Source organism: Nansenia antarctica (assembly GCF_963989245.1).
Source record: "Nansenia antarctica genome assembly, chromosome: 6".
In the NCBI taxonomy this organism is placed as follows: domain Eukaryota; kingdom Metazoa; phylum Chordata; class Actinopteri; order Argentiniformes; family Microstomatidae; genus Nansenia; species Nansenia antarctica.
The window spans coordinates 11,064,024-11,129,023 of NC_137676.1; the positions used below are offsets into that span (position 1 = coordinate 11,064,024).

General features: G+C 44.0%; 1 protein-coding gene across 1 annotated transcript; it reads left to right on the forward strand.

The window, feature by feature from the left end:
• Positions 1–19,209: 19,209 nt before the first annotated feature.
• Positions 19,210–42,207, forward strand: ntsr1 (neurotensin receptor 1 (high affinity); the record flags this gene model as incomplete). The annotated part of the gene is made up of 4 exons (XM_080534193.1): positions 19,210–19,887; positions 31,940–32,141; positions 39,237–39,321; positions 41,952–42,207. The coding sequence occupies 4 exons, from the start codon at positions 19,210–19,212 to the stop codon at positions 42,205–42,207; spliced, it is 1,221 nt and encodes a 406-aa protein (XP_080390319.1).
• Between the last annotated feature and the right edge of the window lie 22,793 nt (positions 42,208–65,000).

The following is a 65,000-nucleotide window of genomic DNA, read 5'->3' on the forward strand; positions in this document are numbered from 1 at the left end:
TTGGGACAGGACATCCATCTCTTCTAAGAAGTCGCCAAGCTGACCTGGTGGACGATAGACAACAACAATGTGAAGTTTGACAGGGGAGATGACAGAAACAGCATAGAATTCGAAGGTGGATATGGACAGGTGTGTGACGGGAAGAGAGAATGAATGGAGTGTATTTTCTCTCTCTTTCTCTCTCTCTCTCTCTCTCTCCCTCTCTCTGTCTCTGACACACACACATACACACACACACACACACACACACACACTCAGGGGGAAGAGAATTGCACTCCAGTAATCCTATCATGCAGATAATCAATCTCATATGTAGCTGTCTGTTTGAATGAGAGCCGGACAGAGAGTGATCCCTCCAGCGAAGCAATATGTCAATGACATACGCACAAAGTGGACAGGTCGCACAGCCCCACACACACACACACACACACACACACACACACACACACACACACAGACACACACACAGACAGACAAACACACACTGGTAGACCTGCAGTCTGTACGGGTAGGCCTGCAGTTTTAGTCTCTCGAACAGAACCACAAACATAAATGTATCTATGTATGAATTGATGTCTATATTATGTATCTGTATATACAGCAAGTAATACAACCCTAATGTGAGGTATGGCTACCTGTCCTTTTTCCAGAAGGTCCAAATAACCAACAAACTGTTGGTCTAATCTTAGAACACAGCTCGGCGTACATCGAAGAGTTCATTTCCTGATATTGTCTGTATTTCTGTGTCATAACTATGCGAGGAACCTCTCTAGATAACGTTCGGATCATTGATTTTCCATTATACAAAGGCCATGGCTGCACTACAAGCATATTTACAGTTGATTCCATACTGAATGACGTAGTTCTGTGTCTTTGAGAGATACAGTGGACTCGATGCAGCACACCCTGCTTTCAGTGAGGACAAAACAAGGAAATTGATATAAACCTGCGGTCGGTTGCACAAAAGCTTAACCTTCCTCTTCTGTTTGTTTCATTTTCCAACTTTGCTACTTTCGGTCAAAATTGACCGGTGTGTTTTGCACAGTGATATCTCTGGAACCCCTTATCCAATTTTGATGGTTGACATCTCATTTGAACAGTCAAAGCAAGTAGAATCAAGGGGTGTACATTACTGTATATTATAAAAATGCCTGCCATGTAGGCTGTGTGTACTGGAGATGGAAATTATTTAGTTAGTGTTGTAGCTGAGATTCTTCCCGTTCCACTGTTGTATGGGATGTATTGATTTATTGATTTATTTTTATTTTTATTACCCATTCATTTCCTATGGCGGTCAATTCTGACCGGAAACATCATAGGTGTGACACGGTTCAATAAATCCCCCAAAATGCAATGCAATTCAATGCAATCAAGTGTATATGCTCAGGGGCCTAGGGTGGAGGATAACATAAGGTCTTGAGGCAATGGGATGAAAAACACAATATTTATGATTACAAACAAAGTCATTCGGTCAGATTTGACCGTCAACAGAAGAGAAAAAAAAAAGAAAAAAGGCGCTGGTCTAGGAGATAAGTGGTTGTGGAAAAGAGATGAAGTACTACTTTATCTACGAATATTTGGGGAAACTGACCCCTGGAACGGGCTGGTGTGTGTTGTGGACAAAGTGACGAGAGCAGACAACTAAGGACACTTTATTGGAACAGACAGAAACCTATCACAAAAGCCCCAGGAAAAAACCCTTTTTCTGTGCTAAAACAAGACAGAAGCTTCACAGGGAGACTGCTGCTCAAAACCGGGGCGAATACTGTAGACCGGACTGGCACCAGGTTCTACCCAGAACCACCGCAAGACAGACACAGAACAGAACAGGAACACACACTACACTGAACAGACAGAGAGATCAACCAGAGGGGAGTGAGGACATAAATGCACAAGTGCCAAACATACACAGGGGACACACATTAGTCTATAACGAAAGGAACAAGGAGCATAGGAATGTCTCAAGGCCACCAGGGGCCGCCAGAGGGAGGCACCAAGGAGCTGTCAAGAAAATGGCAACTCCAACTGTAACAGACCCCAGGTAAATGGAAATTAAAGCAAGCCTGAACGCATGACACAAGAACATCTGTTCAGAAAACGAAAACACATTAACGTTAAATTAATTACTTAGAGAGTAATGATGTTAACAGCCACAAAACATGCATGTGTGCACACATGGACACTTACACACTTACACACGTAAACAGTTTGTAGAAAATGCCATCTCTTGAATGACTGGACCAAACATGAAACACTCAGCTTTAACATTTCCCCATTCTCCCATTGTCCTACACATCTGAGATGACTATCGATTGGAGCATCTCTCTCTCATACCAGGGTGTAATTGTTCCTGGTCTGAATCTGTCATGCCTTTTGAGAGGGTTAATATAGAGGTTGATGCTGTCAACATGGTGTGTGTGTGTGTGTGTGTGTGTGTGTGTGTGTGTGTGTGTGTGTGTGTGTCTGTGTGTGTGTGTGGGTGTGTGTGATTGTGTGTGTGTGCATGTGTGTGTGCATGTCTGCCTGGGTGTGTGTGTGTGTCTGTGTGTGTGTCTGCCTGTGAATGTGAGGGTGCATGTCTACATGTGTGTGTGTGTGTGTGTCTGTGTGTGTGTGTGTGTCTGTCTGTGCTTGTGTGTGGGTGTGTGTGTGTGCATGTGTGTGTGCATGTATGCTGGGTGTGTGCGTGTGTCTGTGTGTGTGTCTGCCTGTGCATGTGTGGGTGCATGTCTACCTGTGTGTGTGTGTGTGTGTGTGTGTGTGTGTGTGTGTGTGTGTGTGTGTGTGTGTGTGTGTGTGTGCAGGCATGTGGGCGAGTGTGCGTGTGTGTGAATTCAGGGTTAATAAAGCTATTCAATGCCAGGTATGGTCTAACCAACCAGGGCTAGATCAATACTGCCATCAGGTTCTCTACACACTGACCAGTCAACAGCCCCAGACACACACTGACATGTCTTCACCACACTGATCAACTACAAAGGCTTATTCAACTAATAGAACAAAGGATGATGCTTGAAAATGTCTATTCAATATTTGATTGGTTTATTGATTGCTGCCACATTCATTATACATAAGAGAGTTTGAGAGAGTGCTCGTAGAGGTTAGAGGTCACACAAATGAAGAGGACACAAGGGTCCTTACACACACTGTGGAGAGCCCCTCTCTGAAGAACACAACAGGCTTTCAATTAGCGTGACCAGATGTCCCGCTTTGCGCAGGACTGCACAGCATTTTCGCGACTTTTGGTGCGTCCCGCAAATTGGGACGATGTCCCGCATATTTAATTTTGATTGGCTAAAACACTTTTCTAAAATCAGATTTATCCAATGGCTGTGGAGAATGAATGAATGAATGAATGAATGAATGAATGGACTTTATTGTCATTGCTACAGTACAGGTACCAAACAACGAAATTTAGGAGGGGTGGCTCCCCTGGTGTTAGGAAAGGGAAGAAAAAAAACACTTTTAAAAAAAGAATAAAATCACAAGAAGGTAAGGAGCTGGTTTACATAAATAAAGGCTATGTACACAATCCACTGTACTATACTGCACAGATAGTCAACTAGGGTTGTCATATTGCACAAAAGTATTTTTTCACGTTATTTAAAGTGTCACAGTTTGCAGGCTTGAAATGTACATGTTTGTGCCTCAGCACTAGCTGCCATACAATCCGTCCAGACTGTCCTGGGCCCAGAACTTAGGCCTTTGCTGTGTTTAGGGCCTTGACGGCCCTGTGGTAGAAGCAGTTCTTCAGTCTGTTTGTCTTAGCGGCCGGGGTCCTGTACCTCCTTTTCGAGGGCAGCCTGATAAAGTGTACGTGCCCAGGGTGGGTCGGGTCCCTGGAGATCTTGGAGGCCTTCCTGAGACAGCGTGTGTTGTACAGCTCTTCCAGAGAGGGAAGGGGGGCGCCGGTGATCTTCTGTGCTGTTCTCACGACTCTCTGTAGCGCGTTTCTCTCCGCTGTTGTGCAGCTGTAGAACCAGTTGCAGATGCCGTAGGTGAGGATGCTCTCCACTGCGCCGCGATAGAAGGCCACCAGTATCTCCTGCTTGTTGTGTTCTTTCCTGAGGCATCTCAGGGTGTATAGCCGCTGTTGTGCCCTCTTGATGGTGCCTTTTGTGTTGTCCTTCCAGGCCAGGTCATCCCGCATGTGATGTCCCAGGAATCGGAGGGTTGAGACTCTCTCCACGCTTTCTCCGTCGATGAGCAGGGGCTGGATCTTGGACTTTTTCCTCCTGAAGTCTACGATGAATTCCTGGGTCTTTGACTTGTTTAGCAGCAGGTTGTTAACCTTGCACAGCTTGCTCAGTTGCTCTACCTCATCCCTGTACGCCGCCTCGTCCCCACCCCCGAGATACATCCCACCACGGTGGTGTCGTCTGCAAACTTTACGATGTAGTTGCTGGGGTGGACGGGGGTGAAGTCGTGGGTGTAGAGGTTGTAGAGGATGGGGCTTAGCACGCAGCCCTGGGGGGACCCAGTGCTGAGGCTGAGGGCTGTGGAGGTGTGGGGGCCCACCCGCACCCTCTGGGGGCGGTCGGTCAGGAAGTCCTTGATCCACGCACATATAGAGTGTGATAGACCCAGGTCTAGTAGTTTGGTCACTAGCCTGTCTGGAAGGATGGTGTTGAAGGCGGAGCTGAAGTCCACGAAGAGCAGTCTCGCGTAGCTGTTTCCCCTCTCCAGGTGGGATAGAGTGGCGTGGAGAGTCGTCGCTATGGCGTCCTCTGTGGACCTGTGGGCTCTGTAGGCGAACTGGTATGGATCCAGGTTGGGCGGGAGGCGTGTGAGTATGTGGGCCCGGACTAGTTTCTCGAAGCACTTCATGATGATTGGTGTGAGTGCCACCGGGCGGTAGTCGTTTAGGCAGCTCACCGTGCTTTTCTTCGGGACTGGGATGATAGTTGAGGTTTTCAGGCAGGGTGGGACGGTGGCCTGGGACAGGGACTGGTTAAAGATGTTGGTGAAAACCCCGGCCAGCTGGTCGGCGCAGTCTCTCAGCACCCGTCCCAGGATGCCATCCGGCCCCGAGGCTTTCCTGGGGTCCACCGCCTTCAGTACGCGTCTCACCTCATGCTCTGTGAGGGTGAGGCTGCTGAGAGCTGGAGAGAGTGGTGTTTGTGTTGCGGTTACCTCCGTTCGCCCCTCGTCGAACCGGGCGTAGAAGGTGTTCAGCTTTCCCGCCAGCAGGGGGTCGTCCTCTGCGGCTGTGAGCCTGTTGGCTCTGAAGTTTGTCATCTGCTGAACCCCCTGCCACATCCGCCTGGAGTCGTTGCTCAGGAGGCATTCCTCAATCTTCTCTCTGTGCTCTGCCTTGGCCGCTTTGATGCCGCGCTTTAGGTTGGCCCTGGTGGAGCTGTACAGCGGTGTGCTCTTCCCTGCGAAGAAGGCGTTGTCCCTCTCGTTGATCAGTTTTTGGACCTTCCCAGTCTTCCATGGCTTCGTGTTGGGGTAGACCCGGACCCGTTTGTCCACGGTGACTGAGTTGGTGCAGTTCACTATGTGGTTCAGAACCGACGACGTGTACTGTTCCAGGTCCTCATGCTCATATTCCTGCCATAGGGTGTCATTTAGGCAGATCTGCAGTGGAGCGGACCCTTCTGGCCAGAAAGCAGGGAAGGCTATCATCACGGGGCCAGTGTCCATCTAAGCGCCGCAACAAAGTACCGCAACCAAGCGCAGCGATTGGACATGTTCAGTTGCAGCAGAACGTCCAGATTCTATGGAACGTCTTCAGCCTATCAGGAAACAGCATTAATGTTCCCATGGCAACGGACATTGCCCCACGTGGACATAGGGAGCTGGCTGAATGTGCGAACCACCCGCTGACTCAAAGGGGTCGTAAAGTGAAAGTTTTCGAGTTTTTTCACAACACCAACTTGAAGTTTTAAAGTACCCACTCGATATAATAAACAATAGTTTAACTATCACTAAATACTTATAATTTCTGGATTGGATTCACTGTTCTCGTTTGCCGTAGGCTACTGGTAAGTGACCACTTTCGTTTTAGGACGTGTTCAAAAGCAAGGACTACAGTGTTCATCTATTTATGTGTTTTTAGCATGTTCATGTTCTATCAGAATGTTGTGTGATGTTATAAAAACGTAGTTAGACGTTCATAGCGATGTACCACTGTTAGCCGCTAGCTGTTAACAGCATCTGAGTGAATTTTCTCCCAGTCTCTGTCTGAGGTGTACCAACCTTCAAATACTCGTGTCGTCTTCAATTTTTTCCCGATTTCAATGTATGACTGTAAGAGTCTCTAGGCACGGAGGGAGGTCGACACAGAGGAACAGCTGTAAACTTGTTTTTATTTCTGTACAGCGCGGTTCAGCAACGTCACTGACGTCTAAAAACTTTAAAATGACTTGGGCAATTGGTTTATCCTTTGACTAGCTGCTATCACTCATTTTGTGTTGTTTTCGTTGTTGTTTTCGGCTAGTGTGTGCGCGCCTTAGCCTTGACACCTATGTCAATGCATTTGTGTTGCAAATGGGAGGCAAGTTAGCTAGCTAGATAGCCTACATTAGTGGTCACCAACCCGTCGATCGCGATCGACTGGTAGATCTTTGAGACTTTCCCTGTAGATCTTTGATTGATAAAAATAAAAAATAAAAAAATAAAATTTTTTTTTTTTTTTTTTTATAAATACACAAAGAGCCTATGTTTTGCACGCGCCTCTCTCTCTCTCTCTCTCTCTCTCTCTAGCAAACTGTTGTGTCGCAAATGCTGCATGAAAGTGACCAATCAGATAAGAGAATAGTACTGCTACGTGACTCGCAAAAAAAACATTTGTCAAAATGGTTTTCCAGGATTCTACAACAAAGGTGGATTTCTTCACTCTTTTGCACTTAAAGGAGAAAACGAGAGGTGTGGATATTTACAATGAGTTAAAAAAATATGTCGGTGAAAATGACATACCCATTCATAAACTAGTGGCGATTACTACTGACGGGGCCCCAGCAATGCGCGGTGCGCGCAATGGATTTATTGGACTGTGTCGTAATGACCCTGATTTTCCCTCCTTCGTCAATTATCACTGTGTGATCCATCAGCAGGCCTTGGCTGGTAAGGTGTTGGACTTTTCCCATGTAATGACACCAGGGCTGGACTGGGACAAAAATGAGGCCCTGCCATGTGGCTCAGACCGGCCCAACACAATCGGTCCGACACCGCCGATCAACATGCTGGCAGTCTGTTGAATATACCATTTGTAAAACCCCCTATAGAGCGGAGTAAGTGACATGGACAGCAAGTATACCAATGCAAGTGTGAACCAGTGTACTCACTCACTGTTGACGTACTCCACGGTGATGAGACATGGCTGCTGTGCTGAGCAAACAATACCCATACTCAATACTGTTAAGTAGTTGTATAACAAAAAGCTCAGCAGTCATAGGAATAATTACTATTATTTATTAACATTCTAATACTGTTAAGTAGTACAATTATTTATTAACATTTTAAATACAAACAATATCAAATATCACTCAATATAACACCACTGTAAAAAAAAATGCAGACAATGCAATAGGGAAGAGAGAGAAAGACACACACACACACACACACAAGAGAAATGTGAGACATGGTACAGCAACACATGTAAAAGATGGCTATAGCTGAAAAGATTGGATACTCACCCAGTTCCGAAAGGCTCAGCCCTTTCAATCTCCACCTGGACAATTAATGGCCATATCCGAAAAGATAGTGAGAGGAACAGAGTAGAGGGAGGGGCAGAGATAAAGAGACAAGGAGTGAGAAGACATGATAAGTGATTACATAACTGATTCAGATCAGAATCTTCTGGGAATCAAAAAACTGATTTGCAGCATGTCTATATAGTGTATACTCACCAAGTCAAAACGCTGCCTGTGAACTCCAGATCAACCAACACAAACGGAAAAAAGTGAGGGACCCTCTACCTTTTGTTCCACTGGATGCATGCAATTCTTTGCTCTTTTTAATGCACTCCTCAAGATGCTCTTTGAGGCTAACATTGCACTTTCCTATTATAAGGATGAGCTCCAAAAAGTTGCCATGATCCAGGGTACTGTCGTCCCACTTGTATGCTGCCTCGTTCTCCACATGCCTGTAGCTCAAGCCCCTCTTGCCTATCACCTTCACCACATCCACAACACACTCCAAAACCTGGCGTTTCTTTCTTACTTGCTGCCTATGAGCAGACATCTGACTGCCAGCAAACTTGCTCTGGATATCTCCTTTTCTACTTCTTAGAAAATAGGCTTCAGCACACTTTCGGTGTGTAGCACTCTTTTCATGCTCCTCCACATTCTGTTGCGCACGTCTCCATCCTGTCATTCCAGTAATACATTTTCTGGGGTCAGTGCTATTGCCAAATGCCATACAGACAAAACAAAACAATGTATGCTGTTCTTCGCAATATGTGAGCCACTTCCTACTGGTGCCATCTGCACATGTGAAATACTTTTGTGCCGCTGTGTTTTTGGTTCTCTGCTGAGGGTGGTAATCTAAAAAGTGATCTAGCATGGAAGGCTCAGGACAGGCAAAGTAATTGAAGTCCTGAACGTGGCACTCTGTTTCCTCTGTTTTCTCTTTTTCTCTCTCCTTTTCCTCTCTTTCCCTGACACTCTGCTTTTCTGGGGAGGGCAGCAGTAGCTCAACCTGGTTCAACAAGACATGGACAGGGAAGTAAACTAACTGGTTGTCAAAATCAGCAAAGTTCTCATTTACATGTACACACAGGCTGCATGATTGCATTATGTTACACCAGAAGCCCAGTCATTTCAAATGGAAGGTTGCAAGACAACATTATTGGGTTGCAGACTGCATGAGTTTTATTTCTCCATGCAATAAAAAACATTCATTAGTTCTGAACTAGGCTAGTGTAGATAAAAAATAAAAATAAAAAAACAAATAAAATAAAAAGTATTAATAACACCCATTGTTGGTATTGCATTTATGTCAGTGACAGTGATACCTCAACTTGCTAGCTAGCAACAAAATAGAAAGTCACAAAATGCAGAACACCCCCATCTAACGTTAGCTATAGAGTCCACAGCCAAGCAGCACTAACGTTACACCACGAGAGAGATCACTGTGTGTGCATGAATTCCAGCCAAGTCCTGGTGAAGCGCAATGCAATCATGCTGCCTGTACGGGTTAGCATAAGTCATAAGACATTCTCTGCTGCTGCTCCCTTAATCTGGCCAATGCAAGCGACTAACATAACTTTGCTTTTGTAAAACCAAGTAACAACATTGCTTACCTCTCTAGCTGTGTCCTCTGTCTCCTCCTCAATTGCTAACGGCACATCAGTGCTAACGTTAGTTAGCGGTAAAGATGTTGCTGTGGCAGCCGCAGCTGTAGTAGGCCTAGCCCCCACAGTCGATGCAGAGAACATATCTGTCAGTTTCTGACATTTTGAGGCATCCTCTGCTAGCTTCTTACTTTTTTTCTCCCTAATTTTCTGGGCACCCCCTTTCACTATCTTATCTACGAACATGACACTGCACTTGGGTTGTCGGCCGAGGGATCAGAGTGGGGGAGGGGGCCGATGGACAGCAGGGCCTAAGCATGTGATTGGGCCAGCCCATGTGTTAGTATAAACGGGGGCCGCCGCTTGATGCCGCGCTATTTTGGGCCGCGCTAGTTTATTTTATTTATTTATTTTTTAAATGGGGGGGGGGGGGGGGGGGGGGGGGGGGTCAGGCGGCCCGACCGGCCCAAAACTAGCGCGGCCCATCTGCCAGCGGGCAGAAAGATTGTATGGCCAGTCCAGCGGTGAATGACACTGGTGGTGAAACTAGTCAACTCGATTCGAGGGAAAGCGCTTCAGCACCGCTTATTCAAAGCGTTATTGGACGAGCTCGACGCTGCTTACGGAGACCTGCTTCTCCATGCTGATGTGCGGTGGTTGAGTCGCGGCAAAGTGCTGCAGCGATTTGTCGACTTGCTGCCCGAGATCAAGACGTTCCTGTCGACAAGGCAAGTGGTAGTAAATATTTTCATAGGCAAAGGACTTAAATTGGTGTGGAAAGTCAGATCTTTACCTTTTCTTTTTACTGTTTCCCCCTGCTTTTATATTCATTCTATGCATGTATATGTTTTTATATATGTTTTTATTCACTTTATGTTCTTATTCCTGTTGTAAAGCACTTTGAGCTGCATTTCTTGTATGAAAGGTGCTATATAAATAAAGCTTTACTTACTTAGGCCTACTTACTTACAAGGAACGAGGAGCACAAGGAACTGGCAGACTAACGTGGCTACTGGACCTGGGGTTCCTGACAGACATAACCGCAAAACTGAACGCACTCAACTACGAGCTGCAGGGAAAAGACCGACACCTTCCCCACATGATAAGCACAGTAAATGGGTTCAAGGCCAAGCTCGGTGTTTGGACCACACACACCTAAAGAATGGGAGGCTGACACACTTTCCCAACCTGGAGAAAATGGCACAGGCCTTGGAAGACAATGATGCTTTTCACCCTGAGCAGTACTGTGCTCCCCTGGACAAACTGGCAACAGAGTTCAATCGGCGTTTTGGTGAGTTAGATGTCATGGGAGATATTGCTGCATTTGTCTCAAACCCATTTGTGCCCATTGATATAGAGCAGGTAGCAGCCAAATTCCAGCAAGTATTTACTTTGCCAAGTGGAGTTGACATGGAGATGGTTGATTTACAAAATGACATAGAGCTGAAAGCCAGGTCAAGGGACAATGACTTTTGGGGACTTGTCAGCAGAGAGAAGTTTCCTCTTCTCACTGCATGTGCACTAAGAGTGAGTGCCTACTTTGGATCCACATATCTGTGAAATGTCATTTTCACAGATGAAAATAATCAAATCAAAGTACAGGAGCCGCCTTACTGACAGACACCTCACAGACTGTCTCAGACTGGCAGTCAGTAGCTATGAGCCAAACTACAAAGCACTTGTAGACAGTATCCAGTCACAACCATCACACTGACTTGAGTGAGTAACATGACTGTTTCGATGTGAAAAGTAATGCTGCATAAGATGACTGCACTTAGCACTGACTGAGACACAAGTACACATTACAGTTCTACTTTATAAAATGCTATACTTGTAAATATGTTTGTCAATGTTAATAATATGAGAAAGTACACATTAGTTTTACTTTTGTTTTGATGTGAAAAGTGATGCTGCATAAGATGACTGCACTTAGCACTGACTGAGAAAGTACACATTACAGTTCTACTTTATAAAATGCTAATTGTAAATATGTTTGTCAATGTTAATAAGTAAGAATAATAATTAAGTCAGTCAAGTGTCAAAATGTCAAGAATGTCAGCTAACGTTACTATGAACAAAATGATTTTATCATCCATTCCTCCATTCCATGCCTTTATTTTTTTGTGTTGTAATGAAATGACATAATCAAACTTTGAATTGAATTTCAGTTATGTACAATTCTTAAAGCAAGACAGCTGCCTGATATGCTTGATACAGTCTTTTTTGTTGTTGTTGCATCAATTTTAATGTTGGACCAATGCATTGCATCTAATTAAAATACAGGCAAATAAACGTCATTAAGTTTAAAATACTATCTTGGCTGTCTTTTTCTCTCAACGCTTCAATAGGTAGATCTTGCCTTCACCAAGGCCGAGGTCAGGGATCTTGGGCTTAAAAAGGTTGGTGACCACTGGCCTACATACTCAATCATCTACAGGCCTAACACTGTCATGCTACTTTTCTTTATTAATATACTAAATTGATACTGCACTTTGACCTCACTTTCTGCTCCATACAGATACTTTATTGTGAGGTTCACATTCAAATAAGATATATTTGTTTTTATCTGCATAGTCTATTGGATGCTACTGAATAAAACAGAATAGGAAACAGAATGGAAATGCACATATTTAAAAAATTGGATAGACATAGCTCTCTCGGACGGGGGGGGGGGGAGGGGGATGCTACCAGGGGCACCTAAAGTTCGATCCAGGCCTGCTGAGAGGGTGTCCCACATTGTCCCACACAAACATACTCCTTGTCCTACATTTGGTTTGTTGGGACCTGGTCACCCTACTTTCAATGGATTCTTGTTCCGTCAGTGACACCTCCGTCCACCAATGTAACTATGGGGAGTCTCAGTAATAGTGCTCTGTAACTAAGGGAGTCATAGTAACAGGCTCTCTAACAATGGAGTCACAGTAACAGGTTCTGTAACTATAGTGACACACCCGTCCTCTGTAACTATGAGGAGTCACAGTAACAGGCTCTGTAACTATGGGGAGTCACAGTAACAGGCACTGTAAATATGGTGACACACCCGTCCTCTGTAACTATGAGGAGTCACAGTAGCAGGTGCCGTAACTATGAGGAGTCACAGTAACAGGTGCAGTAACTAGGAGGAGTCACAGTAACAGGTGCAGTAACTATGAGGAGTCACAGTAACTGCCTCTGTAACTATGAGGAGTCACAGTAACTGCCTCTGTAACTATGAGGAGTCACAGTAACTGCCTCTGTAACTATGAGGAGTCACAGTAACTGCCTCTGTAACTATGAGGAGTCATAGTAATACACATAATACATGCAGCCTCATGTAGAACCATTGTGTACGCACTAAAGAGACCCCAAAACACCTGTGTGCCAGTTTTTATGCATTCGGCATTTAGAACAAAACTGCACAAACTTTCAAAACTGGCTCATTGTAACATGTGTGATAGCATTCCTTATTCCGTTCCATGCATTACAATGAGCCCGTCCTCCGATTTCTACCTCCACCAGCCTCCCCTGGTAAGAGGTGGATACACTATAGATTGATGCTTCGGTCATGTCTAATGTAAGGCGTGGATATCATATAACATGCTACACACGGGAGAATGGTTTACGGTTTCTCAATTTATGAGGTTAATTAAACATCGAAGCAGCATGACAAAAATACAGTAGTATTAATCAGCCAAGCGAGCACCTTGAACCTGATATAAACATACACCAATCTTTAGCTGTTTCATCATTATTCATATTTGCCCTCTGCATGTAATTGATGACACATGTCTGAGTTACTATAATTATTCTTATTTATATCTTGGTTTTATTATGCTGAGAAATTGTGGCCTAATTTGTTTTGTTTGATTGATTGTGATCTCCATGTGGAGGACAGCTGTGCGCATCCCCCTGCAACTGCCACTATTCTGCCACTACTCACTACTCACTGTCCTTTAATGGCGTATTTAATTAACATTGCCTTAACACTGGCTTTGGAAATGTCTTTCATTTTACTGTCTATTTTTTGGACGGACACTGAAAATTAGCGCAAGCTAAGCTGTTATGTTGCAACGCATCTGGCTGGGTGAAATGTCAATATGCTAATGTTACTGCATCTGCCCCATCTGAACGTTTGATCACCAAGGTTCGAGTCTGGCCTCAGCCCATAGTTCACATTTTATTTTTACTTCATGAGCTCTAACCTAAAAATAACAGGCATTTGGAAAGTTTGAGGTGAGGGAGCAAGACTGGGGGGGAAAGAATTGTTGCTTTAAGTACCGGCATTAAGTATCTTTCCAGCTGAATTGAATCCTCTGTTAGATAGCCAGAGAAATGTTGAGCAACATTAACTAATTGAGTTTGTGGTGTGAAAATAAGCTGGCTAACAAAGTCAGACAGCTAGCTAACTACACCATCAGAGGAGCTATTTGGTAGCTGGAGGAACCAATTAGCTATTAGTAGTATTAACTGGTATACGACTCCTTGCTGTTCCTCAAGTTTTAACGTTTGCTGTTCCCTGGACCCTGGCAATCTATGTGAAGTTTTAACTAGTTAGCTAGCTAATGAACTACTATCTATGAACTAATGTTTTCCCTCTATGTGGTTAATTTTCTGAATGAGAGAATTCAATGAAAGTCAAGACGTGTTGCTTGTTTTTTTTGCTTAGAATTTTTTTACTATCTTTCCCCCCTAGCAGGTCTGTGTTTCCCCAACGTACGCATTCTTCTCACCTTTTGCACCCTTAACCAGTATGCACACACACACATGCACGCATACACGCACACACACACACAGCACACACGCTATCTAAATACATGAAACTTGACTCCATAATTTCACTGTAAAACTTGTCTCTCCTCTCTTCAACTCTCTTCACCTCCCTCCCTCCCTCCCTCTGCTGGCAGCTGTGATGAGGATCTATGTTCCCGAAGGTACCTGATAGATCATCAGGTTAACGAGAAAGGTTAACGACAGACAGGTGTTCATTTCACAGAGCGCAACTGCTATGGAACACCATGTCCCACCTTTATACGGGCCACTGAGTGTGTGTGTGTGTGTGTGTGTGTGTGTGTGTATCTGTCTGTGTGTGTACGTGTGTGTTTGTATCTGTCTGTGTGTGTACGTGAGTGTGTGTATCTGTCTGTGTGTGTACGTGTACGTGTATGTGTGTGTGTGTGTGTGTATGTGTGTGTGTGTGTATGTGTGTGTGTGTGTGTGTGTGTGTGTGTGTGTGTGTGTGTGTGTGTGTGTGAGTGTGTGAGTGAATGTCAGAGAGATGAATTACAATAATTGATGAACTGCAGGGAGGAACAGATCTCAACACAGTGTTGACATAATGAAACATGAATCTTATTAACGTGTCTCCAGTCAACCAGACAGGTATAGCGACCACAGAGGGGGATACTGTGACATGACACAGGCGGGGGGTGGCAGTGATATTATTCAGGAAAATTACTCTCCAGTAATGGTTTGGGGAAGGGGCGAGTAGAATACTGTATGTGTGTGTGTGTGTGTGTGTGTGTGTGTGTGTGTGTGTGTGTGTGTGCGTGTGTGTGTGTGTGTGTAGGGAGTGAAATGGATATGTATTTTACACACTGAAGCACATTCAATCAGGCTGATGAGGCCTATAACGGCACAGATGAAAGAAAAACTAGCTGGGTTTCTGTGTGTGTGTGTGTGTGTGTGTCTGTGTTACGGATGGGGAAGCAGTTTCCTAGGCGTCTCCTTGGTGCCTCCTCCCGGCTGCCCATTGATGCTACCTCATTCTCTGTTCCCCATCATCATGGACTAATCTAATGTGTATCACCTGTGTGTTTGGCACCTCGTATTTATACCCGCACCTCCTGCACTCATTTGTAATCTCTGTCCGAAAGTCTTGACGTGAGTTACACTTCACCAGTTTATAGTAGTATTGACGGGTATTTGAGATGTGTTCTCCCTGTTGGTTTATTTTTTGGAGTTTAGTCTGTACGCTATCCTTTTGTCAGCCTATTTTGGAGACTGTGTTTCTTCCCTTTTATTTTCGTGAAAAGCCTGTGTTTTGTATATCTGCATTCCTCTTATTTTCTCAGTGAAGAGAACTTTTATTTTGCATTTGCAGCCTGCGTATTATTCTACACTGCACCTGAGTCCAAACATTGCAATGTGCAATGGAGCTGCAGTGGCGAGCTTGCTAGAGCCTATCCTCTTCATTTATACATTGATATTAAATATAATTTATGGGACAGGAAGGAATCGATCTGATATTGATATATATATATATATATATATATATATATATATATATATATATATATATATATATATAAAAATAGAGGTTTTTCAAATGAAGCGTAAAAAGCGAAACATTAATTATTAACCCTAACCCTAACCCTAACACCTGGCTTGTTTGGGGTTAATCCCAGTGACAAATGATGATGATGTCTGATTCAGACTCATATGAATGTGAGTAATAATGGAGTCTTCTGATTGTCAGACCTAATGCACAAGAGTGAGTCACACCTGTATGGTATACTGTTACACGTATATGGTATTTGGACCTTCATTCAATATTGTTGATGGAAGTGTGTCTTGAAAAAAAAGCCTTGCAGACAAGAACAGGAAATCACACAGAGAGACATTAAGTGTGATGCCCACCCCAAACCCCCATACTTCTAGCCCTGGCCTACAGTACACCAATCAAAAGCTTTTAAATCCATTACGGGATTGAGCAAGTGCACACTTTGCAGAGAATGGCAGTGCCTTTTTACATTGACATTTTTGCCATTTAGCAGACGCTTTTATCCAAAGCGACTTACAAGTACATTTGTCTAAAGTAAGTGAATCAGTTAACATCAGTAATCATAATTAAAGTTAAATTTAAATGAAAAGTCAGAGGCAAAAATCTAACTCCTTAAGAAGTGAATTATTATTAACCTTAATGAATCCTCTCCAAAACATATGCCGATGACACTCCATGTAAACCGACCCATGACCTTTCCTTGATGACCCCTGATGCGACCCCAACCGAGTCCCGCACTCCGGGGCGTCCTTCCTGGACCTGGATCAATAACGCTCATCTGAGGGTGAAATATAATATGAAATATGAAACATCTCATTCAGACCACACACACGCTGCAGGCACAGGGAATCAATAGAGGAACTGAAGGAGATGCACTATCGCTTTGACTGGACTTTCTATAGACGTGTTTGAGTCTATGAAGACTCCGCTGGGACTGGTTCTGTGCTGCTTGTGGGGAGACAGAGGGGGGACAGGGAGAGGACAGTGGGGGGTTTGATGAGTTGATGATTCATGCACCTTTGGAGCCATTGAGAGGGTGAAATGTCATGCCGACATTAGGTGGCATTCATACAAAGACATCAGTTGGTTTCTGTCAGCTGACGCTGGCCCAGAGTAGGAGATGACTACTCTCTCTCTCTTTCTCCCTCTCTCTCTCTTTCTCTCTCTCTCTCTTTTTCTCTCTCCTCTCCTCTCTCTCTCTCTCTCTTCTCTCCCACCCTACCCTTCCCTCTCGGTACTCTCATCTCTATCCCAACTCCTTATTTCTCATCTTTATCTTTCTGCCTCCACCTCTTATCATTCTCTCTCTCCCACTCTACCTCCATCTCTTATCTCTCACTCTCTACCTCCATCTCTTATCTCTCATCTCTCTCTCTCCCCCCCTCTCTCATCCACAGATAGAGAGAGGGGGGGAGAATAGGCTTATTAATAATCAGGTTTCCTGGCATTTAAGAGGGAACGCTGAAAAACCTCTCATTGGCCTTTGTGCTTGCATTTGTTCCATTAATGTATATGTGGACTGAGAGTCCGACTGAGATTGAGATCTCTCTTATGACGGAACATAATGAAGTCTAATGTGAAATGGCAGTAGGAGAAAAACGAATAAATAAAATGTGTAAGCATATGTTATGTAGTTATAAATACAGTATGCTACAACTGGACAAGTGCATCATGCTCATATTGTAATAGGGGTTTCTCATGTAACTGGATGACCGTTAAAAACGGCCTTTACTTAATATGTATCAGCTCACAAACGGGGCCAGTAGAAACACAGATATGACCTACAACACATTGTAAGCCTTATGTAATCGTCCATTAGAATTGCTCAACAATACCCTACACACACATACATACACACACACTCACACGCGCACACACACACATACACACACACACACACACACACACACACACACACACACACACACACACACACACACAGAAACACACATACACACCCACAAGAAGATGGACAGAGAAGCTTCTTTTGTTTTTTATTATTCATAATTATCTTTCCACCCTACCAGGTCTGTGTTTTCAGTTTGAAGGCAGTGATTCAGAATGTCAATAACTATCCGCGACTCCCATCCGTCAACATGTTGACATCTACAACGACTCAGTCTGGGTCACACCACCTATCTGTCTCATTGAGTACTGAGGTTAATGGACTAATACAGCTTCATTATGTTTCCCATTGAGCGCAATTAGCCAGATCATATCAGGGCGACGGTTTATAAGGCAGGAGGGGGAAGGGGAAGAGAGAAGGGGGGGCGGGTTGGTGATACTGCATCCCCCAAAAGTGAAATGCCACTGGAGGAGATGAATGTTTGAAACCACTCTGTAACCACTCCATTATCTCACCCTGATGCCCCAGAGCTGCACTAGTTCAGCAGTGACCTCAGCGATGCAGCAGAAAGATGTGAGACAAACAGAACTAATGAAACGGATTAATAACTCTGATGAGTCTGGGGTGAGTGGCTACCTGGAACGGTCATATTGGGGTGGGATGGAGGGAGGGAGAGGGAGGGGGAAAGAGAGAGATAGACAGAGGGAGAGGACGTGGAGGAAGAGGGGGGTGAACGAGGAAGGGGGGGGAGAGACGAGGAGAAAGAGAGAGTGAGAAGGGAGACAGAGAATGGAGAGAGAGGGAGGTGGAGAGAGAGAGGGAGAAAGATGGAGAAGGAGAAAGAATGAGAGAGGTGGAGAGATAGAAAGAAAGAGAGAGAGAGAGAGAGAGAGAGAGAGAGAGAGAGAGAGAGAGAGAGAGAGAGAGAGAGGGAGAGAAGTGGAGAGTGAGAGACGAGAGAAAGGGAGAAAAAGTTGTCTCAGTACACTGGTCATAGCAGCACCCTCCCTCCCTTCCTCCCTCTCTCCCACAGCAACACCAAGCAGCTGAGACATTTAAAGGTTGTTTTTGTTGTTGTTGTCCTACGGCAACGCTGTCACAACATTGTCACAATGCTGTCACAACACTGTCACACTTTCTGCTTGGCTTCCAGCTTTCCTGTTGAGGGTTATTTCATGGAAACCTCTACATGTCAGTGAAGTGGTGACATGCATCATACTCTCACACACTCTCTCCCCCTCTCTCTCTCTCTCCCTCTCTCTCTCTCTCTCTCCCTCTCTCTCCCTCTCTCTCCCTCTCTCTCTCACACCATCCATCCTTATTCCCACTCTGTCTTAGTTCCTGGATGAGTCACAAAGTATACATTTTCCCAATATTAAAACATCACTTTTCTTTCATTAACCGTCAGTGTAAATATATGTCTCTAACAACCACTGAAATGCCACATACAGCGTTTGAAAGCATGCCAGAGTAGGCCTATGTGCTATGTCCCTTCTCTATCAGTGTGTTTAAATAGTCGGACACCGTCAACCAAGGGTCGTGTCTATTTTCGTTAGTACGCGAGGTAAATGGACAACACAACAATTGAGAATAGATCTCTGAAAGGCCGTGCGTCACCACTCAAGGTTCCGCTCGCACCCCGCCTCCTTCAGCGCCACGTATAAAAGCAGCGCAACTTTCTCCTTCAGCTCAAACCACAGCTCTCCTTCCACCTCTCCCTGTCCCCTCCTCCCTCCTTCAGCGCCTTTACGCACGGACTCTGATCTCCCATGTGAATGTGTTTTATCAACAACATTTCATACACGAGCAGAATTTCCGCAAACATTTCCTTTGGAGTTCCTGATTTCCTCACCACAGTTCCCGATAATGGATCTCAACGTCACACTGACGGGCCATAATAAGTTTATCAACTTACGCGCGCTGAGCGCTCAGGAATTCTGGTTCAGCAACAACTCGGACTCGACCGTTGACAACATCACGGAACTCCCGGTACCGGACGAGGACGACTTGAACGTTAACACCGACATCTACTCCAAAGCCCTGGTCACGGTGATTTACGTCGCGCTTTTCGTGATCGGTTGTTTTGGAAACTCCATCACCCTGTACACCCTGCTCACCAAGAAGTCCCTCCAGAACCTGCAGAGCACCGTGCATTACCACCTGGCCAGCCTGGCCGTGTCCGACCTCCTCATCCTGCTCGTCTGCATGCCCATCGAGCTCTACAACTTCATCTGGTTCCACTACCCCTGGGTGTTCGGGGACGCGGTGTGCAAAGGGTACTATTTCCTCCGCGACGCCTGCGCGTACGCCACCGCGTTCAACATCGCCAGCCTGAGCGTCGAGCGCTACATGGCGATCTGCCACCCGTTCAAGGCCAAGAGCATCATGTCGCGTAGCCGCACCAAGAAGCTCATCAGCGGCATGTGGCTGGCGTCCTTCCTGCTGGCCACGCCGATGCTGCTCACCATGGGCCAGACGCAGGACAAAGGGCACAAGCTCTGCACCTCCACGGTGTCCGCTATCACTCTCAAAACCGTGCTCCAGGTGGGTTTAATTAAACACTCTGGGTCTCCATCTCTCTGTCTGTCTGTCTCTCTTCTACTACAACACCCCCACACCCCATCCAGTCCTTCCTTCTCTCTCCTTAATGGACACTCATTTCGTGAGTTTAGAATTATAAGGTTCTATCTCCGTTTAGGGCAGTTCAGATATTGAGCGTCAAAGTTTTTACATTCCATTATGTTTTGTGAGATGGAACCTTTGTATTTTACGAATTACTAACTCAAAAATGTCAACATTTTAAAAATAACACCGCACAGGCATTAATAAACACCTAATGGATCAGATTATGTAAAAAACTCAATTTTGACAAAAATGGAGATAGAACCTTATAATTCTAACGTCGCGATTTGTTTAAATATGTACAGTATTTGATGCTCTTTGATGATTAACCAGATTAGTGGTGAATAAATAGCTCTTAAAAGTCTCTGTTACGACCCTCTCTCTCTCTCTTTCTCTTTCTCTTCTCTCTCTCTCTCTCTCTCTCTCTCTCTCTCTCTCTCTCTCTCTCTCTCTCTCTCTCTCTCTCATCCCTGCAACGATCTGTTTGTTACGTGCTGGTGTTTTTACGCGTGTATGTATCGGAGTAGTACTGGCCGTGGATGTGTTCACGTCCTATCCGGTGTTTCCGTTACCGAGACACGGACAGACCGACCTGTTGATTACCGTGATTGTAAAGTGTGTAACTCACGCATAGTTCACATCATGTCTGCGTAATAACGATAATGCTGGGGATGTTATCTCTTATAACATAATAATATACAGTATAATATTAATATAATATCGCTGCTGGAGGTGTAGATCATTCAACATCAGGAGGAGGACTGATCTAAAAGAACTAGACTACAGGAAGACTTTCACCTGGGCAGGTGGATATACTTAGAGAGGAGAGGGGGAGGTGGAGAGGGAGAGAGAAGGAGAGGGATAGAGAGAAAGAGGGAGGAAGAGAGAGAAAGAGGGTAAGTGAGAGAGAGACTGAGGTGCACATCTTATAATTAATTTCAGAATGTGTTGTTGTATACTGTATCTACTTGTGATCTAGATGCTGTACACGGGTGTGATTTAGATGCTGTACACGGGTCTGTCCATAAATACAGGGTCACTGTGTGACATCAGGTACAACATTTATAAATGGTTTCATGATTCTGTACTGTATGTGTTACCTTGCTGTCTCATGTAGACTCGACTGGTTTCAGTGGGCCAGGGCCTTCTGTCTTTTTAAAGGGAAGGATGTGTTTTGCTTTGCGCATTCCTCAACCATAGCACCGTTACAAAACAGATGTTATGAATATATATTATAATAGTGTATGTGTAAGTAATACATTACTATTATACATTATTATTATTGTATAATTAATAATATGATATATTATAATAATACATTTTGTATAGCACTCAGTACTCAAAGACACTACATTCCATGGAGAGAAGAGAATTGATAGATAGGGGCGCCTGGTGGCGTAGCACACTCATGTACATACAGTAAGTATTTAGACCCTTTGTTATGACACTCTTAAAATGAGCGAAAATGCAAAAATGGCATCAACAAATCACTCAATAAGTTTAATTGAGTCCAAGGATAATAGTTCATGTAATTTTGTAATAACCGTAATATATTTGTTTTTATAGGGCCTCTGATTTGCGTAGAAATCAATTACACACTACGACTAATCAACTACTAATCAATTACACACTATGACACTACCAACTCAGCAAATGTAAGTTCTATCCGATAGCATTGCTTGCATCGTTTCTAGTCCCATGCACGTGCATGCGCTGGCCCCTTGAGCGGTCTGGCCCTCAGCCCAGCCAGTGGTGGTGATTCCTCTCTGTGTGTGTGTGTGTGTGTGTGTGTGTGTGTGTGTGTGTGTGTGTGTGTGTGTGTGTGTGTGTGTCGGTGTCGGTGTGTGTTTGTGTGTGTGTGTGTGTGTAAAACCAGGAAGCCTGACTAAACTACTAGAGAGGAGTGCTGTTTATCTCCATCCTATTCTTCTAATCCCCGAACAGATATTCTATCCATCGCTTTAGCGGTCCGGTGATCTTTTGTGGATAAAGAAAATCAAAGATTAGCTACTGAGAACCTCTGAAGAGAGCTTGAGTACTACGCTCTCAGATCCCTTTCGTTCTTTGAGAGCAAGAGAAAACAGTATGGCTGGCAGATACATTTGTCAGAGCATGCCATGACTGTAAAGAGACTGAAGAGATATTGGAAACCATAGTGGTAGATAATGTCTGTCCACAATTTTTACAGTTCATTTGTTCTTAGTTTTCCATATGTATGTGTATGTATCGATACATATTGTACATCCAGTGGCGGAAATAAGTATTCAACACATCAACCATTTTTTTATTCAACATATTTCCATTACATTTACATTTAAATTGATTTACATAAAATTTAGACCAGACAATGGACTATTATATAGGCTACTGGGTAAGTGATACATGGCTTGTAAACAAACTTACGTTTTAGGACGTGTTCAACAGCAAGGACTGTGTGATCATCCAATTATGTGTTTTGAACATGTTGATGTTCTATCAGCATGTTGTGAGGTGCTAAACATGCAGTTGTTTGTAAAATAGGGTAAATGTATAAACAACAAACTGTTCATTCAGTTATTTCACCCCCAACCCCCCCCCCCTCCCCAACCTGTAACCCATCTTCAATTCCAGTGCAGTGTATTACAGCACCAAACATCCTTGAACCCTGCAACATTTCTTATCAGTTTCACAGCATTAATATTCTAGAGAAACCCTTGCCACAACAAATGACTTGAATAGTGACATGGTGGTATGTCTCCCCTCAATCAATGTCTCCTCAGGCTGAGAGAGACAAAAGAGAGCACGACTGCCTAGTCTGAGCTAGATTACTTTTCCTGCTACGACTGGTTGATTGATGATTCACTTACTTAGTCAAATGTATTGATTGTAAATTGCTTTGGAATAAGGCATCTGCCAAATGCCAAAGATGTAAATGTAAATAGAGAGAGAGAGAGAACAATATATAGAACTGCGCTCGTATCTAAAAAATGGCATCAGTTTGAACGTGTGCACTCTTCATTAGATTGAATTAGATTAGATTTAACTTTATTTTCATTGACAGAGTACAAGTAAATGTATAAAAAACTAACTGTTCATTCAGTTATTTCACCCCCAACCCCCTCCCCCCCCCCCACACACACACACACCCAAACCTGTTATCCATCTTCAATTCAATTCCAGTGCAGTGTATTACAGCACCAAACTTCTTTGAACCCTGCCACATTTCTAATCAGTTTCACAGCATTTATATTCTACAGAAACCCTTGGCACAACAAATGACTTGAATAGGGACATGGTGTGTCTCCCCTCAATCAATGTCTCCCCAGGCTGAGAGTGATGAGAGAGAGAGAGAGAGAGAGAGAGAGAGAGAGAGAGGGAGAGAGAGAGAGAGAGAGAGAGAAGGAGAGAGGGAGAGAGACAGAAGTGTGTCCTGAGGATGTATAGTAATTACTGAAGTGAGGGAAGGGAATGGGAAGAGAAAAAGGAATGGCGGGATATAATGCAGATGGAACACTTCAGTTAATTTGTTTCTAATTCTAATTATTCTGCCATTCCTCTCTCTCTCTCACTCTCTCTCTCTCTCTCTCTCTCTCTCTCTCTCTCTCTCTCTCTCTTCTCTCTCTCTCTCTCTCTCTCTCTCTCTCTCATACTGCCCAACCTGACCAGAGACAGAGGGACAGACAGTGGCTGGTATCTGGGCTTTAGTTGAACACTGGCATGCACTAACCCTACACAGGGGAGGCTGGTGGAAGCTGGTGGAAGCTGGGGGAGGCTGGTGAGAGCTGGTGGAGACTGGTGGAAGCTATTTGAGGCTGGGGGAGCCTAGTGGAGGCAGGTACTATTTGATACCATTCCTCATTCCATTGCAGGCATTACAATGAGCCTGGCCTCTGATGTCACCCTCCCTCATGCTCCCCTGGCTTTTTCAAGCCCTGGAGTCTGGACTGTGGCCAGATAGGGACTAGACTACACACCAGTGGCGTGCAGTCAGGTGAGGCAGGGTAGGCAGTGCCTCACCCAGGCATTTAAGAAAGAAAAAGAATATCAGTCTTTTTAAAATATTTTTTTATTATTGTTTTATCTCAAACATGTATTTTTATTGTATTTATTTTACTCATTATTCTTAACTTTAATGTGTTAAAATGTTGTTAAAATAAAAATAAATGATGTAAAATGTGTTGTTTTAAAAATATAATGCATGCCCTGGCACCAGGAGAGTTTGCTCCCAAAGCTAGCTGATTGCTGGCGAGAGGCTGAGGCAGTGCCCCTGTGCTATGCGAAGTGATAGACCAACGGTTTCGTAGGTTTGCGCATGCGTAGTCTGTTCTCACATTGTCTTCATTGATGGACGTTGAGGCACCGTGCAGGCTGCCTCTGACAGCATGATTGACAGTTTGCGTTTGGCTTGCCGTAGCGGCATTCCTCTGCTGTTCGCGCCGCGGTTCTAAATTTCCCCAGCTAACTTGAGATCAGCATCATGGATATCCAACAGTTCAAAAGATTTTCAACCTTCAGTTTTGAGCAAAAAACGAAATGTGATTGAAAATGGGAGGGCAACACCTGACCTATCTCAATTAACCCAAAGGAAGGGACAGAAGATTGTACGAACATTTCAAACGGAATGGTACAAAAAAAAGGACTGGCTGTGTGGATGTAGCCAGGCTAACAAGCTGTTCTGCTTCCCTTGCCTACTGTTCTGGTCTAGCGACAGCGTGTGGGTGAAAGGGGGCTACTGTAACCTGAACAATTTTCCAAGAGCTTTAGAGAAGCATGAAAAATCCATAGCCCACATCCACTCTCAGATGGCCTTGGAAACCTTTGGCAAAAGTCGCATAGACATGGCCCTGGATGAGCAGCACCGGCTGCATGTTACTGCACACAACGCAACGGTAGAGGAGAACAGGGAAATCTTGAAAAGCCTAATTGATGCAACATGCTACCTTGCTAAACAAGAATGAGCATTTCGGGGGAACGACGAGAGCAGTAGCTCCATCAATCGTGGGAATTATGTCGAACTTTTACATTTGATGGCAGAAAAGGATGAGAAATTAGCCACACATTTGCCTACGCATGTTACATATGCTTAAGATAATGTAGGCTATTGCGTGCCGGTTCAAATGCTGTAAATCCTGTGTTGTTGATGCAGGTGAATTTATATTGTCATTGAGCTGTTTTGCGTGCTGCTGTAAATCCTGTTGAGATGCAGGTGAATGTAGGCAATGCCATACAGGCTGTTGCGCTACGCTATGTATAGTTATGAGATAACAATACATGACATTTTTGACCAGCTATTTGATAGTATAGTATATATGGGCTATGTGATTGACTTTATAGTATAGTATATTAGCCTACATTACATTACAGTCATTTAGCCGACACTTTTATTCAAAGCGACTTACAATAATTGCATTTAACGTAGGAGTGTACTGCTTTTTTAAGGCAAAATGAAGAATAGCAAACTAAAAATACAGTATAGCAATAGCAATAGCATAGAGAAGAATAGCAAACTAACAATACAATAGGTGCTTAACAGGGAGGATTCTGGTAGTAGGCCTACTTCTTGAAGAAGTGAGTTTTGAGCCTGCGTTAAAAGATATAAGGGCTATTGATTGCCTTTATAGTATGCGCTATGCCATTTGAAGTCTGGCTGCTGCGTTAATCGCATGATTTTTTTTAAATAGCTCACTGCCTACCCAGCCAATGACCTCACTGCATGTTACTGCTACACACACACACCCCCACACACACACACACACACACACACACACACACACACACACACACACACAAACACACTTTGGGACAAGATAGGGACTACACACCCTCAGGGGATTAAAGTGTTGGTCAATGCAGACTAGTGTAATTACTGTGTCTAGACTGAAGGAGGCTCTCTCACTCTCTCTCTCACACACACACACACACACACACACACACACACACACACACACACACTCACACTGTGGCCATGATAAGGAGGTGAATGGAGTACAAGAGAGAGTAAGGAACTGTGAAAATGGCTCAGCTGGAGAAAATGATAAAAAAGAGGTGCAGAAAGCCCTAGTTAATTAAAGAGACACAGTGTGTGTGTGTGTGTGTGTGTGTGTGTGTGTGTGTGTGTGTGTGTGTGTGAGTGTGTGTGTGTAGCTGTCTCCGCTGCTAGCGTCATCACATTGTCATTCAAGGTTTTCTTTTCAGCAGCTCTGGGACAGAAGCTCTGGCATACACAGCTATCACCCAAAGACAGGCTGGCGTTGTTGTGTGTTAATGAGAAGCTGTGGTCTCTTCTCCAAAGGCATCATAATCATCTTCAATATAATTTGTCAACGTTCAAACCAGCTTCAACTGAGGTTTTTTCCCTCTGTCTCTTTGGCACCACACACACACACACACACACACACACACACACACACACACACACACACACACACACAATGCACAATCAATCAAACAGTTGTTCCCACAGTTACTGTGATATAAAGTGGTAAACAACAGCAGCTCCAAGTACACACACACACACACACACACACACACACACACACACACACACACACACACACACATACACACATACACACCTAGTGTACACACACAAATATTCTCATATCTCATATATGTAGATATAGATCTTAACGTAACCCTGAATGCATTGTGGCCAAAATCCCTGAATGCATTGTGACACCTTTATCTTGTATTAGCAGTAGGCATAATACAAGATAAAGGTGACAATAGTACAGGTAAAACAGGATACACTAGTGGTGCAACTAGTAATAATAGATAGTTCAGTAGTAAAGTGGCTGTGAGCTTAAGGTTTTTGTGGTCTGTATACATGGGGATAGTCAATTGTCTACAGTGGGCTTGTTCATGAGCCTGATCGCCTGGAAGAAGTAGCTGTTGGTTAGCCGAAGAGGTCTCGCCTTTTGGACGTCATTGGTTCGAGCTGGCTGTGGTTGGGGTGGCTGGGATCTTTGATGATCCTCCGGGCTTTGCTGACACAAAAGTGTCCCAGCCAGTCAAAGATCCCAGCCACCCCAACCACAGCCAGCTCGAACCAATGCTGTCCAAAAGGCGAGACCTCTTCGGCTAACCAACAGCTACTTCGGCTAACCAACAGCTACTTCTCCCATTTGTCTATATCCTGGATGGAGGGAAGCTCACATCCAGTGATGCGCTCGGTTGTCCGCACCAGCCTCTGTAGCACTTTGCAGTTGAGGGCAGTGCAGTTTCCATGGCAGGCAGTGATGCACCCAGTCAGTATACTCTCGGTATACTCTGTAGAAGGCCCACATGGTCTTCAACCCCATTTGATAAATTATAAATGGACTGCACTTATATAGTGCCTTAGCGCTCCAAAGCGCTATGACCTTTCATTCACCCATTGACACACACATTCACACACCAATGGAGGCAAGCTACCATGCAAGGCGCCAGCCCGCTTATTGGGAGCAATTTGGGGTTCAGTGTCTTTCCCAAGGACACCTCGACATGTGGCCAGCTGGGGATCGAACCGCTGACCTTGTGATCATTAGACGCTGGCTCTACCTCCTGAGCCACTGCAGCCCCTGTTCTTCAACCGTCTGAGATGAAAGAGGCGGTGTCAAGCGCAAGTTGTTTTAAATGTGCTTTATAAATAAATATGACGTGACTTGACTTGACTGATCATCATCAGACTTCTGCCCAGCGCTAAGATATAGAGTTTGGAAAACTACAAACATTGTCAAGGAGTTTAAATCAACTGCGGCACAGGAATATCAGAAAAGGTGATATTATAACTGATATTGTCGTTATGAAATCACGGCTTTCAACGCCTCTCTGCCAATTAAAATGCTTGTTTTGATCAATGGTTGAATGGAACCCCATGTGTGTGGTTGTATGGATTGGAACCCCTCCTGTGTCTGGTTGTTGTGATAACGCCGTTGGTGTCTGGGAAGTGAGAGGTACCCAGCTGTTTGATGGCTCACGCTGACTTCAAGGATCTCCCAAACTTGGCTTCACAATCATCCACAGTTTCCAACTGGCTCATTACTTCCTCTCCCCTCCTCTCCTCTCCTCTCCTCTCCTCTCCTCTCCTCTCCTCTCCTCTCCTCTCCTCTCTCCTCCCCTCCCCCACCTTCTCTTCTCTTCTCTTCTTCTCTTATCGTCTCTTCACCTTTCGTCTCCTCTCCTTAGTTGGGCTAACCCTGTGCCCAACTGTACATATCATATCTTTGGTTTCTCTCTCAAGCGGTGGTTTCCTCTAACCCTCTGTCCATCGTACTCACTGATGAATCGCAACCAGGGGAGGCTGGTGGAGGTAGAAATCAGAATGGTATCAAACTCGTTACACTAACAGCAAAAGTCCTGTGAGTTTTTTTCATGATAGATTGTATCGGTTTATGCTCTCTGCCTAGAAAAGAAGTTCATATATCTATCACCGTCGTTAGTGACAGAGGTTTGTTGATAGTTCTAAAGTTCATGAAAATCACTATCGTTAGGGACGTAGTAGACACTAGACACTAGTAGATAGACACAGATAGTTCTGGAACAGATTCAAGAATATGATTGGCATGGCAATCTCTCTCCCTCCCTCTCTCTCTCTCTCTCTCTCTCTCTCTGTCTCTCTCTCTCTCTCTTTCTCTCTACCTCCCTCCCTCCCTTTGTCATTTTATTCATCAACACTAGCGATGTCAATCTCAAGTGTCTGATGAATTATAGATATATTCATATCTAGCTGCATGTCAACACAAACACAAACACATTAATTAAACAACTATCTACTATCTATTGATTCAGCAGCTACCGTAATCTCCTATTGTGTCTTTGCCGGCGCCGCTGTAGACCTGTGTGTGTGTGTGTGTGCGTGTGCGTGTGCGTGTGTCTGTCTTCAAAGTACACAACTCCAGTTATTATCCTCAGGTCACAGTAGTAGGGCATGCTGACATTGCCCTTTTGGCTGCAAGTCTTCTGGGTTTTTTGTTCCCCCTTTTTCCCCGTTCTAATTAGAATGTCATCGATGTGGGAAGGATTGCTAAGAATATAAATGATAACAGACAGATGTTAGATGATAAACTGATGTTTAGTATGTCCACCACTGATATGAATACAGTACGTCGCTGCTGATATGAGACAGCTGGTGCTAACTACAGACAGACAGACTGACTGATCCTAACAGTGTTGCTAACAGACAGACTGACTGATCCTAACAGTGTTGCTAACAGACAGACTGACTGATCCTAACAGTGTTGCTAACAGATACACTGACTGATGCTAACAGTGTTGCTAACAGACAGACTGACTGATCCTAACAGTGTTGCTAACAGATACACTGACTGATGCTAACAGTGTTGCTAACAGACAGACTGACTGAACAGTGTTGCTAACAGACAGACTGACTGTTCCTAACAGTGTTGCTAACAGATACACTGACTGATGCTAACAGTGTTGCTAACAGACAGACTGACTGATCCTAACAATGTTGCTAACAGACAGACTGACTGAACAGTGTTGCTAACAGACAGACTGACTGATGCTAACAGTGTTGCTAACAGATACACTGACTGATGCTAACAGTGTTGCTAACAGATACACTGACTGATGCTAACAATGTTGCTAACAGACAGCATGTCACAACTACACTTAGTTAATTACACTCCATCCCTCGCTTTCACCGTCTCTCTCTCCCTTTTGTAAGGCGATCAACTTCTCCAGAATTGAGTTAATTGAGTCGTCACTTACAAGCGAGTTCGTTTAATCTCCACGAGACGTCCTTGATATAACTTCTTAAGATAAAATGATCGAATCAAATATTAGGCACCACTACTGAACTGTTCTTTAAGAGAATATTTATTCAAGCACATCAGCAAGCAATAATAGTTCATTTCCATGGAAAAGGGGTCCTATCTAGTTTCACCTCCGCAGGCCAGTATCAGCTAGCTGTCAATAGGTTAACTGCAGAAGCTTCACCAGACAAGAACCCAGTTTCGCCTTGGTACATAGTCTTTATACATTTGATTTAACATTTGGGGCTGGGCTGTCCCTCCTCCCCCTATCTGGTAGTTTTTAACTGTCAGCATTAAATCTGTTGCAGCTGTGACCATTTGATTTGTAAGCAAACTTCAACTCTTTTCGGTGTGAGTGCGAGTGTACTGTGTGTTATGTTCTTCTTCTGGCCCCGCCGGCCGTTAGTCATGGTGAGAGTGGTTGCACACTTTGTCGGCTGTATCCACCTGTAGGAGCAGCCTAACCTTGCGCAACGTTAGACACACACACATTCTGTTATGTTTTTAAGAAATCAGTAAGCATTAAGAAATCAGTAGCCTAAGCATATGCACACAGTTATATTTTTAGGATGAACAGACATTTTTATACAGTTAATTCAACGTGCGTTCTAAAGCACTAATTGGCCAGTTATTTGATCTTCAAACCCATTCCCTCATGACTAGGTCAGTGTGTCCTTTATCAGAATAGCTTGTGAAAACATAACTGTTGAAGTTACACAGAGTTCCATGACTTGGGATTCGATTAACAAGTTAAAATATAGTATAGAAGAATAGACTTATCATTAATCATTAGTTATGAAAGTATAAAATCAGTACAGGAAAATAGAATATCATAACAGCAGATGTAAAATGGTTGTTAGCACATAGGTCAAAATAAGTAATTTACAGGCGGTTTGAATCATAAAACTTTCTTTTAGTCAGGAGCTTTTCTTCTTCTTGTCGCTCAAAAACAGAACCTCTCTTTTGGCTTCGCGTGACCTTCTAATTTTTCTCAACTGACCTCAGTCACATATTATTTAAATGAGCACAGTACATGATTTATCACTTCTAGTTATTTTAATACAAATTCCCAACACTTTATCATTCTGTCTCTCTCTCTCTCTCATTTACCCTCTCTCTTGCCCCTCTTTCTCTCCCTCCTTCCCTTTTTCTTGCTCGTTCTCTTTTTTCCTCTCACTCAACCTCTCTCACTCTCTCCCTCTCTCTCTCTCTCTTACCCTCTTTTTCTCTGACTCTCTCTCCAACTATTTCTCTCTCTCTCTCTCTTTCTCTCCATTTCACTCTCTCTCTTTCCATCTCTTTCTCTCTTTCTCTCTCTCGTTCCATCTCTATCCAGCCACATAACATCCACTTGACTTTCATGCCTCACTGCCCAAGCCGAGTTCCAGTGAATCAGAGAGTCAAGTGTAATAAATACAAACGACTGACATTTAAATGTCCAAACTGTTAAAAGTGGCTTTCCATCAGAAGGCCTGGCCGTCGTCTGTACACATCTTAGAGCACATCTTAGAACACATCTTAGAACACATCTTAGAACACACCTTAGAACATATCTTAGAACACATCTTAGAACACATCTTAGAGCACATCTTAGAACACATCTTAGAACACATCTTAGAACACATCTTAGAACACATCTTAGAACACATCTTAGAGCACATCTTAGAACACATCTTAGAACACATCTTAGAACACATCTTAGAACACATCTTAGAACACATCTTAGAGCACATCTTAGAACACATCTTAGAGCACATCTTAGAACACATCTTAGAACACATCTTAGAACACATCTTAGAGCACATCTTAGAACACATCTTAGAACACATCTTAGAACACATCTTAGAACACATCTTAGAGCACATCTTAGAACACATCTTAGAACACATCTTAGAACACATCTTAGAACACATCTTAGAGCACATCTTAGAACACATCTTAGAACACATCTTAGAACACATCTTAGAACACATCTTAGAGCACATCTTAGAACACATCTTAGAACACATCTTAGAACACATCTTAGAGCACATCTTAGAACACATCTTAGAACACATTTCGGAGCAAACCAGTACTTCTGTTGCAATCATGTCAAAGTCAAGTTAGAAACAATGGATTTCTGCTAACCCATCCCCCACCCCCCACCCCCTAACTCTCCCCTCCACCCAACACTTAAACTGATTGAAGTTCCCCCTCCCCCCTCCCCCTCCTCCTCCTCTCCCGTCCTCTCCTCTTTTCAGGTGAATGCGTTTCTGTCCTTCGTGGTTCCCATGGCAGCCATCTCAGCGCTGAACGGGGTGATAGCCAATCAGCTGCTACGGATGTTCCGGGAGGCAGAGCAAGACAATCGCATCTGCATCGTCGGGGGCAATGCCACCACACTTAGCGTTACCGTGGAGCCCAACCGTGCCCAGTCACTCCGTCATGGAGTCATGGTGCTACGTGAGTACAATGAACGCTCACATCACACACACACTCACTCACACACACACCAGTCCAGCAGGAGGCTGGAGGGGTTCCAAGCAAACCAATCAATACAATCCTCGTTCATGTAATTGGCTAGGATGTAGTTGGCCCACACACACACACACACACACACACACACACACACACACACACACACACACACACACAGCACACAGCACACACACACACACACACACACACAGACACACACACACACACACACACACACAGCACACACACACACACACACATAGTTGTTTGGCTCCAGGGCTCTTTTCATATGTTAATGCACCAATAGGAGCCAGGAGAACACAGCAGACTGTACAGGAGAACAGGAGATAACACAAGAGAGGCTCTCCTACATTGATGATACAGTACAATACACACTCACTGAGTCTGTGTATTGACAGCACTCACAGACATACAGACTCACACACTCACAGGCAGACAGACAGACAGACAGACAGACAGACAGACAGACACACTCACAGACAGACAGATGCACAGTAAGACAGACAGACTCACAGACAGACACACTCACAGACAGTATTACAGTATTACATCCAACCCTACTACACATGCACACACAAGCACACACACACACACACACACACACACACACACACACACACACACACACACACATGCACAGCAGACACACTCACTCATGATAATTCACAATGACCTTCATCCTCAAAGATGCAGGTTTTCTAACGGTCCATGTTATCATATTATAGTCTCCAGATTATGGATATGAACTCATATTTCAGCGTGTAACACAGGCTGTGTTGGCTGAGATGATATACAACCATAATAATAATGATATCTATGTGTCTGATCATGCTCTATGGTAGACAGAAACACTCTGGCCAATCAGCTCACTCAGACACACACACACACACACACACACACACACACACACACACACACACACACACACACTCACATAATGGAGCCAATTTGGAGGTTAGAATTCAACACACGGTCCCTCGCAATTATCTCAAACTAGTCCAGCATCATTATTCATCATGTTGTGATTTGGGTAAAGCCCTTTCCTTCTCCCTCCGATTGGCTTTTAAATCACCAACCTTTAATGGCCAAAAGATTTATTCCAAAAGCTCTGACCAGGCTACAAAACTCATCATGGTTGTTTCAACATGATGGACATCCAGAATGATTGGGTTGGTGGCATTATATTGAAATTTACATTTTTGGCATTACATTTTAGCAGACTCCTTTATTCGAATCGACTCAGAACATGACTAACCCTTTGTCTAAGTGAGACAAATGACTAATCTATCCCTCAGTCATTGTAAGAAAAAGGAACCATGAGAGGAGACTGCCAGAATGCGATGTGATACACACACACACACGTACACACAAGTAGACACGCACGCAAGCACATAAGCATGTACATACACACACACACACGCACATTTAGATACATAAACACACACATACGTGCGCATACGTGTGCACTCACACGTGCACGCACACACACACACACACACATATATACATACATACCCACACATACACACACACACACACAAACACACTCATAGGGAGAGCTGCCAGGCTAGGATGGAATCCTGATGAATGGGTTCCTAACTGCTACTGCCTGGGGCCTGACTGGCCAGAAGAATAACACACTCTCTCGTTCTCTCTGAGCATGCGTGTGTGTGTGTGTGTGTGTGTGTGTGTGTGTGTGTGTGTGTTACGACTCCCAGATCTTATTCGTCTACGTCTAGGGAGGAGTGCCGAAACATAAAAGTGTATACACCAAGCTTAATGTAGGGAAGTAACAACAACTCACAAACCAATAGAACTTTAGTGCAAGAATGTATTTATTTACAATAATAGTGGTGAGTTTACAATACACATGCCAAAGTACAACAGGTAGACTACGAGCGGTGCCAACTCAAGGAAATCGAGTCCAGTCCTAATCTAGTGCATATATATATACAGTACAACCTAATCTAATAAATACATGGGCATCCGCTTCTTTGCCTAATGAAATAACAGGTAGATCCTCCGTGATCCTTCTTGGAGAAGCTGCAGCAACAGCTCTCTTCCGCCTCCGTCTGGAAAGGCCTCAAGACCATCACCAACTACAAACCCAAGTCCCCGCTGATGTCCGACAACCTCCCTCTCGCTAACGAGCTGAACGAGTTCTACTGCAGGTTTGAGAAAGAGACCATCATCCCCCGTCAACCATCATCCCCGTCCCCAAGAAGGCCACGGTCACAGGCCTGAACGACTACAGACCCGTCGCTCTGACCACTGTCATCATGAAGGTCCTGGAGCGCCTTGTCCTGGCCTACCTGAAGCTCATCACGGATCCTGTGCTGGACTCCCTGTAGTTCGCGTACAGAGCCAATAGATCCACGGAGGACGCCGTGAACATGGCTCTGCACTACGCGCTAGAACATCTGGACACTGCAGGCAACTACGCCAGGATCCTGTTTGTGGACTTCAGCTCGGCCTTCAATACGATCCTCCCACACATCCTGGAGCACCAGCTATCCCTGCTGCAGGTGCCGGACTCCACCTGCACATGGATTACGGACTTCCTGACTGACAGGTCTCAGCGGGTGAAGCTGGGGAAGAGCATTTCCAGCTCCAGGTCCACCAGCACGGGCTCCCCGCAGGGCTGCGTCCTGTCTCTAGCACTGTTCTCCCTGTACACCAACAACTGTGTCTCCCGCCACCCCTCGGTCAAGCTCCTGAAGTTCGCAGACGACACCACCCTGGTGGGCCTCATCTCCAGGGGGGACAAATCTGCCTACAGGGGTGAGATCGAGGGGCTGCGGAGCTGGTGCAGTTTTAACAACCTAGAGCTCAATGCTCTAAAAACAGTGGAGATGGTGGTGGATTTCCGCAGAAAAGCAGCCCTGCCCCCTCCCATCACGCTGGGAGGTACCCCGGTGGCCTCCGTGGAGTCATGCCGCTTTCTAGGCATGACCATCTCTCGGGACCTGAAGTGGGAGAGGAACACCGAGGCCCTGACGAAGAAGGCCCAGAAGAGGATGTTCTTCCTCCGGCAGCTGAGGAAATTCAGGCTGCCGAGGTCCATGATGGTCCAGTTCTACACGGCCATCCTCACCCACTCCATCATCACCTGGTTCCCTGCTGCAACGGCCAAGGACAAGGCCAAGTTGCAGAGGGTGATACGTTCAGCGGAGAGGGTGATCGGCTGTCCCTTGCCCTCCCTCGACTCCCTGCACGACACCAGGGCTCTGAGGAGGGCAAGGAAGATCATGGCCGACCCCTCCCACCCCGGCCACGGCCTCCTCACCCTGCTTCCCTCTGGAAGAAGGTTGCGGCTGCCTAAAACTGTAAAGGCCCGCCACAGGCTCAGTTTCTTCCCCTCAGCCGCCAGGCTGATAAATGACTCTGGCTTCCCCCTCCCCCCCGCCCCCAAGTCTGCCCAGGACTGAATGCACTGGACCCATTGAAAAAAACTCTGCACTGCACTTTATATATATAGCACTATCCAATGCACTGTTGTCTGTCCTGTTTTTTGCATTTGTTTTTGTTCATGTATACATGTGAAAAAAGCATAAACGCACCTACTGTAACGCCAAAGCAAATTCCTATATGTGTATGCATAATGGCAATAAATGTTATCTGAATCTGAATCTGAATCTGAATCTGAATCTGATGCAAATGTACAGCCAAGAGTATCTCACCTACTCACCTGTTTCCCATGGCTATGTGTATGAGAAAACAGATTAACTCAAAATATATGCCGTTCAATATAAGACAAACAAATGAGATAGGATGACTTAACAGTAACAGTTTCTGAGTCGGAAATGTACTTTTCTGTAATCTGTGCAGAAAGGAAACGTGCCATCTGGCTTGGGAACCAAGAGGCATGGTGAACTCCAAGGACTAGAACTTGAAGTTGCCAGATTATTATCCATCAAATAAGCCACCTGCTGTTACATCACTGACTGTTTCTTAGCGTTAGCACGGTATGGATGCTGCTTGATGGGAGTTGCATTTCTCACATCTATATCATGTTCAAGAACATTGGTCATGGTAGGAACATCACCAAATAGACCAGGGAACTCTTTTATCAAGGTTGTAATGTTAGCTTTCTGATCACTATCCAGATGTGACAAATGTGAGTCAAGAGACAACAGCATCTCAGAGTTTAGTAATCGAGGAGTCTGTAGAGGAGCATTATGCAACTCCAAACCATCTTTGTCACCATCAATAACATTACATGTGCCAGGAACCAATACAGTAGGAACGGCAGATTTGACCGCGGGCCCTGCAGTTTCATCTGGAGTTTCCTTCTGTTTGTCTCTAGCATGATATATCTTTAACATGTTAATGTGGAAAACTCTAGATTTGCGTCCCTGATCAGGCGTCTGGATAACATCATGAGTGCCACTTAACTTCTGTCCACACAGTAAGGACCTGAGAAACGGGCAGAGAGAGAGGAACCTGGAATAGGTAACATAACTAAAACCTGGTCACCTGGTTGTAGTGAACGTGGGACAGCCTTCTTATTAAAGTGACGCTTCATCAATTTCTGCGAGGAGAAAGCTTCTTTAGCGAGAGCGCATGCACTGTGCAACCGCTCCTGGAACCTGCTCACATAAGCCAACACACTTTGTGAAGAAGCACTACCCAAGCTAAACTGTTCTTTCAGAACTCTGAGAGGTCCGCGCACCGTATGTCCAAAGACAAGGTTAGCCAGACAAAATCCTAATGATTGAACAATCTCACAAGCTGCAAACAAGGCAAAAGGAACAGGGGTATGATGGATCTGATAAAAAGAGGAGTCTTTCCTCCTTAGGTTAAATAACAGCATTATTTTTTATCTTTATCCTTATTCCTTTTTTATTTCCTTTATTTCCATCACTCACTTGACCCTAAGTGTCTGACATTCTTTCCCATTGTATTCATTACAAGCCTTTTCAATCAATCAGTCCTTTGGTAGATAATTAATCAGTCCAATAGTTTGTCAATTTGAGTTTATATTTCCAGTGTTATAATCAAAATAATTAAGTTCAAATTAATCAGCTCATCTTCCTATTTTGCTGCTGAACAGGCTTAATGCACAGATCAGTAGGGCTAAGTAGTTCATCAGTCCTTTTTACAACAACAAACACACAGAAACAATGTATTTTAATCGCCTAAAGCCTCCTACACACTGTGCGATTTTGGGCAGTCCCAGACGAAAGATCACCAGTTGTGGCAATATCTGTGGTCGTAGGTCCAAAGTGATGGTCCTACGTCGTGCTGTGTGTATGGTAAAAAAATTACTGATGTTACGGTCTTGTGTCCAAAGATAGCTTGCGACAAATATCTGACAGTGTCAGAAATGTTGGATGATCGCAATGTGAATGCTGCTACGACCTACGTCAACTAACCTCGTCGCACAGTGTGCATGCATCAAATTGATGGTCGTACCCAAGATTATGGGTACGAGCTATGTCGCACAGTGTGGCTTGCAATAAACTTATAAGATCGCAAAAATCCACACACAGGGAGCGGCATATTGAGCGGCCGCTCCCGAGGGCGGTAATATTTCCGGACAAGGATCCGTCGCGCAACAGCGCCCCCGGGGTGCCGGAATAACGGTGCTGGGCTCGAGGAGCCAGTCAGCTAGTCTGCCTGGCGGCCTCCTCTGGGGCTGCCGGCCACGGGGTCGTGCGGCGGATCCTACGCAATAGGCAGGGGATAATTGGATGCTAGGTTGGGTTCAATTGGATACCAAATTGGGTGAAAAAGGGATAAAAATCTGAAAAACAAATAAAATAAAATAAAAAAGATCGCAAAAATCTCACAGTGTGTAGGAGGTTTTAGATGTTCTTATTGGTTGGATACAAACCCCAAAAGACTGCAATAATAGGCTACAGACGCAATACACAGACAGTGTTTGTCTTTATACTAAATACTAGGGGTGCAACGGTTCAGTTGGCCCACTATTCGGTATGAACCTCGGTTTTTGGGTCACGGTTTCGGTTCGGTTTCGGTATGTGTTTTTGTGCGTAAGGAGAAAAGAAATGCTACTATTTATTTACAAACTGTTACTTTACTTTATTTTGCTTATACTTATGGAACTTTAACATTTAGACACATTCCAGAATATGACTGGTATATTGTATAATATAAACAAATATAAATATATATAAACAAAAAATAACAAAAACACTTTCAAATGTGACACCAGCCAGTGTTTTGATAAACCAGTAGGCTACACTACTTACTGAAACTACAGATTGTAAGCTTTCAAATGACGTGTCATACATTGAAATCCGAAAAAATATGACGAAGTTAGACTCATTTGAATGTTGTTAGACCTCAGGCACATATTGGGTTAAACTGGCTGTATAATGAAACCGGAAACTGCTGTTAACGCTGCTAACAGCTAGCGGCTAGATCTAAACTGTATTTTAATAACATCACAACATGCTGATAGAACATCAACATGCTAAAAACACATAACTACACATAATTAGATGATCACACAGTCCTTGCCTTTGAACACATCCTAAAACTAAACTCCCTCATCGGTGTATTCAATGCCAAAACCAGAATGAATGACCCCACAACGCAGATTTGTAGCAATCCGGGGCTTCCTCAAACTGTTGCCATGTTCTCAACTCTCAACTCCACCTCGGACTTTGAATGAAACGCAGCATAAACCGAAAAAACGACACGGTTCAGTAGTGTATTGAACCGTGGAAGGCGAACCGTACCGTCCGTAAAAAAAACGAGAACCGTTGCACCCCTACTAAATACTAATGTTTGTGTGTCGAGGTTAGTTAGACTTTCTCAGGGAACGCCAATTTGAAATCAGGAGACCCCGCATGGGGATCCCAAGTTTGTCAACAACACCTCCTCTGCATCAGCTGCTATAGCTTCTTACTACCATTGCAAAGATTCCTCAGTCCTTAACCCACCCCGCCCCCCCACCCCTCCTCCCTGTCTGCAGATTACTTAGTCACCTTATTAGCTCTTTCTCCCCCCTCTCGAGACAAGACGTCCTCTGCCAGGCACTTCCTGTTCCCATGTTTCTGACCTCCTGTCTCCTGCATCTCTACTGGACAGGAGCGGTGGTCATCGCCTTCGTGGTGTGCTGGCTGCCCTATCACGCGCGGCGTCTCATGTTCTGCTACACCACAGACTGGACTGAGTAAGTAGCCTCTTATTAGATACACAAACACACACACACACACACACACACACACACACACACACACTGGTCTGAGTAAGAAGCATCTCATTAAGTGGATCTTCCTAATGTCACTATGCCTGGAGATGTTTATCACACTCCTACTTATGACCTTCTCCCTCCACCACATCCATCTCTCTCTAACTCCTTCTCTTTGTCACACACACACACACACACACACACACACAGAGGCTTGGCTCTGTATTGGCTGTAGAGACCATTGGGCAGGTCATCATTCATAGTGCTGTTCAACAGTGACAGAGGCCAGCCATTCACAACTGATAGAACACATAGATCACCCTGATTATTCTACCATCATTCACTCTCTCTCACTCTCTGTCTCCCACTCTCTTTCTCCCTCTCTCTCTCTGTCTCTCTTTGTATCCCCCCCCCCCCTCTCTCTCTCTCTCTCTCTGGATCCTCTCTCTGTCTCCCACTCTCTATCCATCTCTCTCTCTCTCTCTCTGGTTCCTCTCTCTGTCTCCCACACATTCGTCCCACTCTCTCTCTCTCTCTATCTGGCTCCTTCTCTCTCTCTCTATCCCCTCCACTCTTCTAATGTATTGGTTCCTTAATTGAGGCAAACACACAGCATTGATCAAGAGAGAGAGCGAGAAGGAGAGCGGGACAGAGAGAGAGACAGACAGAGAGAAAGAGAGAGCGAGAGGAAGCAGTCATTACCCGCCGGTAAACAAAGGGTTAGATAGGACGTCCAATAGCACGTCATACTGTCAGCGGTGTCAGAGTGTTCTAATGGACAGTTGACCTCACACAGCTAGACCAGGTGATTAGAGAGAAGGCTAGTGAACGGAGAGGAAGCAGCCATTACTCACCAGCAAACAAAGGTTGAGGGGTTTACTCTGTTCTCACACAACAACCTCTCTACTCAGAGTTCACTCTATCACAGTCGTTGAAGTTGAAGTTCTTTATTTATCCCCGAGGGGACATTACTTTCTCACAGCAGCAAGATTAATAGAGTATGGGGGATAAAAAGACACATAATAGATAATGAATAAAAAAAGGGAATAAATTGAATAAAAATAGGGAATAAATAGAAGAACACAACCACAGATTACAGATTAAAAGAGAAATACAGGTACGCATATTAAGAACATTGATATCAGCGGCTCCACAGCCTTCTCTCTCCACAGGAGCACTTAGTACAAACACACACACACACACACACACACAAACACTCATACCTGTGCAGAGAGTGAGGCTATCTGACTCACCTAGGGGACTCTTTTAGTTTTAGTTTTTAAAATACTTGAGGGAGAGAGAGAGCAATAAGGCAGAGAGAGACAGGGAGAGAGAGAGAGAGAGAGATGAGGCAGAGAGAGAGAGAGAGAGAGAGAGAGAGAGAGAGGGAGGTAGAGATAGGGAGAAAGAGAATGAGAGAGAGAGAGAGAGAGAGAGAGAGAGAGAGAGAGAGGGAGGTAGAGATAGGGAGAAAGAGAATGAGAGAGAGAGAGAGAGAGAGAGAGAGAGAGAGTTTGATCACCCTGCTCACCTCTACGGTAGTTCAGTGATTGTCACCTCCAGAGTGAATGAGTCAATCACAGATGATTAGGTCTTTTATCTGAACACCGCTAGTTATCATTAGATCTCCCTTCAAGTGTGTGTGTATTGAATAAAGGTCACAATTACTGTAGCTGTCACAGGCAAAGACTATGGCACACACACACACACACACACACGTACACACACACACACTTGAAGGGAGATATATAGATAACTCCCTGTGTTCAAGTATCAGCAGCTCTGTTTAGATGAATGACCTCATCATCTGCTGTTGTCTAGAAAGCGAGAAAGAGAGAGAGCGAGCAATGAGGCAAAGAGAGAGAGATCGATGAGGCAGAGAGTGAGAGAGAGAAACAGAATGAGCTTGATCTTGATCTTGATCTTGCTGTTGTCATCTGTGTTGTGTGCCTTATCTATAGCGGTCGTACAAGAAGGCTTCACACAAGGAAGTGTGTTACTCAATTGATCTGATACTCTTGGTCAGGTACAGGTGAAGAGAGCAGGACAGAACAGAGGCTCATTAGCGAATTGTGAATGTGGACCAAGTCTCCAAACATGGCCTTGTTCACACCCGCGACGGGTGACCCGCCTCATCAGAGACCCTACCGATGGAGTAGCACGTGTAACCAGGAAGTGTAACCAGTAAGTGTACTGTAGCATCAATATGTTAGTCAGGTGAATGGGACATAAGACAGAGGAAGCTTCATCACAGCATATTCTCCCACTGACTCTCTCCTCAGGGCCATGTACTTCAATATGGTCCTCTCCTCTCCCTCTATCTCTCCCTCTCTCTCCTCAAGGTGATGTATGACTCACATCACTACTTCTACATGGTCTCCTCTCCTCTCCTCCTCCCCTCCTCTTTCCTCCTCTCCTCTCCTTCCCATGACTCCCCTCCTCGGTCTCTCTCTCCCCCAGGGCAATGTGTGACTTCCACTGCTACTTGTAAATGTGGTCTCTTCTCCTCTCCCCTCCCCTCCTCTTCTCTCCTCTCCTCCCTCTAACTCTCCCTCTCCTCTCCTCTCTCTATCTCCCCCTCTCTCTCTCTCTCTCTCTCTCTCTTTCCGCAGTGCACTGTATGACTTCTACCACTATTTCTATATGGTGACCAACGCTCTGTTCTATGTGAGTTCTGCCATCAACCCTGTCCTCTACAACCTGGTCTCCTCCAACTACCGGCAGATCTTCTTCTCGGCCCTCCGCTACTTCTGTCTGCCCTGCCGCCGCCACGCCCGGAGGCAGAGGTGTGGCCTGACCAGGCACTCCATCTCCATCTCCAGCAACCACACCTTCTCCACCAACATGGTCAAGGAGACCGTCTACTGACAGATCACAACGTGACTGTACACGGTCGTCGACCGACCGCAACGCGTCCATGAGAGAGAGCGTTCCATTTCAGAACACAGGAGGAGGGAAGAGACTGGGGAGGGGTGTACTGGATCTGTTCACTAGTGGGACACACACACACACACACACACACTCACACACACACACGCACACACATGGACAAATGACTCATGCTCTGACGTGCGCACACACACACACACACACACACAAGAACACACACACTCACACATAGACATAAGCACACACACATACACACAATGCACACACACACGCACATACACACACAATGCATGCACACACAATTACACATACACACAATTTCCAGAATGTGACACATTAGCTTGATCCTTTGTATGAGACAAAGAGAGAAAGAACCATTGATTGTAGGTTAAATAGGAGGGGGAAACAAAAGACATAAAGAATGAAAGAAAGAAAGAAAGAAAGAAAGCAAGAAAGACAGTGAGGTGATAGATAGATACAAAATAAAATAAAAGACACAAAGAAGCCTTCACACATTGGTCAGTGGATGTGCAGTGTAACACTGTAAATATTGTAAATATGTTGTTTAATGTACATTCAGATTGTATAGTATCACCTGGTTTACAAAATATGACAAGGACCAGCACGTGCCACTGTTAGACTGTATGAGACCCATGGAGGCCAGGAAGTGTAACCAGGAAGTTACACAACATGTTAGTCAGGTGAAAGGGACATTAGACAGAGGAAGCTGTATCACAACTTATATGGACCACAACAAAACAATTACACATGTACTTAGAGAGGGGGGGGGGAGATGAGAGAGGATTAAGTGGGGAGAGATGAGAGATTATGTGTGTTGTGTACGATAGAGGCAAGAAGTATCTCTCTCTCTATCTCTCTCTCTCTTTTTTTCTTTCTGCTCTCTTACAGCTGCAATTACATAGCAGCTTTTGTTGAGGGAGGTTTGCTGTAGGCAGCAGAAAAAAGATCTCTTCAGAGTAGCCCTTCCTGCTACTTCTTCTAGCTAAAAGCTATCTACTCAAAACTCCACTTATCATGCCCGTTTCCATAGTGACAGTAACAGTATGTGAAAGTCTGCGATCTGTGATAGCACAGTAGATGACTCCATCAGAATGAGCTTTGACCAATCCTACAATCCAGGATAGGCTGGTGGAGGTTAAAATTGGAGGATGGGCTCATTGTAATGCATGGAATGGATCTGTTTAATGAATTCCCCTGAAATAGAGTGTAAATACTTTGTCACTGACACCAAAGGTATCTTGTTGTACAGTACATGATGAGAATGAAAGGAGTATATGATTGTTTGGGTTGGACACCATTTTGGGGACCTGGACAATTCTTGAGTTGCATTCATCTAGATTACATCAAAGAGTATAAGATGTAATTGTTAGTCTTCTAGAATAATGGACACCTAATGTATTTCATTTTCATTCAAAATGTACATTGATTAGATTGATTTTGATTAAATCAAACTCCTGGACTGCATATCCTTAATTGATTGAATCAACCATGCTAGCTGGCTTCTCACTGGTGCTAATGGTGCAGCTAGACAACAGTATACACACACACACACACACACACACACACACACACACACACACACAGACCAGTGTACACACACACACATATACACACACATATGTGTACAGTACCTACACACACATCTGTACACATTAGTGTTCACATGGTGTTATCTCTCCCTGCCTAATGTACTGTGAGGTAGCAGAATGGTCATGTTGTTGTTTGGTTGTATCCGTTTGGTTTGTGTCCGTTTGTGTTTGTATTGATTCTGGCTTCTGCTGCTGTATTCACTGATCTGCTAGATGTGATTTATATTGTTATTTATTGTTATAAGTTAATAAAAGTACATGTATGGTGATATAACTGGTCTCGCTGTGTGTGTCATTCATGTGGACATAGGGTGATGCACACTAGCACAGCGGCACGCACCCACACAAACACACACACACATACTATTTTTCACATACACACACACACACACACTCTCACACACGAACAAACACACGCACACTCTCTTTCTCACATATACACACACACATACTCACACACACACACACACACACACACACACACACAGAAACACACATACAGACACACGCTGCCTTTCAACCCTTAGCATAGGGGTGTGTGACCTTCTCTAAAGAGCACCATGAGGACATGAGGATTAGCGCCTGTAGACCTCATAAAGGACCTGTCAGTCACTCTGGTCATGTGATCAGAGGAGCGAGTGGACATGTGATAACACAATAGAGGAGCGTGAGTGTGTGTGTGTGTGTGTGTGTGTGTGTGTGTGTCCATGTGTGTCCATGTGTATCAATCACACAGGCTGAAATAGAAGCCGACTGGCCAAAATGACTAATTTGCTCTAAAAACTCACAAAACATTAAAAACAACAAAAACAAATATTTCCATCAAACAACACAACTTGTGGTCATATTTTTTCAATCAATCATTACACAATAGATATTAAATTACAGCTATCAATATCAACTGGTTCAACCTTATTTTGTGTTATATGCCTGTGCCATTTGTTGATAATGTACATAGGTGCCAAAGAAAAATGCAAACAAGCATATCACATGAATTATTGACAAATTGTATTGTGTGCAGGTCTTTCCGTGCCCATGAACTATCATTGACATGTAAGACATACACAGTAAGCACCTATACACTGGACAAATTCGGACATTCATTATGGTACAGCTTTTGTACTGCATTCTTTCTTAACCAAAGAAGCAATAAAGAATGTCACCTAAAATCAGAAATACTCAGAAACAAATATTTTTTATTGTACTGCATCAGATTCTTCCATGTAATTCTTTTTTTCTCAAACTCAGAAATGCTGAATACTGTAAATAAAATCAACATAAAAGCAACTAAAGGAAACTGGGTGGAAATATCCCAAAAACAAATAAAGAGTTGAAATACTTTTAGTCCTTTTTAGAACTTTTTACACATTTTAGTCCACTCGTTCCTTACGATTATGCCACGCAGCGAGGGAAAAACCTCCTTGCATGGCCTATCCATCCCTGGCAGTCCTCTGCACCTATTGCCAGGCAACCAGCATTCTTCGCCTTCAGGAGGGACATCTGGTCATATGGCCAGTGATCAATGAGGCGTTCTGTATTGTGTGGGCCAGTAGTTGGTATGTGGCAAAGGACACCATCATTGGAGATGGCAGCACACATGGTGATATTGGCGCCCCTCTGACCTGACATTGTAACAATGGCCCTCTGCCCAATGATGTCCCTCCCACGGCTTCTCACATTAGAGAGGTTGAAGCCGGCAGTTTCCAGTTGCATGTAACTGTACGGTATGACAATGTTATTACAATAACAAATCCTTACCTGCACATATTGGAGTCTTGTCTCTTTCACAATGTCTAATTGTTCTTTTAATCTAATCTAGGGCCGGTTGCATGAAGATAGATCCAGTCTTAGACTTAGATATCACTTTAAGTCAGTCTTGCTATAGACTCTAAAATGTTCCTGTTGCATAAAGCTAGCCTATGATTGACTAAAGTAAGGGTGTGTTCGAAATGGCATACTAGCATACTACTCATATAAATTTGAGTATGCAAAACTAACTTTCTAACCTCAAAATAAGTCAGTCTTAATGTTTATGCAACAGGCATTCTTAATTAGACTGGTCTAACGTGAGAATAAGACTAGTCTAAGGCTTAGACCAGTCTTAATCTATGTTTATGCAACCGGCCCTAATACACAGTGGTATAGAGTTTGTGATTTACCTATTCTCATTCTGAAAAAGTCAGACAATATATGCCACCGTGCTCCGACTCAGAATGGGCTGGACCCATTGTCTAGCCTCTCTAAAGGACAAGCCATGATTGATGACATGGTCAATAATTGTTGCTCGAATTTCATTTGTAACTTGAGCTCTACTCTTGCGGCTCCTCCACCTTGCATGCAAACTCCTCTTCATCGGGCCCCTCTGCCATGGCCTCTTACATGCCTTTGGCCTCTTTGATCCATGCTTGCAAATAGCAACACAGAGGTGGCATCTTTTATAGATGGATAAGGACTGATTGCTGACTGAAGAATTGGGCAAAGCGTGTCTTAGCAATCGAGAAAAACTGTAATCGTTCACTGTGGCACTAATCCTTCACTGTGGCACTAATAAGCTGAGACATCGATTGGTCCTGACAGATGGGTGATGGGTGTGTGTGTGTGTGTGTGTGTGTGTGTGTGTGTGTGTGTGTGTGTGTGTGTGTTTCCGTGAGAGTGACTGAGCAGATCATCAGATTACAGTTGGGGGAAAGAATCCACAGGTAGATATGAGAGGAGAGGCTCATTGCAATGCATGGAATGTTATAAGGAATGGTATTACTGTTTTTCTCAATTGCTTACACATGTTTTCTGAAAGCATGGCTTATTTTCTTAAAACTAGTTAATTAGTAATGTTGACAGTAGATACTAACGTTGCCAAATTCATTCAAATGAACAGTCTTTTCAGTCAGAGCAGCCAGTGTGCGCTCTGAGCACTCCCAGAGCACAGTGCTTTTTTTTCGAACGAAGACGCTCTGAGCGCTCTGAATTTCCGAACGACCAGAGAGCACCCCTGGTGCGCTCCTGCGCTCTCAGAGTGTATTTACGAACGCACCCTATGATGAGTGGAAAACATGATAAGATTATCAATAGGCCTTTTGCATTTTCAGTGTTACACTACATACTGATACTGTACGTACCATAACCTGTTATTCAAATATGAAACACACAAATACAAGAATAGAATGTTTTTTTATTCTGAAATACTGTATACTGTACATCTCAGGAAACAGTTGGATTTGTAAAATCTTCTTCATACGGAACAACAATAGAAAAAAAGAAAATAAGCCTATACTGTAAAGAAAAATAAAATGAGCCTGCATCCTGGCCACAGGACCTCATCGACAACACAGGAAATGTTCTCCCTGGCCAAGCAGCAGGGAAAGTATTGCCTGGCAAATCCAGCCCTGATATGCTTCAGCAGCTACTGTATATCACCACATGCTTCCTTGATTGCTTGTAGGAGGTGTATGCACTCATGGGGCCTGCGTTCATATACCTTCCAATGCCAAGCAGAAAAAAACTCCTCAATAGGGTTGAGAAATTGAGAATATAGTGGCAGATCACATCGCAGATTACATGGGTGATCGATGAACCAGTTGCAGACCAGAGCAGCCCGGTGGAAACTCCCAGATGACAACGTACCTGGACTGCTCTGGGCAATCCATTTGCTCGGCTAGGGTGAGGATATTGTGTAGTGTGTCCAGGAAAGTGATGAGATGGGTACTATTGTAGGGGCCAAGGTGAATGGCGATGGAGGATGAATGGTGAGGGAGGACGCCTCCTTGATTCATAACTGCACACATGGTGATGGCCAGGAACCTCAACAATGGCATGCTGGTGGATGTAATGCATGGAACAGAATGAGGAATGCTGTGTATTTTATAGGCAACAGTTTTCACACACAGGAATGTTCCTGGATACCTCTCCACTCCACTCCACTCTACACACACACACGCACGCACGCACGCACGCACGCACACACACACACACACACACACACACACACACACACACACACACACACACACACACACAGGTTCATATCACAGCCACAGGGTAGATACTTTTTTTTTTACTTTTTTATGTTATGCTATTTAGTTTTAGCCTCAAAGATTCTACTTTCAGTTGAGTTTTTGTTTTCAATTTTTATTTCAAACTTGACTAAATTTGTATTGCGTTGTTAGTTGTCGTTTCAGAAGTAGTTTAACTAATTTAGCACCGAAGTGCCAATGTACGTCATATCCGCCAACGCCAGTCCGTCTGAAATTACTGTCCCCCTCCACAGCGTGCATGTGTCCAACTTGATGTTGACTTGATTCATATCCACTTGATTCATATTGACTTGATTTATATCCACTTGATTCATATTGACTTGATTCATATCCACTTGATTCATATTGACTTGATTAATATCCACTTGATTCATATTGACTTGATTCATATCGACTTGATTCATATTGACTTGATTCATATCCACTTGATTCATATTGACTTGATTCATAATGACTTGATTCATATTGACTTGATTCATATCCACTTGATTCATATTGACTTGATTCATATTGACTTGATTCATAAACACTTGATTCATATCCACTTGATTCATATTGACTTGATTCATATTGACTTGATTCAGATCTGTTATGTAGGACTAGATGTTGATATCCCTCGATACATACATACTTAAGGCACCGATGAGACTCTGTGGTGTTCAAATGAGCGATGGCATCCTTTGGGTTGTCAAGTGGGCGCCCTCCTTCATGAATGTTTCGCTGATAAGCCCACGACACCTCCAGAGGGTTCAGCAGTGAATCCCAGCGTCCCAGGTTCACTCCCTAGATGCGATCAGCTCATTTGAACGCCCGGGTCGAGTCCTTTCTCTTCATCCACAGCCACTGGCTCCCCTTTTCAGCAGCCCTGGAGAGGTCCTTGATTGCCTGCCGGTGGGTCTTCCCTCGCACTCCCATCTCCCTGAGTAGCCTGGATGTTGAGGTGGCTACGAACCCTCTGCAGAACTGTTCCACTCCATAGGCATAGATGAGGTTGCCCATTCTCTCCAACTTCTTCATGGTGGTGCCTCTGATCCCTTCTAGGATGTTGCAGAGATCAGTGTTGACCTCCTTCCACAGCGTCTTGTTGCAGGACTTTGGCCACTTGACTAATGGCCTTCGCCCCTGGATCTTCTTCTCTGCTGGTGGTCGTGATGTGTTGGATTCAGGTTGCTCTCCTGTGCCTTGTTCTTCCTCCTCTGGGACAGGGGTGTTGATGTCCTGCAGACTGTGGTGTGTGTCCTGCTGCTGAACTTCAGTCGACTGACTCGGCCTGCTTCTCAAAAAGTAGCTGTCGATGCGACTTCCCTGTTGACCCTTCTTTAGGCACCCTTTCTTGCCCTGGTGTATCTTCAGGCCATGGGTGGAAGTAACCTTTGTCCAACCACATACGCAGTTCTGGAGCGTGTGTCCTGCTGTAGCTGTCGGAGCCTCAGGTATGCTGATCATCAATCTCGTAGTCTGTTCCGTTCCTGTGTTCGTTACCGGGTAGTCTGCCGATGAGCCATCTTCCGCCCCCGCTCTCGCAGGCTCAGGGGGTATTTTCTTCTTAGAATTTTTCGTAGCCAAGTTTGGGTGGGACCCATACACTGTTCGTGCTGGATCCCGCCGCCACGGGTAGCTAGCCCATGGCGGCCCCGTTGGGGTCTATTCCCTCCTGTCAGCTGTCTTTCCATGCTGTCGCATATTGACTTGATTCATATCCACTTGATTCATATTGACTTGATTCATAAACACTTGATTCATAAACACTTGATTCATATTACTCAGTACTCAGAAACACTTCTAGAATATGAGTCAAGTGATTTTCAAACTTGAGGGGTGTCATATGAAGTATTCTAACACATATTCTAACATGATTACTACAACCATGTTTAGCCTTGGAAGATTATAGGTTTACAATCCATGATATGTCCCCTATATGTATCAAGGACCCCAATTGAAATAAGCCAGTGGCTTTCTTGGGTTTTTATCCTGTTAGTTGACCTTGTATGTAATATGTACTTTCATGTACCTACTTCTGCAAATCTTCTAATACAGTTTTCAATCAATCAATCAATGCAGTGCAGCAGTCTGGATATTAGAAGAATTATAAACCCTTCAAAGCACAAATAATACAGTCATAGAGTAGGATTACATCTGTATTGACATGTTTATTTCCAGATGTAGTAGCATATAATTTGGGTGACTTCATCCATATGTAGTATTATTTCTAAATGCTTAAACAAGTTGAACGTGGGCGCTTTTAAGTGGGCGGAGTTCCAGAACACAGCTCCGGAAGGACCCGGTGATGACGTCATCAAAAGACGACACCGTGTTGATAACAACTTTCTTTCTAGTCCGTCGAGGCAGCTCGCTTGTAGGAATGAGATGTGATTTCTGGATGATAAGACGTCCGACAGGGCCGTTTGGAGCAGCGCCGGTATCTCCACATTGGTGAAAACGCAGAAATGTAAGTAACACGTGTTCGTAGCTAAGTCTTGCATTGCATTGTTTCTAGTGATGGCGAGATGAAGCTTCATGAACTGTTTAAGCTTTACATCCAATTGCGTCACACATGGGCCGAAGCTTCGTGTTGCTTCATTTGCTCCACTGCGCCACAAGTGGACAATAAATGTCTAGCAGGCAGAGTGATAATGACACCGTGGCGTTGGTGTGTGAAGCTTTGAATAGGCTAGGTGCACGATCTCCACTACTTCCTGAAAGGCACCTTGCATGAACATATCCTGTCTCACTCTATTGGTTTAATTGATTAATCAGCTGTGCGGTAAACTGTTGGAACACACAGTGCACAGCTGATTATACAATTAAACCAATAGAGTGGCCCTATCTGAATAGGTATGTGCACGATGGAAAACGCTCTATTTTATTATTTGTTCTTCAGCTTCTTGATTAGTGTAAATGGGCACAAATATATAAATATATACGTTTGTTAGTTTTACTGTATATAGGTATAATCAGTGGCGGCTGGCCGATAGAGGGCGCTGGGGCGCCGCCCCCACTAGGGCTGCCACAAACGATTATATTCATAGTCGACTAGTCACCGATTATTTTAACGATTAGTCGACTAATCGGATCATACATTACAGCTTATCGCACAATTACTCAATCGCTCTTATTTAGCTATCATCTTCTAAATCAGCTTCTAAATTTAGCTTGAAGTTGTTAGTTGTTGTTGTAGGCATGTGCTAACTAAAAATAAAGACAATTAAAATGATTGTTCACTCAAAAATAGATATTTTAATGAACTTTGCAGATTTATTTCTGGCATCACTTGCATGTAATGTAATGTAAAGAGTAGTAGAGGGTGCAAACTGCTGAGTAAAATGAGGTAGGCTAGGCACTAGGCAACCAAAAGAATACAAAACCAAAAATAAATACTTGTACAGAGTACAAAAGTTTTGCTTTGCTTCACTCATCTCATAGTAGAACGCGCCTTCTTAGCACTGTAACGTTAAGACAACATTTTTAGCTATTTGATAAGTATCGCTTTGATGACAACGTAAAATAATGTAAGAAGGCTTTTAACGTAACGATATCGCTAGCCAATAACAAGCTAACTAGCTTACCGAGACGAGCCATCGTCTTCCTCGTCATCTGCCACAACGTGCTTCCTTTTTAGATGCTCGCGCATCATAGACGTGCTGCCATGATAAGCGAGTTCAGCTTTGCAAATTTTACATTTTACATTGTTTTTTTCAACGTTGTGGTTGAAATGCCCACACACTTTAGAGGTACGAGGAGAGGAAGACATTTCTCTGTTTATTTTTCCGGGGAAGTCACGTGTGCCCCGGATGACCGACACTGCGCATGTACATCAAAGACACTGGGAGACGCTAGCCAGTGGCAGCTTCAGGGAAGAAAAACGAATGCTTATAGAATGAAATGAATGGTCTTTATTGTCATTGATATAGTACAGATACCAAACAACGAAATTTGGGAGGGGAGGCTCCCCTGGTGCAAAAAAATAAATAAAATAAAAATCGCTTATTTCAGCTCCCAAAAAACATGCGACGACGTCGATTACCAAATATGTCGGCGACGATTTTGGTAATCGACGTCGTCACGACTAGTCGACTAATCGTGACAGCCCTAGCCCCCACCTTCACTTCCTAGTAGGGATTTGCAAAAGTTTTTTTTTTAAATAAACATTGTTTATTCACAAAATGCGGCTGATATTCTGTCGGTGCCTATCAGCATTCATTAAAAATCCTCCAATACAATAAACATTTTATCTGTGTGTGTGTAAAATTCACTGTTAAAATACATAGGGGAGGAGTCGGGACGCCGATCAATGCATGTCTATGGCACTGCAATGGCACTGGAGGCGCGTGCACGCGGAAAAAAAATCGTGCACGCGGGAAAATAAATTGCGCGCGCTGCACGCACGAAAGAGGACCCCCCCTGCTGTGCCCCACCCAAAATGTTTAGCACCAGCCGCCACTGGGTATAATGTATATCTATATATTTGTATCAATATTGGTGAAATTACTGAACAAAATTTGAAATGTATCTGTGACTGTTTGTGCTTCATTTGTTTTCTATACACAGCTCCACCTCACAGCTACTGTTTGTGAACCCAAGTCCACAGAGTTCCTGCTGTGGTTCTTCAGTCCAGAAAAGCACAACGTGGGGTCCAAAGATGGTGGCCGTGAAGCTGGAATACTGCAGTCAAACACTGGAAGTCAACGTGGTCGTGAAAGAGGAGGAAGGAGGGGAGGGAGTGGAGGAGAAAGAAGTGATGGTGAAAGAAGAAGTAGAGGAAGAAGGAGGAGAGGATGAAGAGATGGTAGATGTGATGGTGAAAGAGGAGGAGGAGGTTAGAGGAGAGGAGGAAGAAAAGAAAGATGTGATGGTGAAAGAAGAAGTAGAGGAAGAAGGAGGAGAGGATGAAGAGATGGTAGATGTGATGGTGAAAGAGGAGGAGGAGGTTAGAGGAGAGGAGGAAGAAAAGAAAGATGTGATGGTGAAAGAAGAAGAAGAGGAGGAAGAGATTAAAGATGTGATGGTGAAAGAAGAGGGAAGAGAATATGAAGTTGTGAAAGGAGAGGAAGGAGAAGAAGAAGAGGAAGTGGAGGATGAAGATGTCATGATGAAAGAAGAGCAAGGAGAAGATGGATTGGTGGACACAGATGGTGAGGATGGTGAGTTCATGTTCTGTATTTGGTGAAAGCCAGGCCAGATTAATGAATAGTTCAAAGGGCGCTGGCAGATATTTAGCGGTGTATGCAATCAGACATTTTCATTTTTATTTTCCCCACGATTTCCTCCATAGCAGTTGTTGATTCATTCAAACTAAAGTTGTTACAATTTCTCTAACTTCTATGACTGATCATGGAATTACAACTGCAAGACAGTGAGTGACAGTTAAACTAGGTACAACATGAATACTCTTAAACTGAAACGTTAAACTTGGATTCTGTCTCCGTTTGAGAGAATATGCTTTAAATCAATTGTTAATGATAAAACATTGATACGGTATCCATTTGTTGTAATATCTCTGTAACTCTCTGAACACTTCATGTTCCCACAGCGTGTGCAGACTCCAGAGATGTGGTGTTACTTCTGGCACTGCTGAGTCTATGGAAGCAGCACTTGTTCTCATGTTGTTTCTAATCCTGTATATGTTCCTATTCTTACAGGAGAGAGCTCCAACCCAGACTCAGACATGGAGCCCAGCTCCACCGCATCAGGAAGCCATAAACAACACAGACGGAGGAGGAGGAGCTCAAGACAGAAGAATCACCGCTGTTTAGATTGCAGTGAGAGTTTCATTTGTCCAACTCACCTTAAATCACAACCACAGACTCAAGGAGGACAGAAGACTCACTCTTGTCTTCAGTGTGGAAAGAGATTTGGTCATATGAGCGATCTAAAGAGACACCAGAGAATACACGCAGGAGAGAAGCCATTCTGCTGCTCCCAGTGTGGGAAGGGTTTCAGTCGGGCAGGATGCCTAAAGAGACACCAGAGAATACACACAGGAGAGAAGCCGTTCTGCTGCTCCCAGTGTGGGAAGAGTTTCAGTCTGGCATGTGACCTAAAGAGTCACCAGAGAATACACACAGGAGAGAAGCCATTCTGCTGCTCCCAGTGTGGGAAGGGTTTCAGTCGGGCAGGATGCCTAAAGAGACACCAGAGAATACACACAGGAGAGAAGCCGTTCTGCTGCTCCCAGTGTGGGAAGAGTTTCAGTCTGGCATGTGACCTAAAGAGTCACCAGAGAATACACACAGGAGAGAAGCCATTCTGCTGCTCCCAGTGTGGGAAGAGTTTCAGTCAGGCAGGACACCTAAAGAGACACCAGAGAATACACACAGGAGAGAAGCCATTCTGCTGCTCCCAGTGTGGGAAGAGTTTCTGTCAGGCAGTTGAACTAAAAGTCCATCAGAGAATACACACAGGAGAGAAGCCGTTCTACTGCTCCCAGTGTGGGAAGAGTTTCAGTCAGGCAGGACACCTAAAGAGACACCAGAGAATACACACAGGAGAGAAGCCGTTCTGCTGCTCCCAGTGTGGGAAGAGTTTCAGTCTAGCATGTGACCTAAAGAGTCACCAGAGAATACACACAGGAGAGAAGCCATTCTGCTGCTCCCAGTGTGGGAAGGGTTTCAGTCGGGCAGGATGCCTAAAGAGACACCAGAGAATACACACAGGAGAGAAGCCGTTCTGCTGCTCCCAGTGTGGGAAGAGTTTCAGTCTGGCAGGATCCCTAAAGAGTCACCAGAGAATACACACAGGAGAGAAGCCATTCTGCTGCTCCCAGTGTGGGAAGAGTTTCAGTCAGGCAGATGAACTAAAGAGCCATCAGAGAATACACACAGGAGAGAAGCCATATTCCTGCTCCCAGTGTGGGCAGAGTTTCAGTCAGGCAGAAAACCTAAAGATACACCAAAGAATACACACAGGAGAGAAGCCATTCTGCTGCTCCCAGTGTGGGAAGAGTTTCAGTGTGGCAGGAAACCTAAAGACACACCAGAGAATACACACAGGAGAGAAGCCGTTCTGCTGCTCCCAGTGTGGGAAGAGTTTCAGTCAGGCAGGAAACCTAAAGATACACCAGAGAACACACACACTAGTTAACACGACTGCTCCCAGTGTGGGAGGTGTTTAAAGGAGACAGGAGCCCTAAAGAAGAAGGGGGGGTCTGCTGGCTGCACCATCATCTACTGTATGTTCATGTGCATGTTGATCGGATCAGGGAGAAGGTTGTGTCATGACATGAGCCTTTTCTAGATCATCTTCTCTCAAATCCTCCTGTCCTCTTCTCATACCCTCCTCTCCTCCCTCATCTCTTCCTCCTGTCTCCTCCTTTCCTCTCCTCCCCTCCTCTCCCTCCTGGAGAGTGAAGGAGGAATCGAGGTCGTAGGAGTTGAGATGTCCTTGTCCCCTCCTGCATCATGTCACCGCCCCTTCCACCCAGATGTGGCCTTGGTGTTTAGAAGCCGAGTGTGACTGAATACTGGTATGTTGTTATGTTTGCAATAAATCCTCCTAACGTTTCAGCTGGAAGACTGAGATGTTGTACATCACATTATATTAACCAACTACGTGTTTCATGTAACATCGTGTAATTCATTTAATTAAAGAAAACACTACAGTTAATCTCACTACTGGTTTTATGTCACAATGTAGCAGACGCCTTATTCCAAAGCGACTTGCAATCGATACATTCGACTAACCACTCAGTATAACCCACACAGAATAACCTCCTAATTGTTTCATACTTCCTCTCATCTATTCATCCGCTCTTTCATTTAGATTAGATTAGATTAGATTAGATTAGATTGAACTTTACTGTCATTGACAGAGTTACAATTGGTTGGGTTTGTTTTGGACAAATCATGCTCAAGATACCTGTCACATGTCTTAGTGATGTCATAATGTATTATTCTATTATTTTTTAAATTATCTTTATTACATTCTATTAATGTTTTATTCATATTTTATCAGTTCTCTTTTACCCTTCTAATTCCTACTTAGTTCCATAACTGCTTATGTTACCAGTGAAGACAAGAGCAGGTGATCTCCAATTGATAGCGGGTTTTATTGTGTGGCTCTGTGCGTACAGACAGACACGCAAAATGAGAGAAAATCATTCCCCTTATATATTTTAGTTGAAATAGGGTGATATTCTGGGCCAGATACTAACTAGTTGTGATATTACGTGGTCTGGCCGTTATCGGGCTGGTCCGAATTCGTCCAGGTCCGTCGGTGCTTGCTGGGTAGGCTACTGTACTTTAAGTGTCTATTTTACCTTGGGAAGACTGCAGTGGCGTCTCTCACAACCAGGTCCGGCTCTAGGTGAGAGTATGATTTGATGCCCCCCCCCCCGGCAAAATTTTAGGGGCGCCACCACCACATTAACCCACCAGTAGGCTACTGCCTCATCACCACCCACACATTAAACAGTAAAAATATGGACAACAATGGTTTCAAGACAAAAATATTTATTTTTATAAATTAAAATTACAGGATCTGTAGCAGCAGGATCTGTAGGTGCTGCCATGATAGACTCACATACCTCAGGATATGTTCCAGTTGATGTTGATGATGGGATGTCTGCAGGCTGTAGAGTTGTGTTTGTTGTTGTTGATGGGATGTCTGCAGGCTGTAGTAGCCAGGTGTTCCTTAGCCAGGCATTTGGCGCCCTAGGCGAACGCATATTTCGCCTATGCCTAGAACCGGCCCTGTTGTACAGGTCAACTCATCTGGGTTAACGAGACCTTTGTATAAAGTCACGCACTGCAGTCGACATACTTCACATGAAATGCATGTTTACACACTTACTGTGTGAATGAATGAATGGTCTTTATTGTCATTGATATAGTACAGGTACCAAACAACGAAATTTGGGAGGGGTGGCTCCCCTGGTGCTAGGAAAGAAGAAAAAAAAGAAGGGAAAGGAGCTGGTTTACATAAATAAAGGCTATGTACACTATCCACTATACTATACTGTACAAATAAAACACTGTGCTGTACTCTATGCTAATACTATACCTATTCTAACATTTCCTATTTCTCTGCAACCTTATGTATCCTAGGGTTGTCATATTGCACATAGTGTTATTGCACATTCACTGTTAGTTGACAGACACACTGTTAGCTTAGCGTAGGTTTTTCACATGACATTCTGAATAGAAAGGCCATTTAAGGTCTCCCTGTAATGTGTTTTTATGTGTATCTTCAATCCGAAGAGTGAATTATGAAATCAGCCTGGATGTGTGTCACACTATCTGAGGTTTTCAATGAAAGTGTGTGTGACCGCTGACCAGCTCAGAACAGGTGTGTCGACCAAAATGTAGGCTAATAGAACTCCAAAATAACGAAGCTGCTCCATGCAAAAACCCCAAGAGTTTTAAGGTTTCTTTTTTAGTATAGACCTATCATTGAATGAAATAAATACTACTAAAAATAAACCTTCAATCTGTTTTTTAATGTGTGGATGAGCTGCGATTATATTTGAGGATTTCAAGCCATTCTGTGTATACTGCAACTGCTGCGTATTTGTCATTTGAGAATCTTCTGTCGCATCTTATTGTAAATACTGTGAGAGAGAATCTCAGGGTGACGTGTTGTGACATATATTGTGATCATCTGATGCACCAGGGGAGGCTGGTGGAGGTCCGGCGTGAATATAATATTGAATTTAAAATGACACTACTGGGTTTAAACGTTTCATCTCCTTAACATTATGTTGTTACCCTTGGGGTTGGACCGGATCGGTACCTGATTACGTAAGCACAGTATAGTTAAATGTTCTTTGAAAGGCCGAGTAGAAGCCCAACCCTTCACGGTTACTTAATAATTAATAATTAGCCTTTACATAGCACAGATTTATCCCCCCCTCCACACACACACACAGATTTATCCCCCCCTCCACACACACACACACACACACACACGCGCACACACACACACACACACACACACACACACACACACACCACACACACACACACACACAGGAATGTTCCTGGATACCTCTCCACTCCACTCCACTCTACTACACACACACACACACACACACACACACACACCCTCCTCCTCTTTACACACTACTGTACTCTGGAGAGAGCAGCCTTTTAGAGAGAAGATAACTGTCAGAGCGACCAATCTTGATGCAGGGTAACGATTGTGTCGTTTTGCCCATCTGAACATACAAACACTTATCTGTTTCTCTCTTCCTCTAGAAAACTATTCTTTCATCTGTCTCTCTCCCCCTGCGCTGAGTTACAACGATGTCATTCAACTTCTGCCCCGGGGGTGACGCGCTGAGATGACAGGAGAGGAGGGGAGAGGAGGGGAGAGGAGGGGAGAGGAGAGGGAAAGGAGTGGAGAGGAGGGGAGACGAGACGAGAGGGAAAGGGAGGAGAGGGGAAGGAGAGTGGAGGAGAGGGGGAGGGGGAGGAGAAATGAGGAGAGGGGTAAAAAAGAGGAGACAGGGGTAAAGGCTTGGGATTACATTTTACATTTTTGGCATAGCAGACACCTTTATCCCAAGCAACTTACAACAAATACATTTGTCTAAGTAAGTGAATCAAGACTAGCAGGCTCCCACCTAGCGATGAGTTAACGACCAGACAGGTGTACTCTCTTAGTCCAAAATGTATTTGACGATGTCAGAGCTGAGCAGTCTTAAATAGCTGGAGAAAAGTTGAAACTCCTCCCAGTGCAAATTGACAGCAATAGCCTTCAAACACAATTGCTTTCAATAGAAACTAGCTTCCAGGCCACACAGCCTCAACAACAAAACAACTCCTACTAGCAACACAGCTACCAATAACACAATCATTTAAACAAGATTAGGTTCACTTACTCAGGCTAGGGAAAAGATAGCTCCTCTCACTTTAATTTTAATTTTAATTTTAATTTAATTAATTTTTAATTTAATCACTTAGTCCTAAATGTATTTTGGGACATTTTTGGAAGACTGGAAGGCCGACAGGATGTGGCACTGCTAACACCTGACACTACTAACTACACACACACACACACACACACACACACACACACACACACACACACACACAGCACACACAAACAACAGACACAGACACAGACACACACACACACACACACACACACACACACACACACACACACACACACACACACACACACAGACAGACATACACACACACACACCCTACTCAAAAAACACCATGTGTAAGCCCCCTGGAGTACTGTTCATTTTTCATTTCTAACATTACTGTCCATTTTTCATTTCCAATGATTAACTGAAGTGACACAGGAACTAAAACCAGCATTCCCGCATAGTTCCCTTCCATTAGACCGAGCCTGCAGGGAGCGAGAGGGGAGGGAGGGAGGGGATGAGAAGAGAGGAGAAGGGGAGATGGGGAGGCTGAGAGGCGCAGAGGAAGTGAGCTGGAATGGCTAAGTTGGCAAACGCCAAGAACCCAACATGCCTCACTGTCACAAGTCAAACACCCTGAAGACAACAGGCCAATGGCTGGTCACCCTGACAACAGACCAATGGTTGCTCACCCTGAAGGCAACAGACCAATGGCTGGTCACCCTGAAGGCAACAGACCAATGGCTGCTCACCCTGAAGGCAACAGACCAATGGCTGCTCACCCTGTCGACAACAGACCAATGGCTGCTCACCTTGACGACAACAGACCAATGGCTGCTCACCCTGACGACAACAGACCAATGACTGCTCCCCTGACAACAACAGACCAATGGCTAGTCACTCTGATGACAACAGACCAATGACTGATCCCAGATTCAGACGCAATAGTCACTTTCTGACACTGATGCCGGTGCATGCCAATGCTTACTACCAGTCAGCTGGTGCTCAAAGCCTGTTTGAGTTTTCACAGTTGGACTTTCCAGTCCTGCCCTGTTTGATCTCCAGTTTGTTTACAGTCTGCAGTTTGTAAGGTGGCGTAACTATGGAGACACTAGAAACACAAGTTCTGGTAACTTAAGTAGCTTTATGACAATTGTGACATGGTCTGGTGAAAAGGTCTGCATGTCGATGACAATTCTCAAGTCTCGCAAATTAGCAAAAAGCTTCTTTATTTTTTTATTTTTTTATTTTTTACATTTTTTTGCATATTCTGAAAGTTTAAATGTTGATGTAGCTCGATATAGCAAACAACAGTTTTAGGATCACTAAATAATAACTTCGAATTTGTGAATTGAATTCACTGTGTCATATGTATGTATATGATACATGGCTTGTAAACAAACTTACGTTTTAGGATGTTCAAAAGCAAGGACTGTGTGATCATCTAATTATATGTAGTTGTATGTTTTTAGCATGTTGATGTTATATCAGCATCTTGTGCTAAACATGCAGTTAGATATTCATAGTGATGTTCTTCTACTACCAGCTGTTTTGAGTCTGTTTTGATTCAGACTGACCTTCTCCGGTATTTGGTTTGAGGTGTACCAACATTCAAATAAGCATCTTCCACAATTTTCTGCACTTTAAAAATCTGTAAGGTTTTATTTCAAATCCAAACCTTTGAATTGGTTTCACCATTCAGACATTACAAACACTTTTTATGCATAGTCCCCTTACTTTTTACCCAAAAGTAATTACGTTAATTAAGAACAGATTCATCAAATGTCCAAGTTAAGCGCTCTATATGATACACGGCACTGCTATTGTGGCTAGTTCTCTCTTGCACAGTATGTTAAATCTCAATGTGATGAAGGTGAAATGAAACATAAAATAAATAAATAAATCTTCTTCTCTTTCTTTGATGAGGTTTTAATGGAGGGAGGCTGGGACGGTGCCTTCGTGGTGTGTGTGTGTGTGTGTGTGTGTGTGTTTAGACTATGGCTTAGCTATAGCTATTTGTGTGTGTGTGTTTAGACTATGGCTTAGCTATAGCTATTAGACTACACACACACCCATCTGTCAGGACCAATTGATGTCTCAGCTTATTAGTGATGCAGCGAAGACGACGATGCATTACAGCTGGAGAATAAACAACACACGCGCGCGCACACACACACACACACACACACACACACACACACAAGATACAAAGCGATCCGTTTCATTAAGCAACAAAACCCATACAAAACATTTTCCCAATATGCATTACTGTTGACTGACCTTAGAGTTAATGCTGGCATTATCACCTGACTGCGTTTTCTTGGCAACAATTACATTATGCAAATGTATTCCTTAAGACTGAAGCTGCTTACAATTATGATTTCTCATATCGTAGTTGATCTCTGAGGTGTGTGTGAGGTGATCATGACGGGTAGATTAATAAACTTGTACAAACTTCATAAGCACTTCATGAAGTAACTAATCGCCTTGAGTATTCAGGTGTGATTTTGGCCCATTCCTCTACACAGATTGTCTTTAAATCTTGAAGATTGCGTGAATCTGAATTCTTGTGAATCTGGATCTTCAGATGCTTCCACAAATGTTCAATTGGGTTTAAGTCAGGTGATTGACTGGGCCATTCCGACAAGTTGATTTTCTTTCTCTGAAACCAATTGCGAGTTTCCTTTGCTGTATGCTTTGGATCGTTGTCCTGCTGGAAGGTCCACCCACGTCTCATCCTCAGCATCCTGGTGGATGGCAGCAGGTTCATCTCAAGAATCTCTCTGTACATGGCTCCATTCATTGTTATTTCAATTATATGAAGTCTGCCAGTACCATGAGAGGAGAAACAGCCCCACACCATCATGATACTTCCACCTCCAAACTTCACTGTTGGTATAGTGTTATTCGGGTGATGTGCAGTGCCATTTCTCCTGTGTTGTGTGACAGCCAAAAAGTTCAATTTTGGTCTCATCTGACCAGAGTACATGCTCCCAGTAGTTCACTGGCTTGTCCGAATGTTGTTTGGCAAACCTTAAACGAGCTTCAGTGGAGTCTTGCGGGCTGAATGTGCACAAAGGCCATGGCGGTGGAGTGCATTGCCTACTGTCCTTTCTGTCACAGTTGTACCTGCTGCCTCCAAGTCTTTCTGGAGCTCTTTCCTAGTGGTCCTTGGCTCTTTGGCTACTCTTCTAAGTATCCTTCTGACTCCCTGATCAGAAATCTGGCGAGGAGCTCCTGAGTCCTGTGCATGGCGGGTGGATGGTGGAGTTATGTTGCTTCCACTTACGGATAATGCCGCCAGTGGTGCTTACTGGAAGATTCAGAAGTTGTGAAATATGTCTGTAGCCAATTCCATTTTCATGTTTTGCGACAATCTGGTTGCGAAGGTCTTGAGACAGCTCTTTGCTTTTACCCATCATTAGATGTTTGTTGTGTGGCACCTTGGTAACAAAAAATACTTTTTATAGCTCAACAATATATTCTAACCCAGCTGACATTAGTTAGCACAGATTGGAGGTAGAGTTGCCTCCTAATTAGTTATGGTTTTCAGCTGGTTCCTTGCCTTTCCTTGCTGTGGTGTACTGCTTTTTCTTAGTGTGTTCAATACTTTTTTCCTGTTTCATTCCACTTTATTACACATAACTTTATTTACATATTACATATTTCACTTGAATAGTCTTATTGGAAATACATTTACTGGACAAAATATTGATGTGTTCAATACTTATTTCCCCTATTTTAACTTTGACATCCAGCGACCTTGTTCTGTACATATCATATTGCACATATCTTAACTGTACCTATCTGGATCTGTCACAAGTCACTGGTCCTGTACATATCACACTATACATACAGTATATCTCTACTGTACATATCATATTGATATTCATGGACACACGTACACTACCGTTCAAAAGTTTGGGGTCACCCAGACAATTTCGTGTTTTCCATGAAAACTCACACTTTTATTTATCAAATGAGTTGCAAAATGAATAGAAAATATAGTCAAGACATTGACACGGTTAGAAATAATGATTTTTATTTGAAATGATAATTTTGTCCTTCAAACTTTCGTCAAAGAATGCTCCCTTTGCAGCAATTACAGCATTGCAGACCTTTGGCATTCTAGCTGTTAGTAATCTGAAGAAATTTCACCCCACGCTTCCTGAAGCACCTCTCACAAGTTGGATTGGCTTGATGGGCTCTTTTTGCGTACCATACGGTCAAGCTGCTCCCACCCCAGCTCAATGGGGTTGAGATCTGGTGATTCCGCTGGCCACTCCATTACAGACAGAATACTAGCTGCCTGCTTCTTCCCTAAATAGTTCTTGCATAATTTGTAGGTGTGCTTTGGGTCATTGTCCTGTTGTCGGAGGAAATTGGCTCCAATCAAGCGCTGTCCACAGGGTATGGCATGGCGTTGCAAAATTGAGTGATAGCCTTCCTCATTCAAAATCCCTTTTACCTTGTACAAATCTCCCACTTTACCAGCACCAAAGCAGCCCCAGACCATCACATTCCCTCCACCATGCTTGACAGATGGCGTCAGGCACTCTTCCAGCATCTTTTCACTTGTTCTGCGTCTCACAAATGTTCTTCTGTGTGATCCAAACACCTCAAACTTCGATTTGTCTGTCCATAACACTTCTCCTTCAATTCCTCTGTCCAATGTCTGTGTTCTTTTGCCCATATTAATCTTTTCCTTTTATTGGCCAGTCTCAGATACGGCTTTTTCTTTGCCACTCTGCCTAGAAGGCCAGCATCCCGGAGTCGCCTCCTCACTGTAGATGTTGACACTGGCGTTTTGCGGGTACCATTTAATGAAGCTGCCAGTTCAGGACCTGTGAGGCGTCTATTTCTCAAACTAGAGACTCTAATGTACTTGTCTTCTTGCTCAGTTGTGCACCGGGGCCTCCCACTTCTCTTTCTACTCTGGTTAGAGCCTGTTTGTGCTGTTCGCTGAAGGGAGTAGTACAGATCATTGTAGGAAATGTTCTGTTTCTTGGCAATTTCTCACATGGAATAGCCTTCATTTCTAAGAACCAGAATAGACTGTCGAGTTTCATATGAAAGTTATCTTTTTCTGGCCATTTTGAGAGTATAATCAAACCCACAAATGTGATGCTCCAGATACTCAACTAACTGAAAGGAAGGCCATTTTTATAGCTTCTCTAATGAGCAAAACCGTTTTCAGCTGTGCTAACGTAATTGCACAAGGGTTTTCAAGGTTTTTCTAATCATCCATTAGCCTTTTAACGCGATTAGAAAACACAATGTACCATTAGAACACTGGAGTGACGGTTGCTGGAAATGGGTCTCTATACACCTATGTAGATATTTAATTAAAAACCAGATATTTGCAGCTAGAATCGTCATTTTCCACATTAACAATGTGTAGAGTGTATTTCTGATTAATTTAATGTTATCTTCATTGAAAAAAACTGTGCTTTTCTTTCAAAAATAAGGACATTTCTAAGTGACCCCAAACTTTTGAACGGTAGTGTATACTGACTTTATATTCTTTTATACTCACTGTAATAGCTTATACTGTCATGCATCCACCATGCACTGTCCATACAGTCATGTCTATTGTACTATGCACTATGTATAGTTAGATGCCAAACTACGTTTTGTTGTCTTAGTACATGTACTCTGTTAATGACAATAAAGTTGAATCTAATCTAAAATCTAATCTATGTTCAGTAGGCACGGAACAGCACAGGGGAGGCTGGTAGAGGTTGAAATCAGAGGACGGGCTCAATGTAATAGAATGGAATGAGGAATGGTATCAAACAAACATTACACATTAATGAGCAGGACCCAGTGTCCTCAGTCTGTATGGAAACAGCTGTCTCAGAAGGCATGGTCTGTGTACACGCACGCAGGCACTCAAACACACACACACACACACACACACACACACACTTGTGTGCGCACACACACACACACATACAGCTGTCAGTTTAGTTATTGAATGGTGTAGTAAGGAGCAGGCTGTGTCGTGACAGTAGCTGTCCTCTAGCATTGGTATTTACACAGTGACAGTCTGCCTCTGGTCAAATAGTAACCAACACCCAGTAGACCCGACACCTAGTAGGATGGTCAGAATGCCTCTCCTTTAGTGGGGGGCAGGGCTGAGGAGAGATTGTAGAATAAATAGAGCCTCTACACTCAAATGCTCCATTACCTGTTATGAGTATGGCCTTCCTTCCTCCTCTGTGTGTGTAGAGTTTAGGTAGCTGTGTCTGATTGGTAGCGGTTATTCTGTTTACTGGGTGGATGAGTGTGTGTGCAGGGCCTGATGAATGAGTGTGT